We start from the raw sequence: 63,749 nt of genomic DNA, 5'->3' as shown, positions 1-63,749 counted from the left end.
CACCGAAGCATTACAATAAAGAATTTGGACAGGGATTTTATGAGAAAGGAAAGCCCTTTAGAAATTCTGATATGGGAATATTATAATGAGATTATTACTAAAGAGAACATCATTGAAAGAAAGTGGTTGAACAATAATCCTTATCAACTGATTGTAAACTAAGGTTTGGAGTTTCCAATAATCTTTCACACACACCCCTACAGTATTTAGCCCGTATGATTTCAAGAGAAAATATGCGCTGGTAACTGTTGCTTAAAACCAGAAAGAGCCTTTCCTGAAGGGATAGGATTTACTTAATATTTCTAATTACATGCACTCCCAATACTTGCATTAAGTGCTCAGTGATCTACACTTACTCTGTTAGGCCCAATGTATCTTTTGAGTTTGTCAAGGGGAGATAAATTTCAATCCCAGTGTAGGGATTGATAAAACGAGCAAACATATGCATATGAAGATCTGCTTAAGTAGGGTAATTTAATGTAATTGAAGAAAATACTTCAGTTGGGACTGGAGACCTACAAGCAACTTACAAATGGACAAATATGTCATGTCCTGATAATAAAATTGTTCCTAATAATTATCAAGATGTTTACAGCCTGAGTGGTTTATTAAATGTATTAGGGTAAAGGCGATAGGTGGCATCAGATTTGCTTGTGCATCAGGATTTCCTTTCTCTCCTCCCCTTGATAGACCCCCAAGCTTCACTCAAGAGTTGGCAGACCATATAGAACAGGTATCTGCAAGGGACAGAGGGAGGGGAAGACCTGTTGTACAAGTAGAACTCCACTCATCCAATACTGGATATGACCCAGTTCTTCCACCAAAGGAGAGAGGAACTTTGGCACATAGGCCAGAATCCCTCTTCCAACATGCCACTTTACTAACCTTATACCGACGTGAAACTGTGCCTTCTTCCAGATTCCCTTCTGCCTCTTTTCCATAAAACCAAACTCAGTGTCTGTTGTTTTCTTTCCAAATTCAGCTAGATTATATTGTGGAGGGATGATGTGGCTCAACTTGTCACCTTTCAGAATCCACCTGGCAGAATCCAGGGCTCTTTTCCTGCTGCCACTGAGGTTGTTGCTATTTGTTGTATTAACGGTTGTGTCAGCTGCCATTAATGCAGCAGTATCGGGGAGAATGATAAGTCTTCCTTCTGGCCTTTTTTACTTACACTGGTGGAAGAATCAAGGACTCCAATCCCAATTAATCCTTGTATTGGTTGTCTTCACCCCAGTTTATGCTAGAGCAACATGCTAAAATGTGTAACAGTCCTCTCCTGAGCCACCTGAGTGGAAATTGCTCCCTCTTAAAAGGACAGGTTCTTGGGTATGGGAGTTAAACAGACCAAAATCCTTGATATGTATAGGTACTAACTCTAAGAAAGAAAATCTCATAGAATTGGCTGCCCTAGATCCATCCTTTTATCGAGTCACAATACTGTCTAGAGAAATTGGATTTGCAACCTGGAATTCTACACAGAAAGCTCCCCACAGAAGGGAATCTCTCTGCCCCACTGTAAGTGTTCATGTGAAGTTGCCTTACAACCAGGGATGGAGAACCTGCACGCCATCAGCCAAAAGTGGCCTGCCAGGCGTTTTTGGGACATGCCATGGACTTCATTTGTGAACTCAAGCGAATGACAGGTGGGAAGCCTTGCCTAACTTGTCAAATCTAACCCTTGGAGCCAAAAGGGTTCTGCACCCCTGCCTTACATCAGATCAGGATACAGTACAATACACAGTGTGAGTCACAGAATTGTAGAGTTGGTACACCAAGAGTCATCTAGTCTAACCCTTCCCCCCAGTTTCAACTATCTTATAATTGGCACAGTTAGCAAGGCCACCGCTGGGTAATATCTGGCTGGTGCTGATTTGGAACAGAGTCTCCTCAGTAGCAGCTCCCTTCTTACGGAATGCTCTCCCCGATGAGCTACTTTTATCTCCCTCATTAGTTACACCCGGACAGAACTTTACAAAATCCATGTCTTCCCAGGTGTCTGATGGCTAAAATACATTGTTCAAGACTGCCAGGGACTTGTTTAGCTGTGAGAATACAGGATTGTTTTAAAATTGTTTTTTTAAAGTTCCTTTCTCTTTGCTACTTTGCTGCCCTGGACTCCTTTGGCGAAAGGCCAGGACAGAAATTTAACGAATAGAAAGTAACATTTATATATAGTATTACAAATGACCATTTACTGTACACAGTCCTAGATAAAAAGCACAGTCCGCTATCTCTCATCAGTGCTACTAATACACAGTATTGTATTCTTTAAAAAGGAGACACAGAAGTACAGTGGTACCTTGGTAGTTGAATGGCTTGTCTCCTGAACAATTCGGCTCCCAAACGCCACAAACCCAGAAATGAGCGTTCCGGTTTGTGAACGTTTTTCAGAAGCCGAACGTCCGACGTGGCTTCCAATTGTGTGCAGGAAACTTCTGCAGCCAACTGGAAGCTGCGCCTTGGTTTTCAAACCATTTTGAGAGTCAAACAGACTCCCGGAACGGATTAAGTCCGAGAACCAAGGTACCACTGTACAGGTAAACAGACTAGGTGCTCATGTTACAGAAACTATTGCTATACAAGAGACCCACGACAAAATGTTGCAGTGTATCCTCCCTCCTAACAGGAGTGCTCCTCTCCAGAGCTTTGTGGTATTGGAAGGAGGCCTAGTGTAAGACCTTAAAAACCAATAAATGTAGGAGGTGACTTCAACTACAACCCTCAACACGCATAATTACAACACTGCATTAGTCATGCTGAACAAATGGGACTCGCTTCTGAGTTGGCCAGCATAACAGCACCGTTAAGAGGAAATAGATCAATACAACATCTAGTGCCTTCTTAGGAGCCCCTGGAAAAGCTCATCATTTATCTATTGACATAGGAAATTGTTTCAGCCATCAGAATTTCATCCCTTCAGGTGCCTATTTTAAAACTGCCCGTTAATTGAGGCATATACAAATAACCACAGAAATTATATGCTTAGCTCCTCCCACTCCCTGCTCTCATCTAGAAGATGAGTAAAAAGCCCCACTAATGGCAAGACACATTTGAGAGTGGTAAAGGCCGTCAGTTTCAAGTGAATTGTTAAGGACAGCTTTATACCAAAGGGAGTCAATAAACATGGCAGCTTAAATTCAAGTCACTCCAACGATACCAGGGTTAACTTACAAAACTAAGAAAATCACTTTTCTTCTTTGTCACTGGACCATGGTGGAAAACATCACTGTTTTATTTAGCATTATTGGTACATAACAGTTGCCTGTATCTATTACTAAAAAAAATTAATAAAATAATCCTGAAAGACACATTTCTCTCTCCCTCAAATGAAATAATACCAATTCTGCACAAATCAAGCTGATTTGTTGTGTGTAGTAGTCAGGCGTAGCAATCACCAAGGCACAAGCTCAGATCTGCACATCAGTTGTCACTTGCAGTTAAGACGAGGTATGCCAATTACGTTGTCTTGGTTAAAAATGCACAGTCCCTTTATTTTATATTGTTACAGCGGCGATTACCAGCGTGCAGGGACAATCTGTAGAAAGGTAAGGGATCCGTCCCTCTGATGTAGGATGCAGACTTAAAACACTCCAAACCTATGGCATGTTATGTAAGAGATGGAAGTGAGCTTAGGGTTTATTTCCGAGACATACAATGAATAATTGGGAGTATTACAATGCAAACTTGCCCTTAAGATGTTTAATTACTCCCCCACCATTGCTAAACTGGGGTGGGGGTGGGGAGGTGAAGAATCCCTTGGCTGCACCACTGATCATACGACTTGAAAAAGGAACAACAATTCATTAAAATAACTTGCAGGGAAGACTGGATTGTCTATTTAAAATGTCAACATAATAGGCAATTAAAATTTTGTTTTAAGTGCACTTCACATGCTTTTGATTATAGACCCAACGTTCCGATTTCTCCAACAACACATTTCATCCTACTCTAATGCTGTTTGGCTGAAAATGCACTTTTCCCAGTAAACAACTTTTTTTTTTTAAAAAAAGAAAAGACAAAACCCAACCTAACTATGTTTACGCTTTCATACAGCTAGAAACCTTGCTAATTAAAAACACTGTATGCTACAAGACAAGACATGTGAAAGACAACATATATATTGAAATGAGATTTTTTTTTTTTTAATCGTTGTGCTGTGACTAAAGTAAAAGTTCTCAAAGGCTGCAGTTAAACATTCCAAAGTTCTCCCTTCCATTTTTATTGAGTCTAAAGATTTTTCCACACATTTCTTTGGGGGCTAGAACAGCAGTCATTGCATCACACCATTTCGCTTTCCAAGACTTCAAGTTTCAAAAGCAAAACTGTCCAAAAAAGTACAGTTCTTGATTTCTGATTTGATTAAACTGGGACGAAAAATGTAGCACATACTTAAAAAGGTTACACAATCTACAAATGATGGCAATATTTTTCCTCGGGAGAGTACAGTTTCATTTTCTTGTAAATACTCAAAAAAGAAAAAAAAGAAAGAAAAAGGCTCAACTTCAAGCAGTAATAAACACAAGCAAAAGTGATTTAACCCTTTAAAATAAATATTCAGGAAAACCTCTCTGTACATACAAGTGAAAGAGTATGTAACACTTTCACACTAAAAGAAAAATAATTTGTTCAAAGAAGCAGCTGAAATCTGCTGTTCCAGCCCAATGTCCCCAAGTGTAGAAGGGGGCACAGACACGAGTGACTACTGTAGCTCTCTATATCTTATGGCCTTTTTGTGGGGGTGGGGTGGGGGTTATTTTATTTATTTATTTTGGACAGGGACACCATCACCACAAAATCTTTTTAATCCCTTTTGTTATTTTATTTATTTTCGTTACAGCATGCCAAATCCTTTGGCATATGTGATGGCCTTCAACAATCTCTCTTTAAGTTTTTCTTTGCTGGAGTACTCTGGAAGCAGAAGGACATTAAAGCATGTGTGAGACGTCGGTAACCTACGGAGAAAGGGAAGAGGAAAAAACGCTCAGGTCACGGGAGAGCGGAACACAAAACACACAAGCCATTACTGTCGCTTTTCTCAAATCCACAACTAGTACAGTCGTACGGAATCCGTGCCGGAAGTCCGTTCGACTTCGGAAACCAAGGCGTGGAAACCAAGGCGGGGAAGCTCCTGCAGCCAATCGGAAGCAGCACTGGACATTCGGGTTCCAAAGAACCTTCACAAACCGGAACACTCACTTCCGGGTTTGCGGTGTCTGGGAGCCAAAATGTTCGACTCGCAAGGCATTTGACTTCCAAGGTATGACTGTAGTAGGGACTGAGGGAGAACTCACTCAGAAAGAGGCTTAAAATGTATTTTTTACACTTGCAGCATAATACACTTACATTTCTGAATTTTAAAGTAAGATTTATGTCAAACGAGTTTACCTTTCTGTGTCGGGGCCATTTTTGGCTATAATCATCTTTAGTTTTCCGAGTCCTCCTACGGGGGCTCTGTCTGTGCCTGTTGTAAACTGGAGGAATAGTCTTTTTTGCTCGTCTGTAAATGAATGGACTATTTCCCAAAATTCTCTGTTGAAGCAAAAATGAAAATAAATATTCTGGGCAGAGCAAAACGTCTTATGCTGCTTATATCTTGCCCTTAACCTTAGAAGTAGCAAATGCAAGCGTACTGTATCAATATACAGTGGTATCTCTGGTTACGTACTTAAATTCGTTCTGGAGGTCCGTTCTTAACCTGAAACTGTTTTTAACCTGAAGCACCACTTTAGCTAATGGGGCCTCCCGCTGCTGCCGCCACGCGATTTCTGTTCTCATCCTGAAGCAAAGTTCTTAACCCAAGGTACTATTTCTGGGTTAGCGGAGTCTGTAACCTGAAGTGTATGTAACCTGAAGCGTATGTAACCCAAGGTACCACTGTATTGTTTAAGGGTGTTTTCAAATGCAAAAATACTATATAAAGAGGCACACATATATCTCAATCCAGGTAGGGGAATATGGTGCTTCTGAATGTGTATTCCTACCTGACTGAAGAACTGCATTCACATTTCCTCAAACACCTACAGACTTCTACCCAGCTGCAGTGGTCTGTTTTAGGGCGCTTGGATAGGGATGAGGACAGTGGATGGCAGTCTATCTTCTCATTTCCCACACTGCCTAAGTTACCTAACGCTCCCCCTTTCTCATTACTATCCTTAGCTGTTGAGAGCGCTAGCATGCACATACTAGCACGTGACGCAAAATTTGAGAATAGGTCCTCCACTGTTTTTGGCAAGTACAAAACTTTTCCAAATAGCCACGTTGATTACAAAACAGAAGTTGCTACTATATGAGCAGGCGAGGCTCTAGGAAAAGCTATGTGGGAGAGCCCAGAAAGTTCAAAGACCATTTAGGCGAACAAGGATCTAATCCATGCAACATAGGGCCTGAAAACTGGGAGGGGACAATAAATATTTGAGACGGGAGCATCCCCTCCTCTTTGCTACTCTTGAAGTCATCCTTCTACATGCGATTTTTTGACCTATGTCTAAGACATAAGATCCTCTGGTTTAACCACAGAATGGACAAGAAAAAAAGATCTAGTATATTTTAAAAACTGGAAGCCTTAAACACATCTCTTATTTGTTTTTTAAACTGTGCATTATCTGGTACATTTGTGTCGTAATTTAATTATTCACACCACTTGCTAACAGGCAGAGTCTTCTCCATTCACCCACAGAAAAACTTAAACCTCCTACCTAATAATTAGAGAGTCTCTGGTATAGCCACCATCATACTCCGTAGTTTCTTCTAGAGCTTGAAAGTCTAGATTCTATAAATACAAGACATCGTATCACCACCTCAGACTTTAGATATTCAGCAGAGAGCAAGTTATTGTCTTTTGCACGTTTCAAGTGCCTTACCCTACTTCCGCAAATGAGCAATTCAATCTCTTCGGGTCTAAATAAATATTTTAGGGGAGATTCGTTGGTTACCATGTGGAATCCTCTTCGAAAGGCCTTAAACTGCTTCTCTACTGATTTGTTGAGAATGTAGTCAGAATACAGATTCACAAATTCCTGTTTAATAAGAAGACAAATAATGCAAGGTTTCCTCAGTGGTCAAGTGCAAATCTTTGTTTCAACTAACAAGTGGCTACAGGTGAGAAATAGGAAGAACTGCTGCCGAAAATCGTTCCCCCTATTTAATAAATTATATTTAAATCATTCGGGCTGCTAATAATTTTGAGCTTTCCCCAAATAAATCCTATTTCTTTTCACTCCACCCACGAAATCAAGTGGTTTACAAAACAAGCCACAGAGAATGTTTCACATCATCATCTACTTCTAATAAAGGTATTTAAAAATCTAATAAATAACAACAACAACAACAATTTATACCCCGTCTATCTTGCTGTGTTTTCCCAGCCACTCTGGGCGGCTTCCAGCAGAATATAAAAACATAATAAAACATCAAACGTTAAAAACTTCTGAATACAGGGCTGCCTTCAGATATCTTCTAAAAATTATGTAGTTCTTTATCTCCTTGACATCTGATGGGAGGATATTCCAGAGGGAGGGCAGTACCGCAAGAATTTCCCCCAAAATCAGTTCTCAGAATCACATTTTATCAGAGTCACCTTCTCAGTGGTTCATCCTATATTCCCTCTCTCATTATCTTTTGCTAGCAGGCAGAGATGCTTTCATTCATATAGCCTTTTGGCCTTACAAGTTGACTTGTTACAACAATTGTAAATCTGCTGAAATTAGTTGATCTGATGGCATTTCTTTCAGTTTTGTTGATATTTTTAACTCAATTTATTTTCACGCTTTTGATTTATTTTGCTTTGTATTTTATTGCTGTTAGTCACCTTGAGCACTATTTCATAGAATCATAGAGTTGGAATAGACCACAAGGGCCATCGAGTCCAACCCCCTGCCAAGCAGGAAACACCATCAGAGCACTCCTGACATATGGTTGTCAAGCCTCTGCTTAAAGACCTCCAAAGTAGGAGACTCCACCACACTCCTTGGCAGCAAATTCCACTGTCGAACAGCTCTTACTGTCAGGAAGTTCTTCCTAATGTTTAGGTGGAATCTTCTTTCTTGTAGTTTGGATCCATTGCTCCGTGTACGCTTGTCTGGAGCAGCAGAAAACAACCTTTCTCCCTCCTCTATGTGACATCCTTTTATATATTTGAACATGGCTATCATATCACCCCTTAACCTCCTCTTCTCCAGGCTAAACATGCCCAGCTCTCTTAGCCGTTCCTCATAAGGCATCGTTTCCAGGCCTTTGAGCATTTTGGTTGCCCTCCTCTGGACACGTTCCAGTTTGTCAGTGTCCTTCTTGAACTGTGGTGCCCAGAACTGGACACAGTACTCCAGGTGAGGTCTGACCAGAGCAGAATACAGTGGCACTATTACTTCCCTTGATCTAGATGCTATACTCCTATTGATGCAGCCCAGAATTGCATTGGCTTTTTTAGCTGCCGCGTCACACTGTTGGCTCGCGTCAAGTTTGTGGTCAACCAAGACTCCTAGATCCTTTTCACATGTACTGCTCTCAAGCCAGGTGTCACCCATCTTGTATTTGTGCCTCTCATTTTTTTTGCCCAAGTGCAATACTTTACATTTCTCCCTGTTAAAGTTCATCTTGTTTGTTTTGGCCCAGTTCTCTAATCTGTCAAGGTCGTTTTGAAGTGTGATCCTGTCCTCTGGGGTGTTAGCCACCCCTCCCAGTTTGGTGTCATCTGCAAATTTGATCAGGATGCCCTTGAGTCCATCATCCAAGTTGTTGATAAAGATGTTGAATAAGACCGGGCCCAAGACACCCCACTAGTGGCACCCCACTAGTCACTCTTCTCCAGGATGAAGAGGAACCATTGATGAGCACCCTTTGGGTTCGGTCAGTCAGCCAGTTACAAATCCACTGAGTGGTAGCATAGTCAAGACCGCATTTTACCAGCTTCTTTACAAGAATATCATGGGGCACCTTGTCAAATGCCTTGCTGAAATCAAGGTTTCAGCAAGGCATTCGACAACTATTTGTTGTCATACAAATTTAGCAAATGAGAAAATACAACTTTCTGACAGCCTCAGCAGACATCATGCAAATAATAATAATAATAATAATAATAATAATTTATTATTTATACCCTGCCAATCTGGCTGAGCCTCCCCAGCCACTCTGGGCGGCTTCCAATCAAGTGTTAAAAACAATACAGCATTAAAATAAGCTTAATTTATATAAACACATACAAGGTGTGTTTCTATCTGTTCTCCTGGAATACTGATCAAGTAATCACTCCGCAATTGGTGGCACTGCCCATTCAAATTACCTTTCTGTTTTCATTTGTAATAGGGATTTTATCTCCATTTTCCTTTAAATCGTGCATCATCGGATTACCAAAGAGATCCGTATGAGATATCTGGAAGGTTATCATCATATCATCTTCCACGCTTCCCTCATATTGCAACAAGTCTCTTAAGCTTTGATAGAGAACCTAAAATAAAACAAGACATATTTCATAAGGCTTTAAAGCCCCAGCAACAGACCTGGTAATTATGCAGTATGCATGAACGTTATGGGTCAAACTGTATGTTTTTACTTACACCCATGTCAGTTTCCAGATTTAAATGAAAAGCAGCTATAGGATACTGTGAATCAGATCACAGCAACTGTGGAGGAGGAGAGAGCTTTTTAATCCTTTATCCAAAGGCTGTTTTTCCTATCCAAATCACCTTCATGGGCTGTTTTTCCACAGGCAGGGACGAGATCCCCACATCCCGGTAGGTGGAAAAGCAGCAAGGGGAGGACAATTTTGAATGGGAAAATATCTTTACAACCCCTTGCCTACTGTTCTGATCAAGGTTGTGGCCTTCCAGAGCTGCCTTTCATTAAGAAAAAAATAATACACACAGTAAGGTACTGTTTCAGGCAAGTGTGTGTCATTTTTTTGGTGGTAACCAAAGCTTAACAATGGCTATAAGTGGAGTCTGATAAAGAGCGGGGGAGGCGGGCAGGCGGACACACCTCCTTTTGCATTTGGAGAAGAAGTTGTCCTATTTTTACCATCCATAATTTCCAATAGATTTTCAGCTAAAGGAAACTTTGGAACAGATGCAAGTTTCTGTTCTGAAATGAAATAACACTGAGAACATCACTGGCATCATTTGCTTTCACAACTACATTGTGAAGTTTCAGAAAGCTAGTTTCGAAACTGTTGTGATTGTCCATATAACTCAGCTGCCAATATGGCTTGCCGCCACGCTATACATTTAAGATCTCAGCTGCTTAGATAAGACAAACAGGTTAAGTGACCTGGTCACCCTCCCTTCCACACACACGCTCCCCTCTTCTCCAGTACTGGCAAAGAATATTTGTGTTGACAGTACAGGTCTCTTGACACTGCACATTGCGTAGCCTTTTCCTTGAGCAACTGACATCATGTTCTGTATATTTAACAGGTGACTAGAAGTGTTGCTAAATGCTGACTTTTCTAAAATGCCCATTAAGCAAACTTCCCCAGGACTAAGAGCTGGTGTGGATATGTGTAGTGAAGCGGCAAACAGTGGGAGCTGTGAAGTCACCAGTTTAAACACTGCATCTGTCATGAACTACTAAGCAAGCAACACTCTCAACTTTGGTCCCTATTATGCAATTTTGAGACAATGGCCACTGACGTTTCATGCAAGAGAACACTCAGAGTGTGTCACACAGCCGCCAACAACAACAACAACTCAGAATGTAAGTACAGATTTCCAAACGTAATTATCAACTTACAGGGTGAGAGTCTGCCAGGTCACGGAAAGTTCCTTTTTTGCCCATTAGTTTCCTGTAGACAACCATTGGGAAATGGACGTCCAGAATGCAGTTATTGTAAATGGCCAGACCCAGCACAATTCCAATCAGTGTAAACTGTCCTTCAGTTTCAAAAGACGATGGGTTAAACCAAAACAATTTTGTAGACTCATCGTAAGTGAACATTCCTATAAAAAAGCATGTCAAAATTAATACTGGTGAATTGAATAGCAAGACTTTTTAAAAAAAGAAAAAAACCGCAGGGCAGTTCACAACATAACAATATAAAAAACACAAAAAATGCATAATAAAAATAAGAGCACACCAATCAATAATTTCCCCTCCCAGAACACATTTAAAAGGGCATCGGATGTCAATAAGTGAAAGGCCTGGTAGAAGAAGAATATTTACACCTGGCGCCTAAAGATGTACCGTATTTTTTGCTCTATAAGACTCACTTTTCCCCTCCTAAAAAGTAAGGGGAAATGTGTGTGCATCTTATGGAGCGAATGCAGGCTGTGCAGCTATCTCAGAAGCCAGAACAGCAAGAGGGATCGCTGCTTTCGCTGCGCAACGATCCCTCTTGCTGTTCTGGCTTCTGGGATTCAGAATATTTTTTTTTGTTTTCCTCCTCCAAAAACTAGGTGTGTCTTATGGTCTGGTGCGTCTTATAGAAAAAAATATGGTATAAACCCGGAGGGAGAGCATTCCACAAATGGGGAGCCATTGTAGAAAAGGCCTGTATAAATGTTGTCACCTTCTGGGCCTCTTGTGGAGGAGACATATGAAGAAATCCACCTGTTATTTAGTCACAGCTTAGTTCACAGCATCATCCGGACTTCATTCAAAAGTCCCCATGTATAATAAAGCTACCATAATATTCCAAAATCCACTGAAACTCTGTGCGTGTGTTGTAAATGGATGCTTGAACATTCCATGACATACACACTATCTGCACAAGAAGAGCTAACATTTTAGGGAGAAGGCAGCTAGCTACAGCTGGCTTCCGGTGGGCAGGTGAGCACTCAAAACCAAGGCACACTTGCATGTGAAAATGGTGTACCATCCCCTAGAAGGGCTGTCACGTGATTTTGCTGACTTGTCCCCAGATGGTGTCTAAGGCTGGGGTACACAAGCTACAAGTAAAAACAAAAAAACCTAGGAAGATGGGTTTTCATATGGCTCAGGAAAGAGTAGATAACTGTTAAGAAGACGAGACACAAGTCATTTTGCATATTAAATAAATACGAAGTTAATTACGTACCAATATCTGGGTTGAAGATTTCCTCTACAACTAGCTGGAAAAACTCTTTGGAAACTCCTCCTTCATCAACCCCTTGTTCTCCTTCAAATTCCACATACAATTGCTTTTTCAAATCTGCTGGATTTTCCATTGCAATCATTTCTAACTATTGAATAAAAAACAAAATGTTCCTTTAGTACACCCTATTTTATAGGTCACCATGCCGTGGATATACTAAACAGCCCCACCTCCCTCTGCTGCTTCACTACAACATGCACAAGCAAAAATGAAAGCTGTTGTTTTATCTTAGAAATACATTTTAACAGACGTAAGGAATAGCGAGACTCAGAAAACGAAGCAGTTTCTTACAAGTGATTCAGGGTAACGGTCACAATAAATACTTGCCATAGAAAATATTTATGGTCTGCTATACAGAACAGCAGGGGACATAATGAGGTTCACAGTGAGCGGGGTGGACAATGTGACCCACTTTGGGCTCATCCCATTGTGGTGTCTAAGAAAAAAAAAGGAGGGGATGAAGTTGACTGGGAAGGCCTGTGAGTACTGTGCACAATCCTGGAGAATGTTTTGGATGGCTCTGCTAGACCGTGATGGAGGAATATAATAATAACCCCACCACCACTCTGGGTGACTTCCAACAAAAGATTAAAAATACATTTAAACATCAGTCATTAAATACTTCCCTAAACAGGGAAAGGTAAGAAAAAGAAGAAACGGGGTTCCCAAAGTGCTCTTGGAACTATCCCCAAGAGTAGGAACCACACCGTCCTCCCTCTAGTTGCTGCTTCAGAATTTGACCTTTTGGCTCCGAGTTCGAGGGGATTACTGTCATCTCCAGCGACTAGTACCATTCCCGCAGCAATAGCTGAGGATGACTCCTATTGTCTCAAAGCCCTGCACAAATCCTAGAGATCTCTCCTGCCCTCCCCAATTCTTTCCTTTAGGTTTTAACTTTTAGATTCAAACTTAAAAGTAGCCCACAGGATCTTAGAGTACATCTTACAAGTTCATATTCTGCATAAGCCTTAAAAGGAGCCTTGAAGATAGGCAGGGCAGTATCCACGAAGGATCAGGAGCCACGATCTACACAGTGGCTTGAATCCTTAGACAAAGAACTTCACAGAATAGATGCTTCTCCTTCCCTCCACCCCAGCTGCTTATCGCAAAATCTTCTGGAGCCCTCCCCACACATCCCTCTAGAGAGGCATTTTGGGTTGCATAAGTGTCCATAGGGGAAGAAAAATGTTTCTTCTGCAAGATTCCTTAATTTCTATCCTAGAATTGTAGAGTTGGAAGGGACCATGAGGGCTATCTAGTCCAACCCCCTACAATACAGGAATCTTTTCCCAAGTAGGACTCAAACCCACAACCTGGAGATGAATAGTCTCATGTGCTACCGAAGGTGAGTTAACCAGTACCGTATTTTTCCATGTATAAGACTACATTTTCCCCTTAAAAATGTCAAAAATTAGGAGGTGCCTTATACTCTGGGCCACCTTCCCCCATTTTCTTAAATCTGAGTCTTATACATGGGGGCGTCTTATAGACAGAAAAATACGGTAAATATTTAAAATCCAATCCAGCTGTAAAAGGAAGGAGTAGACCAGCTGCTGGTTTGTTAGACAGCTGCTGCTCCATGTGCCATTGATTAAGCTGAGCATTGTGTGCAGGTGAGAGTGAACAAACACAAACTGCTTCAGGTCTGAATTGGCATCTCTCTGTTGAGCACAGGAAGGCAACACACAAGGCTCAAGGTGGCTTCTTCATGTAGCACTAAACTATGGTTTAGCATGTGTGAGCAAAATTCTGTAGAGTTGGGGCACATTTAATACAACCCATGCCCATATTTTTGCATTTATCCCAGTTTCTTGAAAATTTTCTTTTGCACCACTAGATTGGATATCTATATGTAGCCTTCAAAGTAGAAGGCTTAAAATATCTATTTATACAATAGATACTGAATCCAAACTGACACCGTTAACACTTCAATATTATTAAGAAAACTGACAACTGGTTCGAACCCAAGTGAACCATGCTGCTGCTTGCTACAGATGATGGGAAAAAGTCACCAGCTCATCTAGCCAGGAGCAAGTTTGATTCCAAAGCACTCCATCACCCACCGTACTGCAGACAGTAAAAAACCACTAAGATTATCAAGGGAAAGTTCTCTCTCTATTGCACAACACTTTGTACTGCCCAGTTTCTCACTGCTAAGTTTTCTGAAGCCTTACAGGGGAAAGAACTGTAGAGAATGATCTTCTGACCCTCACGGGACGCAATTAATGCCATTACAGGGTTAACACAAACTTTCTTGACTCCTCTAAGAAGGAAGCGTAACACATAAAATCTGTACCATCATTGAAATTGGGGCAACGTTTTGCTTTTGTACTCTGGAAAGGTATCTCACTTAATCTAGCCAGTTGGAACAAGGTCATTAGAATATGATTGGAGCAATTAAATATAAAAAGGCGATAAAGAACTTTGCTTTATGAGTAGACATTTTTACTGACACGAGAAGAGATTTATGGAGTGAAGCTGTATGCAAATCAATCAGCTAGGCAAAATGTTTCAACCGAAAATGGCCTTGTTCTCACATCCCAACAAACCATAGTTAATGGTTTATGGCAGCGGTTTTCAACTTTTTTGAGTCCTCTGCTCCCTTGACCAACCACATTTTTTTTTGCAGCACCCCTGTGGGGCTCAGGAGCCCAGTTATTGTCTGCAGAGCTGGCAGACTCTCCCCATTTTTCGAACACCCTCCCATTTGGAGTGTTCCTTCAGCCTCCTCTTCTCTCCTCTGTAGTGCTCCGGGCAGTTGCTGCAGCCGTCCCTGGTCTCTGAGCTGCTCCCTCCCCGCCCCAAAGAGAGGTGCCTCCCAGAGACACCATTTGCCTGAGGAGCTACAACAAACAGCTATGCACATCTTTGGGAGGCAGGGACTCGAGAAGGCATCAGAGGGAGGAAGGGAAGGAAAGAGGGACAGAGGCCAGTGTTGCCCGTGGCACCCCTGACCATCATTTAAGGCACCCCAGGGTGCCAAGGCACAGTGGTAGAAAACCACTGGTTTATTGTGACCACACTTATCTTGGCCACATTGCTTTTCTGCAGCTTATGCTGGGAGGAAACAAAACTGAACTACCTTAGTGTTACATTTAAAGCAGGGATTGTAGTTTGTTTCACTCCCCAACCAGGATGTGTAGCCAAGGTTTGTTTTTGTCTTGCTTGTTGGGAGTAAAACAGTCCGTGTCTCCTGGTTTTGACATAATGCGAAGTCACGAATCCTGGTTTATATCCCCTGTGTGCCAGCAGGTGAGAGTCATATTGTCCAGATAGGCACATTCATACCAAACTATTACCTAGTTTCCAAAGACATGTGAATTGGGCTAATATATTCTACGTCAGGAAGGAGGAACCTTCAGATCATGGGCAAAACAAGGCCCACAAGGCAATTTCCCCACCTGCCCCACACCTTACATCATATGACATCAGGTGAAGGGCAGGTAAAGTCACAGCTACACAAAAGCAACCGGGAATCTTAGAATGCACCCCCAATTCGTCTTCTGCAAATGGGGCTTGCATCCAGAGGCTTTTAAATTTGGTACCAAATGCAAGCACTTGCAAGCTCCCGATCAGAGCTCCTGAATGGAGCCAATCCCTGTTGAATGCAAGCCACACTTCCAGCAGGAGTCTTTGCAGCCTTGGCTTGAATTTAAGCCACAACTGCAAAGAAACAACTGGGAGAGCACTTAGAAGTGTCAAATTACTTGATATCAGGTGTTTAGTGGAGAACCTGGCAGTTCCCACTGCCTTGAGCTACAAGTTTTAAGTCAATCTTCACTAACCTGGTGCCATCCACCTGAAAGGCACCAGGTTGCCAAAGGCTGCTTTAATCGAACATCTGTTTTGAATCTATAGTTTAGAGAAAGGTTACTCTGTGATGGTTACAAGGCCTTGCAGAACAGAAGCAAACCAGTTATTTCTTAAATATATGTGAAACCAAATTTTCAAATAGATATTAGATCGAGCCTGACCATGAATGCAGAACAATTAAAAGTTTATAAGGGCACTTTGTCAGCGTTCAGAGTAGGAAGGTAGTTGCCCGGTAATTAGGAAAGTTTATTGTTTCAGGATGCATCTTGGGTGTAGTAAGGTACATGATACATACTTGACAATTTAACGGTGGTACTCAGTCACAATGTAAACGTGTTGTACATAAAAAGGAAAGGCTAACAAAAGGCAGCCAATATCCAAGGCCGAGGAAAAATTTACTTGCAGAACAGGAATAGGATTTCTGATACTATAAATCCAACTGCACTGCTGAGCAAATGAAAAACGGAAAGGCATCCAGCTTAGAATAGAGCTGAGTCAAACTAGATAAACACACACATTAAATATAGCAGCCTTAAACTAGGTTTTATAGAACACAATGTTCCATTTTATTTGCAGGATCAATGTAAACAGGTTCCGGCGAGAATTCTGTCCTAAGAGTTTGGAAACTTACTAAGTGAATTATAGATTTGCAAGAGCTGAATGTGAGCTGTAATGCAGCTTTCTCCTGCACCCCCACCATTGTGGAACAGAATGCCGGAATCAAAACAAGTTGTGACCAAGGTTATCCCTTCTGCCACTGGCAATCATTTAGATACTCAAAGCGCAATTGCAGGATTGTTGCCATGGCAAATACAAGTTTTACTGCAATTCCAAATTCTGTGACTGCCGGTAAAGAAACTTAGTTCTGGGATATGTGTATGGATGCAGTGTGCACTTTCAGACTAGTGCAAAGCTGCAGATTCATGTTTTCCCCTCACATGCATGAAAAATTATCTGAGCTAAACAGCAGCTGGCTTCCTCAGCTTCACTCAGGATTCTCCTGACAACACCAAAGTCTTCAAACCAGCCCAAAGCTTTGCACTATTTATGACTTGATCAAGTTAGCAGGTCTAAATAAGGAGACTTATCACCGCTGCATAAAATGTTAACGTGTTTGCTGAAAATGTTTTCTCCCAAGCCTTTTCAAATTAGTCTATTTCTGCAGTTTTGATTTGTGATGCATTTATGATTTAATACTGTTTTATTATCTATATTATGTTTTATGTTCTATTACTATGCAGCAAAATAAATATAACCTAGTTTAAATAAAGTCAAGTCAAATGAATATAATTAGAAGGCAGTGGGTTGCATCCAGTGTGAGTGGAAGACCACTTGCTTCCTCTCCCCTGCATACCCTTCAAAATCTTCCCTATGGGGTCTACCAGTGGGGGGCTGCAGGAGAGAAGAGAGAAGGGGAAAGCTCTGTTTCACTAGTGGAACAGGACCACTTGATACCACTCAATGTTAATGCAACTGCACATTATTCTTACACGCTAGATGCTAGCACCAGCACCAGAATTGCAGTTAAACTCTTTAACCTAAGTGACAGAGGTCTCGGGAGACTTGATTCACGGCTCATTCCCCTATCAGGGACTGCTAATCTTTCCTATCACAAACTGAAGAACCTGCATTCTAGGAAAAAAGCACGAACCATATTTTCTATTCCTCTAACCAAACTCAAGATGTCACTGCGGGAAAGCTACTGTGAAACTGATGCAAAGTTCAGTACAGTACTCCATGAAGTTTTTGTTCCTCAGATGTAAGGTGTTAACCCAAGACATGCGTTCAGACAATGACAAATTTGCTTACTAACACCTCTTGGTGCTATGTAGACCACTGGTTTGAAGACTAGCTTTATTAAGACTGAATGGGAGATTTTTTAATGGTTCCAGTTACGGCTTTGTGAGGGGAAGGTTGAGCTTCAAACAGTTATGATGAACCACAGAAAGGCTTGCAATGAAGGGGCTAGAGGTTTATACCACCAGTTCCATGGGGCAAATTGCCTCTTCTCTACAAGAAAGGGAATTCTGACTGAACATCAGGAAGAACTTTCTGACAGTTAACAGCTCTTCGACAGTGGAACCGCCTCCCTCGGTTGTGGACTCTCCTTCACTGGTGGTTTTTAAGCAGAGGCTGGATGCCCATCTGTCATGGATGCTTTAGCTGAGATTCCTACATTGTAGGGGGTTGGATTGGATGATCACTAGGGTCCCTTTCAACTCTACAATTCTATGATTCTACATGCGTCTGCATGTCATGGAGGCGGGAGATGTCTTTGGGAAGGAACAACAACAATCAGTTCACACACAGGGAGGGAAAGGCTTTAATAAGTTTTACAGAAGGTGGTGTTTTCATTTTTATCTTCTTTCTTTTTAAATTGTGGGGGACGGGGACGAGGGAGAGTTTCCAGCTGGCAGGCTGGATGCCTAGGTCCCCATAGCTCTGTGTGACATTCTGAAAGGCGGGATGGGTGAAGTGCTTTATTTTGCTTGTGTTGTTTGAAATCAAACTGCACAGGTCAAGGCACAGTGCTTTGTAGGTGTGGATGCCTCCACTGATCGCCAGTGCTTGTGAAGCCCTGTGCCTTACCTGCAACAGGGGTGTAGAAAGTAGGTGTGGCTTGGTCAAAATGGCTTCACAGGACAAAGAGGGAGGCCTACTGGGCTTATTAGGCTCACACGCTGGAGTACCTGACTGCTGCTTTATATCACAAACTGTTTCACGTGACGATTGCCCGTGAATGTGGCCAGATTATGGGGAAACTGATAGTTAAACGGGTATTGCCAACTGATACACCCCATCAAATGCACACATGAAATAAAGCAGTGTAATCTCCCCCCCACCGCTGTCACAACATGCCATGTACCATTATCCATCAATGAACTTCCAAGAACTCAAGACTCTTTCTGAACGGTCATCTGTGGATAAAAGCCACAGTGTGCCAAATCAAAATATTCCAGGAACATTTGTGCAGAGATTAAAATTCTAACATGATGGCTTTTTGGTTTTAGCAAAAGAAAAGCCATACATGTTTTACATAGGTTCAAATGTTTTTCCAGGAGTAATTCTGGGAACGATACGAAACAAACCTGTGTACATGGCAGGCCGCTCCTCCACACATCAGTCCCCCAAAGCAGCAGTAACCTCAACTAGGGCTTATAATACTTCAGACACCAGGAAACCTGAGTCGATAACATAATAACAATCTGGCTTCTAGCTATTTTATTTTCAAACATGGACAGTCAAGCACCTTTTTACACCAATAGGCCACTTACCCGGACAAGAGCATCATCTATGATGTGATCCCGTCTCACTTTGAGTCGCAAATACGGATTTAACTGCTGCCCTTGAACTAAACTGTAGAGTACGGTGATGCGCCGTTCACTGTACATACGGATTCTGTTGTCATAATACAATCCCAGGTTTTTCGTAACAGCATTCAATATAAAGGGGCACGTCATAAAGGAGAACTTGTTTTCCGTTTCTACCTTGAAGAAGGTGTAATCTTTGTCCATTTCTAGAACGTCATTCAGTGGCTCATTGATAAACTCTTCAAAGGGGATAAGTGGTTTTCGGCAATCTATAGTTTTTACACCAAGTTCCGTTTCCAGTGGGTCTACTCGGGGTCCTTTTTTATTTCTTCTCTCCTCGCCCAGCAGTTCCTGAAGCGTTAGCTCGCTGGATTCTGGGATTGGCTCTTCGTCTTCCTCCTCGTTGTGATCCGTGTCCACATCCCCTCCAACTACATTTGCATAGTAAACCATTTTTAAGCACTTTGAAGCAGCGACAATGGCATCGTCATCATTCACTAAGTTGCGACTGTTGAACTCGTTGCTTATGACCTTGTAGGTTATAAGTTGTTGAAACGTTTCCATCATCCGTCGGATCTGGTCTGCGCTATACTTTGACCACAATCTGACCAGCTTCGCTTGAGCTGCCAGGGGCAGCTTACTCATTGCTTTGCAAAACAATGGCAGCGCCATTTCCAGGTACTCAGGACTGTGAAGATTACCATTTTCCATAACGATAATAAACAAGTTGAGATAGTTAGGATCTCGAGAGTACACATTATGGTAAGTCAAGTCACATTCCACATTGGGCGACAAGTACACAAGTGCATTTAAAAAGGCAGATTCAATTTTTTCATTAGAAAGCAATCTATTGTAGACCCGTCTGACTGCATCAATGTCTACAGACACTTCTTCTGGGCCTAATTTTTGTAGGTTGTTATCCCCCTGCGCGGCATCGCCTGTTCTGGATGATGAAGATGATGGTGCAACCGAATCTTCTTCCATAGCAGAAGAACAGGCAGCTTTTTCCTTTTCATCTTCATCCTTATCTTCATCCTTTCCTTGAAGAGATTTCAGTTCTTCCTTAGTATGCTGCTTGGCTTTTCGAAAGCTCTGTACCAAAGCTTCAGCGCTAGAAAATACTCTCCCGATGACACGGATTAAAGGTGAATAGTCCTCTTTTTCTCTACATAGCTCAAGGATTTCATAGACTTTGTCTTCTGTTAAGAATGTCACATCTACAATGTTAAATACAAAGCAGAAAACCTCTGTTGAATTTAGGTTAAAATCTATGTATTAAGCAGAAGGCATTAAGAGACCCACTATTTACCAACTTCAGCAGGCATACAACAACTTTGGCACTTTATTATGACAAAGGAAGATTGAATTAGAAACTAGGGCTATGTTCAGCGTCACGATAAACCATTCCCCTGGTCTCACGACTCTCCACTGTGCTCTGGCACAGCTGTAAAGGGGGTGCTGCAAAGTTTTTACTTTTGATTTCAATTAACCAGGTTAACACCATGTCAGAATTCAAAATGGTGGTTAATCCTAACCATGGTTTGTTGAAACAAGCCACCTTATTGTATTTTATTTATTCAAATATTTATAGCCTGCCCTATACTGCTTGATCTCAAGGCGGTATAAGTAATTCATTTAAAACAAGGATTCTTCAAATAAAAACAAGGTACATAAAATAAACCAACAGCACTAATCTTAAAACACAAAATGGAACACAGTATAAAGCAACAGACATGCCCGACTGAATAATCGGTTCTTTATCAGACAACAAAGCAGGGTGCCTGTTTCTGAAGGGGGGTTTTTCCATCACTGGGCACCAGCAAAGAAATGCCTCACTGGCTACTCTTAATGCACGGACAGGTTAGTATAGAGAGATGCTCCTTCAAGTGCCTAGGTCTCCACTTGTTTAAGACTTACCGCTAACACCTTGAAACTGGACCTGAAGCAAATTGGCAGCCAGTGTTAAAGGTAATGCCTTACCTTTAAAGTCATCTCTTGGGCCTTGCATTTCTTTTTTGTTCATTTTTCTGTCAGTGCAGGAGTTGTTGTGGGCACCTTTGGAATTGTTTTCTAGGTAAGCTGAGCTTGTTCCTTTCTTGGAGGGATGAGGATCACAGAGTTTTGCATTAATCTTATAAAGCTCGAGGGCTTTAATGGCTGCTGCATTGTTATCCATACGGAGGAAAGTTGGACAGGAAGCACAAAATTCATTCGTGCAGGCTTCATTTCCACAGCCCTCAGTTAACTGATGGTAGTAGCGTTCTATTAGATGCTTTGCAGCTGCTCGCTTCCTGTACCAAACATCCAAACAGTAAGCACAAGGATTAGTATGGCTTTCATATACAAGCTCATTCAAATGGTCGGCAAAGCACAGATTAGTGAGGCTCTGAAGTGATCTCTCTCAATTTAAGAGATATTGCACATCAAGAGATCCTGAAATGCAAGATGCACCTGCTAAATAATAATAATAATAATAAAAGGTCTGATGCACAGTATAGTTTGTGAATGTGTAAACTAGTCTGCTGTTTCTTTAAAAAATGTAGATTATCAAAGTCTGGGGCAAAGACCCTCTCCAAACTCAGCATTTCAATGTGATTACTTTCAACTGGAAAGATTTAAGTAACAGAACTTTCAAAAGTACTTAATTAGGACAGGGTTATGGTCAATACTTGTCAGAGTTTGGTTCCAACAAATCATTCAGTTACAAGAATTACTAAGCTCCTCATATATATATGCACTCCTTCTCATTACAGTGGACGCTTGGGTTGTGAATGTGATCCGTGGGGGAAGCTCGTCTGCAACCCGCAGCGTCCGCAACCTGCAGCGTCCGCAACCTGCAGCGCCACATCTGCGCATGGCCGGGTTGCGATTCGGTGCTTCTGCGCATGCGCAAAGCGCGATTTAGCACTTCTGCGCATGCGCCGAAACCTGGAAGTAACCAGTTCCGGTACTTCCGGGTTTGGCGTGGTGCGCAACCCGAAATCGTGCAACCCAAAAAGTCTGTAACCCAAGATATGACTGTATATTGAAATTCACAATAATGTAGAAATTTAGTACAGTAAGTGTATGACTATAATTTGGCTTCTCCAAATGATATGGACTATGAGTCTCATCATCTCTCATTATTAGCGATGCTGCTGGGCTTCCATGCCTCATATGCAAATACATCTGTCTGCATTGTAATTCCATGCTGCCATACTATACTAAAACATCCCCCCCCCTTGTTGTCAGTTTTTAACAGGGATATTTAATTGTCAAGCCAGGTTCAAATCAAGGTTTAAGATCCTGGCTTGCTCTTAAACTGGTGACCATAGTTTCCTGCTTTGGATGAAACAGGGAACAATGGTTAATTAGAGACTCAATGATGAGAACTGATGATTAAAGAACTCAATGATGAGTTTCCAATAGCTGATCTCTTAATGCTTCAGTTTTGCTGGGTAGTACACGGAGCAGAAATGCTCAATATTTCTGCTAGTCTGAGCAAAAACCTGAAGTTATGTCTCAAATAAAATTGTTAAAATATTATTGGGATCATTTCAATTCACCATCGAAGTCAAGACTACAGGAGTTGTAAATCTCTTACATAGAACACGTCTGAATAAATTATTTCATGAAAACTTATGTCTCAAAATATAGTGCTAGGCTAAGAATGGGATGCGGGTGGCGCTGTGATCTAAACCACAGAGCCTAGGACTTGCTGATCAGAAGGTCGGCAGTTCGAATCCCCGTTGCTCGGTCCCTGCTCCTGCCAACCTAGCAGTTCAAAAGCACATCAAAGTGCAAGTAGATAAATAGGTACTGCTCCGGCGGGAAGGTAAATGGCGTTTCCGTGTGCTGCTCTGGTTCGCCAGAAGCGGCTTAGTCATGCTGGCCACATGACCTGGAAGCTGTACGCCGGCTCCCTCAGCCAATAAAGCGAGATGAGCGCTGCAACCCCAGAGTCGGCCACGACTGGACCTAATAGTCAGGGGTCCCTTTACCTTTACTTAGGCTAAGAATATATAAGTGAACTCCAAAACACAAACTCTCCATTTTATTTGGAATTATTTTAATGCCAAATAAAACCTTCCAGAACTACTCCATGCAGAACTTTATGATATGGCCCTAATAACAAGACTTTGCATGCAAAGGACATTCCAAGGAGAGAATATTATTTGATATTAGCCATGCTGTAAGTATTTGCAGTTTAAAACAAATAAAAAACAAAATAAAAAACAACCTTTAAGTGTATGAATCCTCACAAAATTCATGAAGTAATTTTTTGCTAGAGGAATTGGGGGTTTGTGTTCTAAGAAATACTAGCCTAAGCCCTCTGTTTCAAATGATGGCTGCTATACAGATTTATTTTAACAATTTCATACAAACAAGGAAATAAACTAAGTGAAATAGAATGTGTAATTACGTACAGATATTCTTGAGATGATTTATATCCCACATATCTACTGCAACTGGAATACTCAGGACAATTATCATTACTGCACAATTACCTTATGGCTGTTTGCTTCTGAGTAGTTTTCACTGGGACAGTTATGATCTTGAAAACCCTAAGGGGCCTGGGACTAATTATCTGAAAGACTGCCCAATCTTGTTTCAATCTACCTATATGTTGAGCTATTCTACTGAGTGTTCCCATCATGAGAGCAGGTGGTTAATTGTGGATAGGGCCTCTTCCACTGTGGCCCACAACTTTTGGATATCACTCCATGGTATACCAATGAGGCGCTGAGCTGTAACTTTTTAGGTGCCAAGCAAAACAATAATTTTGTCTCCAGCTTTTGGTGGCACATGACGGAAACTTATTTTGTGGTTTTGTTTGTGGTTGCTGGGTCTGCTTCTTGTTTTTTTTTAATATCTTGTTTTAATGTAAAAGGAACAGATGCTACTCTATATACTGGAAGAACCGTTTTCGGAAGACAGCAAAGGAAACAAATACGTTGTCAAATTTTATGGGAATGCACACACTGGCAATTAAATACAATATACTATGGGCCTGACAATTCTTTTACTAACATTAGTATTCTTAGGTTTGGCAAGTATTTTATTATCATTCTTCAAATGCATAAATTGGGAATAACTGAAATCTAACTCATCAACCAGTGTTAGACAGAGTTAAGTGTCACAATCACCATGAGTTTAGTTACATATTAATACTAAACCATGGTTTAGTGCTGTGTCAACGAGCCCAAAGCAAAGCCTTGGACTCATATGTATCTCATGCAGTTAGGAGAATGACTTTGCCAGCACTTTCTTTCCATTTCCACAGTCCGACCTTGTTGTTATGTGAGAATCAGAGATTGTGGCTTAAATGAACTTTGGTCAGTTACAGAGCAAGCCAGCTTCAAATCATGGATTATGAAACTGGCTTGTATAACTGATTAGTTATAATCCTGGATCTCTGGTTCATACACACGCCAGAATTCAAAGTAACAAAGTAAAGACTAGTGAAGTCCTTCTAGCTGTGAGAGAGGATTATGCAAACTTGTAGCCTCACTTGGGATCTTTCCTGCTTCTGTACATACATAACCATGGTTTAGTGTTACATGCAAACCAGCTTTGGTACTCCCTCTAGCTCTGAACGTCACAGTTAACAAAAAAACAAAGAAAGGTTCTCAGAGGAAGCTGGTTAAAAATGCCTGATATTTTGACTCATTTCCCCCTTGGTCCTCTTTCTAACCAAGTTACACATCAACAATATTTGTCATCAGTTGTTTCCACCCTATCAAATCTGTTAGAGCAGGAAGAGCGTTAATTGCTTTCTTCTTTTAAGTATTATCTAGACTAATGAATGGATTTTGCCCACTTACAAACAGTTTAACTCCATATTAGCAGTTAGTTGAGCCGTTGGCAAATAAAAGAATCTGAGTTAAATTATTTTGATCTAATAAATAAGATGGAATTAAATTGCAGCTGTAGCTTCAAAAATTAGATTATTTCAAGTTATAATAATATGAAAAGCACAATTATAATGAAGCAAATTATTTACAGTTATTAATACTAGTATGACAATGTATAGCCTGCCTTTCAACCCAAAGATTTCCAATGTGGTCCATTACAAAACATAAAATATATAAATCACCACAAAAAAGCCACACAGAATATAAACCAGGTATCATAAACCAGAAACACTGAAATAACAAGAAGCAGAAATTACAAAGTCTGGTAGTTAGACCAGTACCTTTTCTACTCATGAGCCTGACCTAGTATTTTCTGTATCACTAAACAATTGGACACTGCTTAATTTTAGTTGTATGTAATAAAAGTTGAAGAAGCCTCTGGTTGTGATCCAGAGCAGTCATTTATATTCCCATACGGAATGAGCACATGGTGGGTGATGTGACATTTTTCACTGGCACAGTTTACCTGCCAAGGCAGCGAGCTGTAATTCACCTTTAGGAGCAGCTTGCGTTATTGGCTCTAGGAACTGTCATAGCAAAAACATCAAAGAGATCTATGGATTGGATCCTTGCCAAGTTAGCTGCACTTGGATTCCACTGAAATAAGTAGCAAAAGTCAAGTCATGACTAACGTGATTTCCCATTGATTTCAACATACCTAATCTAGGCAAATGATCGTGTTCTCAATGTACCTAATCTGGGCAAACCATCATGTTGAAGAAGTGAACAATGAATAATTTTTCTCAAGTACAACTTAAAGGTAGCTGTTGAAGAATGGAGGTAATGCAACTCTGATGTTGCATCTGGGTTTCACACAAAATATACCAAATGCACTCTTTTGATATGCTCGTTATACTTACATTCGGCTAGCTTCAATATTTTCAGAGTGAGGTTCTCCTGGTGATCTGTAAAGGTTTAAATAAAAATTTGAGCATTTCGTATGCAGCTAAGAGGAAAAGTGATACAACTAGCATATTATGTGATTCATTAATACCAATAACATACCGTCTTTTTCGCTCTATAACACGCACGTAGTTTTTAGAGGAGGAAAACAAGAAAAAAATATTCTAAATGAAACAGTGGATGTATGATTTTTGTGGTTCATGCTGTGGCCACAGATGTGATCTGACGGTGAGTTTGGGGTAGCCCAATGCAAAAATCCTGAGGATCCATGTGGATCCATGCTTTGTAACCACGTTTTTGCGCCATTGCAGCCCCATGAAACAGTGTGTGTGTGTGTGTGGTTTTTGGTGCAGGCTGTAGCCATGGATATGCTATGTGATCTGATGGTGAACTTGGGGCGACCCAGTGCAAAAACCCTGAGGATCCATGTGGATCCGTGCTTTGTAACCACGTTTTAAGTGGGGAGGGAAGGAAAAGCATTCAAGGGACAAGGAGCACGCGTGGGGTGTGTGGAGAAGGATGCTGCTAATAATGCAGAAGAGGGGTTTAAGGGAAGAAGGACCATGCGTGGGGTGTGTGGAGAAGGATGCGGCTAATAATGCAGGAGAGGGGTTTAAGGGGAGAAGGAACACGCGTGGGGTGTGTGGAGAAGGATGCGGCTAATAATGCAGGCGAGGGGTTTAAGGGGAGAAGGAGCTCACGTGGGTGTGTGGAAAAGGAGCTTTTCGGCGAGCTGAGCGGGGAGGGAAAGAACACTGTTGCTTTAAAGGAGCCAACCGGACAGCAGCCACTTACAGCAGTGTAAGCAGCTCCTTTCCTCTCCCGCTTTGCTCCTTCTCTCCCTCTTTGCTGCTTTACACAGCTAATGGCGAATCCCCTGCAACCCAAGTCCTGCTCAGCGGATCAGCTGAGACGCTGGGAGAATCGTAATTTCCCCCTTTCCCTCATCCCGTGCCCTCCTGTCCCCAGCAGCCTTTTAAAAATTTTTTACTGGTTTTCACTGCGCTTGTGGCTCAGAGCCCTCCTGTGCCCTGCCGTCCCTCTGCAGCCTCATTGCTCCGTTTAGAGAGCGCACGGACCTTTGCTAGCTGAGGCTGCAGCAGCTGTTGCTGGCTACGTGGTGCTTTTCCCGGCTCGCTATGGCTCCCGTCTGTCCCTCCTCCCGTGTAAGCGGCTTCTGCCCGTTTTGCTGCCATGGCTCTCCTTCCCTCCCTCCTCCTCAGCTCCTCCCCCTCCTCCTGGCTGTAAAGCAAGCAAAGCTAAAGCCACGCAAAGCGGGACAGAAGCCCTGCAAGCGGCTCCCGCTTTGCTTGACTGATGGCAGCCATAGCTCTGGTCGAGTGCATTCGCTCCGTAACACGCACAGGCATTTTCCCTTACTTTCTAGGAGCAAAAAAGTGCGTGCTTTGGAGCGAAAATTACGGTATTCTCTTAGAAGTCAGTCCTACTGATTTCAAATCAAAGTTACCGTATTTTTTGCACCATAACACTCACTTTTTTCCTCCTAGAAAGTAAGGGGAAATGTCTGTGCGTGTTATGGAGGAAATGCCTACGGGTGGCATGCCTACAGATTTTCCTCCTCTAAAAACTACGTGTGTTTTATGGTTGGGTGTGTGTTATAGAGAGAAAAATACGGTACCTATAGGTTAAGGCTGCTTACAACGATACAAGAACAGATATAAGCTGCTCATCATATACTCACAGTTGTCTACTTTTGCAATTATCAACTTTTACATATTGTACACCTCTTTTACATAGTACTTTCTATTCTCACATCAAATGCTTCATAAAAACCATTGTTTACAATACTTCCGCATTTTTAGCTGTCCCAATAATTTGTCACTTTCTTATCATTATTTTGCCAGTACCAGCTCAGCTGAGCTATATTAATCCTTGTGCTATATTAAAAAGTGGCCTTGGTATATTTCGAGATTCCAACAAGCCTATGTTTCTAAGATTTCCAGAAGCTCAGCTGACAGTGTTGTATTATTAGTAAGTATAAAGCAGATTTTTAGGTTGTTCAGATGTCCAAAGTTCTGTGCTTGTTAAAACTTTATTCTACAACAGTGCTGGTTTTCTACAAGGACACAGCCCTTTCTGTGTTGATTTTGCATTTGTAGAATACCCTCCCCAGGAAAATATTTTTACCTCTTCTTTATTCTAGCCAGCATTTGAAAAAAAATTATTGCACTGTTTTTTAAGAAATGTTTTATCTGCCATCTTTTAAATGTCATTTTATTGCTTTTCCAAAATAAATAAATAAATAAATAATATTATGGAATTTGAGTGTATCAGTGTTGTTACATGATGCTGAAAACTGCCTTGTAGAGGACAAATTCTCTGAAAGGTAGGTTAGCAGCCATTAAATAAATGCAGTGTAGAATGTATTTGTTTATTTGAACAAAAGCATTTTAAAATTAAACATAACACGCTTAAGAAGTTTAGAAAACATCAAAGTTATCATTATTTAGCTCACCCCTGCCAAAACCAAAAGGTTTGCTTTTGTTTAATAAATTTCGTTACAAGTGCTAAGTTTTCAGCCCCAAATAGCACTGCAGAAAGCATGATCGCAACACACCCACCCACTAATCTGAACACTGCAGCATGAGCTAGCAATTTTATATGGTGGCTCAATTCCAATGCCACTCAAAGGAACTTCTCCATTCTGCAAGAAGTTACCTCCACTGTAACTCCTAGGATAGACAAAGCAAAGGCATGCAAGTCTGCTGCACTTGGCAATTTCACCAAGTTTCTGGAACAAAATCATTGTTTCAGCCAAATTGAGCACACATTGTCAGCAAGATACCATGAAGATCTCTCCCCAAATCTGTGCATTCTTTCATTTTCTTCTAAGGTTGGAATGTGGCGGACTGCTTCTGGCAATTACTGAACCAGAGACAGTCTCCCCTATATAACAACTCAGGGGGACAACAACATTTTATAGAATATTAACACTGATATTCAGAGCAATATAAAGAAAGGATAGACACTTCAAAAGTATTTGCCTCAATGGTGTCCTCCTAAAGACTACTTGCTAATAATTAAGCTGTTATGGAAGCATAAAAAGCATTATTTGCATTTGAAACACCATTTTAAAAAAAAGTTCATGACAATTACCTTTTACAAGCTGTGGCCATTCGGTGACATTGGGGTGATCACAATTTTGTGTTGTTGATTAAAAACAGGTTGTCGCTGGTCCTCTTGTGCTGGGCCAAGCATAGGCTTAATAGTGCTAAATGAATAAAGTTATGCTTAGTTAAACATCCTCAAGTTCATGTTTCAAAATAGGCAATTAAACGAACAATTGTGATCATTAGCCAACACACACTCTGTGTTGCAAGAAATCTTAACACAAATATATATAATAATTCTGCTGCCAAAACTAAGTTCCAGCCTTTACAAATCAACTTTTGAATTTGTCTAGATTCAATGCAAGACATTTCCCAGAGTCCAGTCATAGTTGGGCAGTTCATTAAAGCCAGGCTATTGAAACGAAATCCATGAAAGACAGAAATGATGATGGCCAGAAAACATTGTGGAATGGAGAAGATATTTTTACTTCCACTACTGGTAGTCTTTAGCCATGCACTTTCACTCAGGCTTAAAGTCATGCCTGGAGCTATGCATTGCAACTGTGCCTAGAAGAGCTTTCTACCAATTCCACTACCCTGATTTACTTTAGAAAGAACCATCCTTAATGATGGCTCAAAATATTAAGCTGGTTTAAGGTTAATTCCGAAAACTGCTTTCTGGTGTAGGTCATAAGAAAACATGTTACAATAAAGATCTAGAGATTGCATTTGTTCCCTATTGACCTCCAGGCTCAATTCAAGGTGTGGTTCATGATAAAAAAAGATCTACAATAGGATATGCCCCAATATACCCAGAGGCCATCTCCAGCCTTGTGCATTACTATGAAATTTTAAGAGTGTCCTCTTTCATTATTCATGTGTCAACTTAGGAATGTAAGGAAGTGTACAGAGGTGGCTAACCTGTAATTACAGGTTACAGGTTTGCCCTTGAGACTCACTAAGACAAATCTATACATTTCCTAGAAGTGCATATTATCTTTTATATAGGTTGGCCTTTGATGGCCCAGGATAGAATGGCCGGAAGGTCTATTTTAATATCGGTAAAGGTATTTCTGGCATCACCCACTTCAGCCTATGAGATGAGGCCACTATACAACACATTTCTTTGTAAAACTTAGTACGGACACCAGTCACAATTTTATTACAATTAATTAGTAATTCCACCACAAGGTACTTCACCACTAGATTCAGCTTTAGTGGCCACCAAAAATTCAAAGAAAAAAATACAGCCTATTACATCCATGGCTCTTTATATACAAGAACCTCTCATCCCTTCTCAGACCTGTTTTTGCAGACATCACGAGGCAGCTAGTGGGTAGAATGCTGACCCACTCCTTTCTAATTACAGCAAGAACAGCTGTATGGACCCTGTCCCCCCATGACGTGGGGTGATTAATGAGTAACTGCCTATTTTTTAGAATGCACTTTTGAATCCCAGTAGTCCTCTCACAGGAAACACCTATCACACCAATGTCCTAGTCTCTCAGGACCACTTCAGACATCACATTTTTAAGTGTATACGTCAAGCATCTTAGATTTATGCCTAAAAAAATGTGAAGTGTGAGCACAACAAACACGTGCTTGCAAATGTATGTATCAAAAGACCTGAGGCTGGCTGAACTTTCCTGCTGAGTGTTTACTTGGTGGAAACGTGGGGCTTAATTCCATGAGATTTGCAGTGGCCTTCGGATGGCTTCTGTTGACCTTGACAAGGTTTAACAGCTACTGTTCTAAAAATTTCCCACAATGCAAACTAATGAAAAACACAGGATGAAAATAATGCAGTTTACAATGGTTGGATTCTTCTTTTCAGCAACCCATTTGTAGTGGACATTTCCATTTCAAAATTTTACCTGTCAACTGTCTCCTGTGATCTGGCTTCTCTGGTATAAGATGTAAGGCTGATCTTCTACTCTGTCATGTCGCTGTCAGCCAGTGATTATTCAGCAACACTCGTACCCACAGCACCCCGAGGCCACCCACTGGCTTTTTGCTCTCCAGCTGAAGACTTCCATTGCTGAAACGGAACCAATTAATGTCTTACCTAATTCTATAATCTGATCTTATCTGTTCTTACGTACAAAATTTTAAACCCTTAACCTGAAGGAAAAAAAATCACTAAATTTTCTCAACTCACTTTTTCCATATCTGACTATAAAGCATTTGGCAAATAAGAATATTCTGAAGTATGAGTGATATCCAAATGTGGTGTCCCGCTTGCACAACAGACATCTTCTTGTGTAAACTGGACTTAAGACTCCCTTTCTCTTCCCCTGCAGTCCCCCATTTGCTTTATAGGGATGGGGGGGGCAGGAATGGGGAGGAGAGGAATAGGAAGTTCTGTTGCATCTACTGGTGCAGCACTAGATCTCTCCCTATAAACATTTTTTGCAGAAATCTGAAACACTGTCTGCACCCAGGTTTAGGATAGCCATGCACATCAGAACCCCGTTAACAAAGCGGAGCAGATGGATAGAGAGCAGTGTTTCCCTAGGTAGCAAGACCAGTGGTCAAGGATGATGGGAACTGTAGTCCGAAAACAGCTGGAGACCCAAGTTTGGGAGACACTGTCTTAGAGGTAGTTTAAAATGGAGGATAGACAAAACACTTAAAATTGCCATCCAATTCCCAGCTCGGGGGAAGCTGGCAACGTCCGTGGCTGAAACCCTAGAAAGCTGCTGCCAGTCAGTGAAGACAGTACTAAGCTAGATGGGCCAAGGGTCTGACTCAATATAAGGCAGCTTCCTATGCTCCTAATTGATAAAGCAATACCGTCCCTGTTATGGAGGACAATTTGCCATAGGGTACTTTTGGTTGTAGTCCAAAAACAGCTGGAGACCCAAGTTTGGGAAACCCTGTACTAGTGTTTGGCTGAGCTGACCTAGTCCCAGAACATATTTATTCTTTGCCTATAGTATCCTAGAATAGAAACACTTCTGTTTATTTCTTCATAGCTATTACCAATTTGCAATCCCTGTAAGTGACTGCTCTCTATGTATAAAATGGGATGCCTTTGGGGCACAATGAAATATACTAATGAAACTTAAAACTGCCAGAATCCCTTGGCCAAAGGCCAAATTTCATCATCTCTTATTTTATTCTACGGATGAACACATTTTCCAAGAGGTGAATTTATGCTTGAGAACATGGTGCTCACATGAGTCTTGTGCCCTATGTTCTATCATCTCGATAGAGCTGGCCCTATTGTTATACGAATTTCCGATCTCCAATTACATAACACAAAAAGTCAACTAGGGACCTAAAATAAGAGGCATGCAACACACACCTCCAAATCTCAAGCTGAGTGTTCAGAATGAAATTGTGCAAGGAATGAATGCATGGTCAATAGTGATCAACCTTGCCCATCTTATTAAAGTTGGGAGCAACTTTCTGGACAGCAAAGCAGGTGAGCTGACCCAGAGATGCTGTGAGTGCAAGTGCAGCTGAGCAGTCACTGGCTGCCACCCGAGGTTTCGATCTCAGAAATCATCCAAGAACTGACAGATTATGCATGTGAAAGCAGCATAACAGACAAAGAACAGTTTAAAGGCAAATTCAGCTAGAAGTCAGCTTTCATAATCAGTGTCATTCCAACATAATTTTCCTTTCACATAATAGCTGATATTGGGCGCAAAGTACAATTTTCACAGTTAAGACCACCAGTAATTTACTGTCTGCAAACAGCATTCGCTTGCAAAGGCTGCCTATTCATTTTGGTTGGGAGTGGGCTGGAAGGGGCACCTACAAACAGGTTTTCAATATGGAAAATGCAACCCTGTAAAGGAGATATAACTGTCTTGCTCTCTATTTAGGTGTCTTATTTTATTTCTCTTGTTCAAAAACTAGTGCACAAAGGAAATAATTTGGTAAGACTTCGTGATTCCTACTATACCAAATTAAAAGCTGCTGTTGTACTGGATATTTTAAAACCCCACCAACAGCAAGCAGCATGTCTGAATTTCAGCATGTATTTCATCATGCAACAATAAAATCAGAGTGCAGTTAAAACTAGCTTGCTTTGTGGTAACCAGACTAAAACTGGTTACTTAATATAAGATGTTAAAATAAAGTGAATTAGGACTGTTTCCAGGAACGTGGTAGCAACATGAGATTTTTGACATTTAGCCAATTGACAAAAAGGTGACACTGGAACAGAATAATACCAGATGAGCCGTCAAAAGTGTTCACACTTACAAAAGGTATGCTATTCATTATGCATACTAAAAGTTCATTCAGCACTTAAGGTAAGACAAAAGGTGATCCAATTTATATTCTGTCCACAAGCAACTAGCATACAGCAGACAAGCTATTCTTGGTTTGTGGAGCAACATGCAGGCTACATCATTCATATGGTTAGCCTGCTAATTAATGGAAACTGCAAATTTTCAAAAGACCATAGCACATGATATGGCAATCAAGTACTCAAATATTCAGCGCTTTATAATATCTTCATAAATATTGTTTTCTTTCATAAATTTGTTCTCCGTAAGGCTGTTTTATTAAGAGAAATTATTTCTGCTGAAAAGAACACAATATCTAAGATACAACTATTCTACATACCATGTTCTTCCAGTACTTCAGCAGGTTGCTCTTGCACGTTGCCAAATGGCCTTCAATTGCCTGCGGACCTAGAATACAATATCTTACTTCAGTTTTTTTAATCAGTTATATAAAGATTAAGATCGTCTAATGCATAAAATCTACATGATGCTCTTTTAGAAGTTCATTTGTGCTGTACTATTTACTGCACTCAGGATAAATAAAAATGATTGTAAAAAAACCCACACATCTAAAAAAATGAATTGGATTTTTACTCTTGTAAATGGTTTTTAAGTACTGAAAGTTTCTTATTTTCTAAAAACAGCCTGCTTAAAATTAAATGTAGAACCAAGAATGTTACGCCGGTGTTTATAATTTCTTAAAACAAGAAAAGTGGTCACTTGTCATGAACACTGGCCTGGTTCACATGTCACATTAAAACAGAGACAAAATGGCCTGGTTTCCTGTGAAGAACTGGCATGCTTCTGCTCATGGTTTGTTTGAACAGAAACAAACCATGAGCTTAGATTCGGATGATACAACAAGTCAGGCCATGCTTTGTTTCCTGACAGTAGCAGGAGTGGGAGAGAATCAAACTGCCTGCAATTTCAGCAGCTTCTACCAGCATGCTGCTTGTTCACATTAAACCGTAGCTTAAAGTAACTACAACAAAGGGTTATAGCTCAGTGGTTGCAGAGCACATGCTTTGCATTCAAAAGATTCCAGGTTCAATCCCAGTATCTCTGGGTATGGCTGCGAGAGACCCCTCTCTGAAACCTAGCAGAGTCACTGCCAGGAGATTACACTGAGTCAGATGGACCAATGATCTGACTCTAATTCATAGCCAAGTTCTTTGTACGAAATAAAGGTGAACAATGTTTTATAAAACTTGTCTGATTTTGAGGTTGAGTTTTCTTTTTGATTATATGTTTGTTATGCAAATGACAAATGAGCCCTTGTTAAAAGAGAGAGAAAATACTATCTTCTTCCTCACTAGATCATCATCAAGTACAGTGGTACCTCGGGTTATAGACGCTTCAGGTTACAGACTCCGCTTGGACTACATGGAATTGGCAGAAATGACTGGCAGAATCCGAGACCAGGGAAAAGAGTCGGGGGAAGAAGATTGGAAGAAATTTAAAGACTATTTACAGAAATATTGCAAAATTAATGAATGTTAGAATGATGTCAGAATGAAGTTAAGTGGTTTAAGCAGCAATGTTATAAAGGTGTATGAAAAATGGATTATTAACAGGTAGAACTCAAAGTTATATTATATTAAGTTAAAGGATTAAGATAAAAACAAAGAGGGAAAGAAATTGCTGAATTAATAAATTGAATTGGAATACAAAAAAGGGAGGTGTGAGGAGGTCAGGGAAGTAAGGATATGAATATATGATATGGAAAGATTGATGTGTTTTCTTTTTAAATGTTTTTTTTATCTTTTTTCTGTATTTTGTATTTTTCTTTTTTCTTTTTATCTTCTCTTCTATTCTTTTTATCTATGTAATTTTTTTTCTTTGAAAACTTAATAAATATCATTCAAAAAAAAAAAAAAATACAGACTCCGCTAACTCAGAAATAGTACCTCGGGTTAAGAACTTTGCTTCAGGATGAGAACAGAAATCGTGCGGCAGCGGTGCGAGACCCCATTAGCTAAAGTGGTACCTCAGGTTAAGAACAGCTTCAGGTTAAGAACAGACCTCCGAAACAAATTAAGATCTTAATCAGAGGTACCACTGTATACCTAACTGAGGGAACTTGCATTTTCCTATTTTTAAAGCTCTGTATCTGAGAACAGTGATTTCGCTCAGATCTCATTATGAACATTTATAAACAAGTACACAATACCAGCTAGGGCATCTCTGTGGCCTACTGGGGGGGGGCAGGGAGGTTGGAGCTGTACAGATGCATGAGCAGGAATGCTGGGTTGGCTCTGCTGGTGTATCTGTGCAGCCCCAGGCACACCAATGCATTGCTCAGTCCAGCCTAGATGTTGGGCGAGGGGCTCTGCCACACCACACTGGTCACAGTACATTTCCTTTTAGAAAAATAAATTGCTTTGCCCTAACCAACCCCAGCTTCTAGGAAGTTTGGAGGGCTTAGCTTTTTAAACAAAGGCCACATTCTCATGTCACACTAAACTAAGGCTCGCCACAATATGCATGAATCGGAATAACCCTGTGCATGTTTCAAATCATGTGGTTCTCCCACACTCCCCTGTGTAACCAGAACAACAACTTCAGAGGCATTTACTTTCAGTTTCCATTAAACTCAACTTGTCATTCTGGTTTAACCCAGGATTGTGGTTTAACACCAACTATGGTCCGTTTCAAAGTAAGCCAATTTCAAACCATCAGTTATTAAGTCAGCTTATACTGAAAAGGACCACAGTTAGTGATAAAATATGCTCCCAGTTTCAGACAAAATGACAAGCACAGCTTAAGGGGAAATGAAAGCTTCTCCTTCCAGTTGCATGAGAGGACAGGGCACGAGCATCTAAGGATTGGTTGGGCTTGCTTTAGTTTTTGCATTTCGTGGTTTAGCCGGATGTGCAAATGTGGCCAAAGACATATGGGTAAAAATGTCCATATTTATTTAGAAAATGTATACCACAGGCTTCATCACAAGACCCCAGGAAAAATTACAATTCTAAAAAGAGTGAGCACAAGTTTGGGGTTGTTCGCTGCTTTATGTTTCTGGGGTTCACAAGGGAATAGAGTTAGGCAATATAGAGGAGTGGATGTAAAACAGAAAGAAGCAACCTGGATACAAAGTCTAACCTTCCATATAGTGCTCTATTCATTTACAGCAAATATGACTAAGCAACTACATTAGCCAATTAGTATACAGCACAGTTTAGGAAAAATATTGTCAATGAGGGATTAGATTTAACTCTTCAATTATCCCACTGCAACGCTGAAGTATTATACCTGAAAGCTACCTGGAAGAATAAGTTGCAGTTTTACAAACTTTAGAAATAAAGCGTAAGAGTAATGAAATTCACACAGGAGGAAACCCAGCAAGTTGATCACTCAGGAACAAAAAACCCTAAAATGCCTGGGCAAATAGGCATGTTTTGACTTGTTATTGGCACCAGTCACATGTCTAAGTGAAGGACATCCCACAAACAGGGTACTACCGTGTCACCACCTAGGAAATTTCTCCTGGTGGCAAGCAGAAGAGAAGGGGAGTAATAGGAGAATTGTTCAATTTAGAATTAAATTGATTATAGACATCTGAGGACAGGCCAGAGAGATTTTGGATCTTGTCCGTTTTCACACACTAACAACACATCCTTGTAGAATTCTATCCATGACATTTTATCTGCACAATCAGAACGAATTTCAGGAACCAAAAAGTCGTATTGAAGAATACAACTTCTGAGTTGGCTGGTCCCCCAAAATGGCAACTAGACATACCGTTTTGGCAAGTGTAACCCTGATTTAAGGAGCCATTTGGCTTATACAGTCATACCTCGGGTTACAGACGCTTCAGGTTGTGCCTTTTCGAGTTACAGACGCACTGAAACCCAGAAGTACTGGAACGGGTTACTTCTGGGTTTTGGCGCTTGCGCAGAAATGCTAAATAGCGCTTTGCGCAGAAGCGCCAAATTGCAACCCGCGTGTGCACAGACACGGCGCTGTGGGTTGCGAACGTGCCTCCCGCATGGATTACGTTCGCATAGATTATGTTCCTATTAGCAGAACATTCATTCTAGTGGGTAACTGCCTAATGGTGTTTCTCTAGAACACTCAAACATCAGCAAATGAAGCAGACAGCACATTTGTGGGCAAAACTGCACATAGATACACAAAACACCAGGAGGAGACTGAAGAACTTAATTTACAACAGAAATATTATCTGCATTATTCTGTATATTTACTCTAAACTGCTTTGCGTCTAAGATAAAACCAGATAAACTTTTCTAAATAAAAATGGCATACTGGATACCTTACCCCTGAAAATAAAGTTAAAATCCAACTATGTTTTTTTTAAAAAAAAAACCCAGCAGAGAAAACAATTAAACCCTATGTCACACAAACTTATTAAGGAAACACAGGAATTCAGATATTGTCTAACATTTTGTACCAATCTCAATTTTTCTATACATCAAACAAAACCAAGCCTTTATGTTTCTGCAGCTTCCAGTAACAGCCTAGTTTGCACATAATGCTACACCATTGTTTGTTTACTCTAACTGTGGTTTTGTTTTAATATGTGAAACCAGCCCAGCAAACTATGGCTTGTTTTAACTATGGTTTGTCATCCTCTCAAAGCCCAACAGAGTTGCTTAACCATTAATTGTTTGGCTGTCGTAACTAGTTGCTTGCCAAGCTACAAAGGCACAAGGCAAGAGCAGCTGGAAAACAAACCAAGTTATGGAGAAAGAAGCCATGGCTTGTTCGCTCATCTGCTAGAAAATTTGTGGCTTGTTTTAGTGTTATGTGCGATCACAGCCACAGTCAGGAGCCAGTGTGGTGTAGTGGTTAAGAGCAGTAGTCTCCTAATCTGGGGAACCGGGTTCGCGTCTCCGCTCCTCCACATGCAGCTGCTGGGTGACCTTGGGCCAGTCACACTTCTTTGAAGTCTCTCAGCCCCACTCACCTCACAGAGTGTTTGTTGTGGGGGAGGAAGGGAAAGGAGAATGTTAGCCGCTTTGAGACTCCTGAAGGGGAGTGAAAGGCGGGATATCAAATCCAAACTCTTCTTCAGGAAAGTTTAACAGAATTTGACTGTGATAAGCCCTTTTCAGGTGTTTTGATTGCCTAATATGTAAATAACACACACAAGAAGGGGTTGTGTACATCGTTTGTAAACAGTTTGGGACCCTACATGTGTGACAGCATGATGATCTAAAGCAGCAGGTATCCTCTACTCACAGTGGCTTCCCACTTCAGATCACTGATCATCTCATGCTCATGTATAGCTCTATCTTATATATCAAGAGTCGGGAACATTTAGCTCTCAAGTTGTTGCTTAACTTAAGCTCCCATCAGCTCCAGCAAGCCAGGGATGATGAGCCAACAATAAAAAGGAGGGGAGATATATGATGGGAATGGAGAAAAGCCTTACAACAAAGGCATCTGAAAAGACGTTTAGGGCTCTTTCACAGCAAAGGAACTAATTGCACTAGATTTTTTTTCTAACATGTGGATATCAGACTATAGAACCATTTCCTTTATAGTTGCTGTGCTTAGAATAACACCCACAAATATATATTGCCTTAAGTATTTTGAAATGTGAAGATAATATTATATCCCCAATCCAGTTCTAGTTGCTTGTGTCGCATGTAGTAGCGACCCCTGAATCAGAATACATATCCCATGCATTTTATACCTTCAACAAGTACTTGCATCCACTTATGCACACATATCTCCTTTGCTGGAGAAAACTGCTCTCACTTTAGCAAGTGTTCTCTGCTTTAAGGTCCCACTTGGGTATTACTATTTTGAAGTCTGCCAGAATCAGGGCAATACATACAAGATGAAAACTGGTCACCAAATGGACTATGGACCAGGCTTATTTTTAACTCCCTCCTACTTCAGAACCCCTCCTGATCATACAGTTAATCCTTTTTGCTACAATGGAGAGGTCATCCAAGCTAAATTACAACATCCAATGATGGTAGTGGAGATTCTATCCTTAGTGAAGAATACAGTGGACGCTCAGGTTGCGAACGTGATCCATGCGGGATGCATGTTCGCAACCCGCAGCACCATGTCTGTGCATGCACGGGTTGCGATTTGGTGGAAGCAACCTGTTCCGGTACTTCCGGGTTTCGGCGGGTCCGTAACCCAAAAAACCGCAACCTGAGGCGTCTATTACCTGAGGTATGACTGTACTAGGGATGGATGCAAGCCACACGTTCCCTCCCAGAGTTATTCAACAAAGAGTGCACATTCATCACCCTCAACCTCCCAAGAATATCTCAATAGTTGAGATTGGCGTGCCTACACCGAGACAGCTGAAGGAAAAGAAGTGGCTGTAAGAATTTCCGTCCCTTAATCAAAAACCCTGGACTAAGTTTAGGGGTTGCAGTCATCAGATTCAGCAAACACTGCCACTAAAATCCACACCTGTGACACATTCATGGTATAGAAACTGTGAGCAGAAAATTTCTTTAGCTTTAAGTTAACTATAATATCTTACATACATCATTAGCACCAGCTTGGTGTACTTTTTCTACTCCAGTCAAATAAATATCTAGTATGGGTTTATTTCACTGTCAGACTTGTTCCTCAACCTAACTTGTACAGTTTTACTAAGCACATTTGGACTTTTAAAAAACTAGCACAGGGGCATGCAACTGGATCAGACAGCTGGATGCATACATATCCAGCAGTTCATGAACCACTTTGACAAGTGGGCGGGACTGCCCACCTGTCAGTCAGCTGTCATATGGTGTCAGGTGATTGTACCTTCAATCCACAGCAGCAAAGGACAAAATGGTGCACACTCTTGTGCTCCCAATTCTTTCTGCATCAGACTGAATTCAAGCTGCAGCTGCAAAGGAAGAAGTAGCTGTGGCAAGAACTGCAAAGAAAGAATCTATAAGTCAGACATGGGAAAGGTGGATGTGGCTCACCAAAAATAGCTTGGTGGGCCAACATTTTGAGGCTCAGTGGGCCTATCAGATCCATAGACTGGAGGCTCCCAGCCACTCGTCTAGCACACAGCAGCAAAGCGGTGCTGGAGTTAACCTGAGGTTGATTTTGCAATGCTTGAACGTGCTCTAAAATTGTGTTCACATTTTCCACATGTTTAGAAGAGATGTATTTTAAAAGTCAGTCATCCTCTTACTTCTGATCATCATTTTTACAGAACACGGAAAATAAGTCCCTTTACTGACCATATATACTGCCTTGCATAGTGGTTACCTGAGCTAAGGTCCTGCTTTCTAGCTGGGGAATTTTCAGAAGTAACAGAACTGTCACTGCAGAAGCCCAAATCTGAATCCAATGCAACTTTAAATGTAAACATTTGTTATGGAGTATTTGTTTACATGAGGAACAGTTACAATTTCAGTTTAGGCACCTGCATCAAGCCTAGGATAGTAAGTAGTGACAAAGAGGCGAAACGGACAGCAACAATTATCCGATTAAACTAAGGGACGGAAATGTGGCTTCTAGTCACCCAATTTAAAAAATGAAACAAAACCTTGTGGGGAAAGTGTGCAAATTTCTGATTTCTAATTCTACTCAGAAACCGTCAAGCTACACAACAGCCGCCACATAATTCAGTTCGATGGCAACTACACACAACCAGAAGAGCCAACAGACATGCTACCCACGTGGACCGGGAGTCCCACTCCTAACTCTTAGGGACAAATGTTGCATGCAAACGTTTGACGGAAGCCTGCTCGCAGGAGGATGAACAAAGGAAAAAGCAGGTTAGATCAGGCCAGCAGCAGCAACGGAATAATACACACCCCACCTATATAATATCATATATTAATATATGTATGTAATATAAATTAATAGCAGAGTCCACTGCTGGGGGAACAAGGCGGCGGGCTTATCAGACCTTTGGCCCCACTCGAGGAGGCAACTTTCCCGTCTTAAGGCCTTGATAAGCGTGTTTTGTCTGGGGCGGGCGGGCGGCGGCAGCAGCACTTACGATGCGCAGCCAGGCCCGGCTCCCGATACGCGCGCCCGGGGGCTGCAGACACGGAGCAGCCGGTACTTTAGCGCTCCCCCCCCCAAAAAAAAAACCCCCCGCTGTCTCCCCTCACACTATTGCAGAAAAAACACACCTGGGCAAAAAATAAAAACAGAGAGAACCAGCCCTTGGAGAAGCTGTGATCGGCGCTTCCCCGCCCGCCTCTCCTCCCTCGCTTCCCCGCACAAGGGCGAAAAGTGCGGCCGGGGAAGGGAAGGGGCGGCCTTCTCAATCCCACGACCCCCCCACCCCGGGGGGCTGCGAAGGGGGACCAAGTGCCCGGGGCGGGGAGAGGCCGCCCTTCCTCCCCCCCTGATACTCACCTGGCGCTGCCGCTTCCCGCCTTGGGCCCAGCAGGCGCCGCTTGCAAGCAGGCCGGGCTGCCCCCTGTCAGCGAGACGCCGCTGCCGCCCCTCCTCTTCCGCGTCGCCTTCTGGCCTCCGCCGCCTGGCCTAGGCCGCTGTGCCGGAGCGCGCAGGGTGGTGGTGGTAGCCGCCGCCGCCGCTGAGGGCTGTGAAGGAAGGGGAAGGCGCTAGGCCCGGCCCGGCCCGGCTAGGCCTGCCCGCCTGAGAGCTGAGTGGGAAAAGGGGAAGGCCGCCTAGGCGCTCTAGGCGTGCGCGCGGCTGTCGAGATGGTCGGCGATGGCTGAGCAGGGGCCTCCGCGCTGCGCCTCCGCCCTCTCCCCCCGCTCGGGGTCACCCGGAGCCCAGCACCACCATGTTGGGAAAGAGGGAATTACGAGAGAGAGAGAAAGAGAGAGAGCGGCCGGGCGGGGGCAGGGAGGAGGAGTGGGGAGAGAAGAAGGGGGGGGGAAAGAAAAGACCAGAGGCACGGGTGTCAAGCGCGGCGCAGCTTCGGAGGACTGGCGGGGAGGGAGGGGTGGCCCAGCATGCACCGCGCGCGGGGCAGCGCTGCTAGGCGCTCTGTCTCTGTGTCTCTGTTTCTCTGGCGTGCTCGGCCGCTCTGCAAGGACCCCGGATCATAGAAAGAGGGAGGGGAGGGGCCTTCCCCGCCAGCGGCCATGTCACGAGAGGCATCGGCTTCGCCACCGCGTGGCCTTGTCCTTGCCATGCCCAGGTTTCTCGTCTGGTTTTGAGCGGCAGGGCAGCTCCGTGCCGCGGGGCGGAGGCAGGCGAGGTGGGGTGATGGGCCTGGCAGTGGGGAGCCAGCGAGGGGAAGAAATGAAATTCGCCGGATCAATAAAATCACCCCGGACGTTCAGAAATGTTGACATTCGGATTTGTAAAAATGTTACATGAAGAAAAAAAAAATACGAGGCACTACACTTCTGTAAAACAAGAAAATCCTTAATAAAATATATATATTAAAAAAAGAAATGTTGACATTCATACAAGAGAGTGATCACCGTTATTTGTACTCCCTCTCCTCATGCTCAAAGCGGCTCAAAACAACATGCAAAATGCAATAAGATAATCTCCACGAAGTGTGCACAACATGCAGAATGCAATAAGATAAGATAATTTCCAAGAAGTGTGCATATATTAATCTATCACTCTCCTTCCCAAGTTTTAGACATGCAGGTCAGTGAATGCTGACAATTGTGTTCGAGGTCCTTGTGTCCCAGTGGTGCCTGGTGCTCTTGGGGGCTGGTAGATTCCAAGGCAGGGAGACCCAACGCTGTCAATGAAAGGCTGAGCTAGGGCAGGGCTAAGGCTGATGGCATAGTGCCCCATTTGTCCTATGGGTCAGCCTCCACCAGCGTTCAAAATTTGCCAGGCACCAGGCACATTTTGCACCTGGCTTGTGACAAAGTGAAGATGCACGGGCACTAAGATGGTGCCTGACATCTCCACCATCTAGAGGGGCATGCCTAGGGATCCTTGGATCTTGACTGTTTTCACACACTATCAGTACAACCTGTAGAACTCTATCCGTTATATTTTTTCTGCATAATCAGAACGAATTTCAGGAACTGAAAAGTTGTATTGAAAAATGTTACTTTCGAGCCATGTGGTCCCCAAATGGCAACTAGGCATTCAATTTTTGCCACAGTAATCCTGGTTCAAGGAGCCATTTGGTGTCTAGCTTATATATCTGAGTTTCTAGCTGTGTCAACACTGCTCAGGACAGCTTTACCTTTTGGCAGTTCACAAAATTTACCTCAGACAACTAACTTGTCACATGAATGTGGACTTTCATTTAACACGTTTTGGGTTCTGACCAACACTTAATATAGCAGTGTCTCTTACCCATTTATTCCTGGAAGAAATAAAGTGGCTCATGCTGTTTCAAGCTTTGGTGGAGCACTGCTTTATAGTTTGAAATCGGCATCATATAGATTATTGTGGCAGAGGAGGACAGCACATCTGGAAGTTACAGGGCTTTTGCAGAAAGAAGGAAATACATTATTTCTAGGAAGACATTATGTGAGGCTCTTCATATGGTGTCACCCTGAGATGCACGCAGAGGGGAGCTTAGCAAGGGGCTTTCTGGAAACCTTAGCTTATATATAAAACTTATCACAGAACGTGGGCAGGTTCCTGACACGCAGTAGATGGTGGCTAGCAGAATCTTATTATTATGGTTTGAATGCTAATAATAATATTATGCATGTTAAAAATATGAATGGAGAAAGATAGACCGATGTTGATATTTAAGCATTCATTTTTATCCCCCAAGTTTATTTACTACTGAGCTTGTAGTTTATCTCTTGCTGACAGTTCTGTCCTATTGTTACTTAGAAGCATATCCCGTGGATCTCCACAGGTCTTCCTCCCAAGTAGATGTGGGTGGAATTGCAGCCGTGGGTTAGCTGGCAATCATCATCTTGTCACATTCTGTCAGGTTAAATATGGGTTTTAGTGCCAGCAAGAATGTACGTATAGTGAAAGGAATGGCCTGTGTAAGGTCACCTTTGAAAACAAGCCAGAGGAACAACCATAGGCTTGTGTCCTCATATGACCCGGTGGATGACTTGCAGTACCTAAACTTTACAAGCTGTTATTTATTGAAGCCGTTAAATGGAGAAAGGGAACTCCAGTATGGCATTTGTATTAGCTGGTTGTGAGTTGTTCCTGCTGTATTTAACAGGAATAGTCATTTAAAAGTTATCTTAGGTAAAAAAAGGTAAAGGGCCCCTGGACGGTTAAGTCCAGTCAAAGGCGACTATGGGGTTATGGCGCTCATCTCGCTTTCAGGCCAAGAGAGCTGGTGTTTGTCCACAGGCAGATTTCTGGATCGTGTGACCAGCATGACTTAACAGCTTCTGGCACAACAGGACCCCATGACGGAAGCCAGAGTGCATGGAAAAGCCGTTTACCTTCCTGCCGTAGCGGTACCTATTTATTTACATGCCCTGGCATGCTTTCAAACTGCTAGGTTGGCAGGAGCTGGGACGGAGCAACGGGAGCTCACCACCATCAAGTGGTTTTGAACTGCTGACCTTCCAATTGGCAAGCCCAAGAGGCTCAGTGGTTTAGGTCACAGCCCCACCCATGTCCCTAACATTACCTCTAGCGCTGATGACAGTTTTGCCCCAAATGTAAGCTGAAGGGATTCTAAAACAATAGGTGTTCTTTTGTGACTGGGGACTGCAATTATGGCTTGGGAGCTATACAACCCTTTCAGTTGCAGGGGGCCCACCCCCTTAGAGTCAGGGCTGGATTTAGATGAAGAGAGGCCCTAGGCTACTCCACTTGTGAGGCCCCCCATCTCCCCCCTCACAGTTAGAAGAAAATGGAAGAGTGTTATAAACAAAATTGAGTGAAGCCAAGGATGATGACGGGTATTTGAAATTCTGAAATTCACAATTTCTCCTCTAAAGGACATAAGAAATTATTGTTAAATACCTTGGTGGTTTTAAAAAATGCATAAAATTAACACTGATTTATTTATTTTTTGGCAATAACTTTGAACTTTGTAAACCTGGGCAGGCTGGGTCTTCCTGTTATATACCTGCTGGGATTGACAAGGCATCTGACCCTCACCTGAATCTCATAGCTCTACCAGGGGCGCCGACTTATAAAAAATATTGGGGGGGCCCATACCGGGGTCCTGCCGCTGGTTCGCTCGGGTAGCCGGGAGAACGCAGTTTGAGGTGGCGGTGTTGGGGAGAGACCCTCGCTCAGGGCGCCACGAGACTTGGCGGCCGGCGGCCTATCTGGGGGGTTTTGGAGCGTATTTCGGCGGAGCGATTGGGGAGGAGGGGGCTTGTTGCCGGATTCTTCAGCTGGGCCGGAGATCCGCTGCTGGGGGGTCCCTGGGCCGAGTTGTGAGCACGGCCTGCTGAAGGGAGATCCAGCCGATTGCGTGACGGGGACGGCCGGGGCTCTCTGGCTAGGGCGCGCGGCTGGCTGGCTGGCTGGCTGGTGAGGGAGCAGGTGGGGAGGAGGCGGGGGTCCTGATACAGTCGGGGGCGGAGGCAGACGGGGCCGAGGGGCGAAGAGGGCAGGCGGGGCACGGGGCGCTTGCTCAGGAGCTCAGCTAACCTGTCCCAAGAGACATAGCCTAAGTACTCCTTCCTTCCTTCCTTCCTTCCTTCCTTCCTTCCTTCCTTCCTTCCTTCCTTCCTTTCCTTTCCTTCCTTCCTTCCTTCCTTCCTTCCTTCCTTCCTTCCTTCCTTCGTCTCATTCCTTCTTATTTCATTCATTTTCTTCCTTTCCTCCAACCCTTCGATGCTCCTTCCTTCCTCCCTTCCTATTTCATTCCTTTCTTTCCTTTCCTGCAACCCTTCCCTGCTTTTTCTTTCCTTCCTTCCTTCCTTCCTTCGTCTAATTGCTTCTTATTTCATTCATTTTCCTTCCTTCCTTCCTTCCTTCCTTCCTTCCTTCCTTCCTTCCTTCCTTCCTGTTTTTTTTCCTCCCTCTTTCCACTGCTCCTTCCTTCCTTCCTTCCTTCCTTCCTTCCTTCCTTCCTTCCTTCCTTTCCTTCCTTCCTTCCTTCCTTCCTTCCTTCCTTCCTTCCTTCCTTCCTTCCTTCGTCTCATTCCTTCTTATTTCATTCATTTTCTTCCTTTCCTCCAACCCTTCGATGCTCCTTCCTTCCTCCCTTCCTATTTCATTCCTTTCTTTCCTTTCCTGCAACCCTTCCCTGCTTTTTCTTTCCTTCCTTCCTTCCTTCGTCTAATTGCTTCTTATTTCATTCATTTTCCTTCCTTCCTTCCTTCCTTCCTTCCTTCCTTCCTTCCTTCCTTCCTTCCTTCCTTCCTTCGTCTCATTGCGTCTTATTTCCTTCCTTTCCCCCTCTCCTTCCTTCCTTCCTTCCTTCCTTCCTTCCTTCCTTCCTTCCTTCCTTCCTTCCTTCCTTTTCCACCCCCTCCCTCAATCTCACCCTCCCTCCCTCCCTTCCTTTTTCCTTCCTTTCTTCCTTTCTTTGCTCCAACCCTTTCCTTCCTTCCTTTCTTCTCATTGCTTCCTGTTTCATTCATTCCTTTCCTTTCCTCCAACCCTTCCCTGCTCTTTCTTTCTTTCCCTTCTTCCTTCCCTCTCTCTCTTTCCCTCCCTCCTTCCTTCCTTTTCCACCCCCTCCCTCAACCTCACCCCTCTCTCCCTCCCTCCCTTCCTTCCTTCCTTCCTTCCTTCCTTCCTTCCTTCCCTCCAACCCTTTCCATCCTTCCTTCTTCTCGTTGCTTCCTGTTTCATCCATTTCTTTCCTTTCCTCCAACCCTTCCTTCCTTCCTTCCTTCCTTCCTTCCTTCCTTCCCCCACCCCTCCTCCCTCCCCCTCTCTCAATCTCACCCTATCCCTCCCTCCTTCCTTCTCGCCTTCCCCACAGATTCACACTCTCCCCCCTCACCACCCGCCCTACAGCCCAGCTGAAACTCTCGCTCACCCTCCAGCCGCAATTGATTTTATATCGCTATTCTCCCTTACTCCCCGCTGCTGCTGCCGCCTCTCCCCTCCCCCCCGCTCCCCCCCGCTCCCCCCCGCCCACCTCCCAGCACTCGCCTTTCCCTGTGGTGTGTGTGTGAGAGAGAGAGAGAAAGAAAGGGGGGCACACACCCTTGTCGATGCCTTCTATACACAGAGAGGCAGAAATCACATTCATAATAGGAACCAAAGAAGCCACACTGAGGCTGGCAGGTGAGCGCTCGTTAGGAGCACGCTGGGCAGGTTGTGTGTGTGTGGGTGTGCTTGGGGGTGGTGTCGGTGGAGAGGGGGGGCGGACAGACCGTAGCTGGGCGCCGTGACGTCAAGGCGAGAGGGAGGCTGAGCCGAGGAGCAGAGGCGCGCGATCGGCGGCGGCGCTCTGCTGGAGGGGCGCCCGAGATTATTGGGGGGGCAGAGCCCCCCCAAACGAATTTTTGAGGGGGCTCGGGCCCCCTCAGGCCCCATGGAGTCGGCGCCTATGAGCTCTACTGATGAGTGCTTTGGTCTGCAGCCACAGTGTGGAAATAAAGGATGAGATTGCCCACCAGATACCAGGCACTCTACCATTCAAATTAGGCCCCAGTGTTTTCGTTACAATCGCCTTCTCAATTAAGTAATCAATTTTAATCTAGAATTTAAATTCTCAAACCTTTTTATTTGTTAATTCAAGCAAGTAAACTACTGCTCTCACTTCATTACAAACAGTATTTCTACCTGCAACACACTTGCAATTAACTAACTAGAAGGATTACTGTTAATAGCACCAGTATCCTATAACTTGATATTGCTGGATAGTTTTGATAATCTGCAAAAGCATTTTTAGTTTGCTTTCTGTTCCCCCCTGGAGCTTTGCTTTATTAGTGCCACTTTGTTTTGTACAATTCCTTGTAATGAAGGAAAACAACTTTTCTGCTTGTATATATTGATAATATAATTTTGGTTACTGAGGACAAACAAGATTGTACAAAAACAAGACTGGGTGCAGGCCTGGCCAGGACTGTGACAAAGGTGACCTGTGTACTTGCTTGCCTGATTAACAGCTGTTGGAAATGTCAATGTCCCTGCTCTCCCTTCTTATGGTCTTTGTACTGGACCTGGAGACCCCAATAGAGAGCATTCCATGTCAAGAAGGAGGGCAAGTGGGCACCCTATCTAATGACAGGACAGGAGCTACATGGAGCAGGGCCTTTTCACTGGTGGTGCCCATTGTATGCATCGCTCTTTCCAGACCTGCTCTCCTTTGGCCTGTATTTTGGAGCTTTATAACTTAGGAAGACTTTGGAAGAACTGGTTGACAAGTCTTATCAGTCGCTGACATATGAGCAGATTTTATTTGCTGCTATTCTGGGCTTCTGGTGCACCAGGGTTTACACTAGTGTAATAGAGTTGGCCAGGATGCCAGAAGGGATACAGTTTATGAGCTTTCTCCATTATCTGCACAGCAAGGGATGTTCAGTCAACAGTGCAAAGGCTGAGCTGAAGCATTCCATGCTGGTTACCTGCTTTCAGCAATAGGGGTCCCTGTTTGATAGTACCCAATTGGTTAGCTGTCAGATTCTAGAGCTCCCTATTGGCGGCTCTTAGGTAATTCACAAAATACAGAGTCCATTCATAAAAGACAGTGTTCATTCATAAAATAGTAACATAAATCTCCATTGCTACATATTGGGTGTATAGTTCAGTGGTTGAATATACAGGTTTATGGCCATGCTGTAGTGTAGTGCGACTGTGTATAAAAGGTGGCTGGGCTCATTTTTCTCAGGGGTTTTTTTTTTGGGGGGGAACAGGTGACAAAACTGATTTCCAATAAGTGTTCCCCTTCATTTCCATAACAAGTCCTTGAGTCTGTACTCTGAATAGTGACGCCAGGGACCTAGAAGGTGCAGGGCTTGTCAGTCCAACCCTTGCACAGTCTCATCAGGGCTGACCTTAAGGCAATTGGAGCAATTTGGCCAAATTGGGCCCCGCGTGCCGCTCCTAAGGGGGGCCCCACACCAGGGCAATCTAGATGGATTTTATTTATATCTCTTAAGATTTTGCAGACTTTGGCTGTGAACTGGGGCCCTACAAAAAAAAATTCAAGTTGCGCCCCACTGCTTCAAATTGGGCCCCACTGGATAGCCCTGAGTCTCATAGTTGCTGGGCCTGAGTTGCCCTGCCCTTGCATGAAGTCTTGGGTTTACAATTTTGGGAGAGGGGAGACTGCACGCTGGGGAGCGGGCAGGCTGGCGAGGCCCCCTATATTTAGAGGACCTAGGCTTCAGCCTATTTAGCCTATACATAAATCTGGCACTGCTTAGAGTAGAGGTAGGCAATGGGCTACATGGGGACCTCATCTAAGGTTGGTCCTAGTGTCTTCTGAAGTTGCCCCATTCTTCCATCCCATCTCATGTAGAACATTTCCGTCTCTGGCTCTGCTCCATCATCGACTCTGTCCCCACCCACCACTGGCATGTAGCCCTTCACAAATTAATCCTGAGAAATGCAGCGTTCAGCAGAAACCTCTGCCTTTGTACCACCGCACAATCAAATCCCATGCAGAAAGTTGAAAATGAAACTTCAGGGGTTCCTTTGCCAACATTTCCCTTCCTTAGATTCTCACACAGGGGGAGAACATTCCTTTGTTATGCCAGAATAGATGCTTCTTGAAAACACTGATGTGTTGGATTTGGAAGGTTTCAACAATGTATTTGGTTGGCATGCATATCTGTGGTATGATAAGGTTAAAGCACACAAAGCGTTTAAAAACCATATTGTCAGAAAAGCACTGTTTAATGTCTGGATAAGATATAAGGACCTGCTAGAAAATAAAACCCCAAGATGGCTGTCACCAATGGAAGCAAAGGCTCAGAAAAAACTCAACATGGAGGCCCAATGGCTGAAGTATTGGGGAATTCTGGAACAAGAGGGAGATAGATTAAAACTGCAGAGTTTTTAAAAATTAAAAAACAGAGTGCGAGACTGGCTCCATTACTATCAAATAATGGAGGCATATAATTTGGACAAAGAACTAGGCTTCCAGGTGGAAAAATCAAAATTGGAAACAGAATTGTTAGACCCCAAAGTTAAGAATCTGTCAAGAATGTATAACTTACTGTTGAAATGGAATACTCAGGATGAAACGGTGAAATCTGCTATGATTAAATGGGCACAAGATGTTGGACATAACATTATGACGGCTGACTGGGAACAGCTATGGACCACAGGTATGAAGTTTACGGCATGTAATGCCTTAAAAGAGAATCTAATGAAAATGATTTATAGGTGGTACATAACACCAGTCAAGCTTGCAAAAATCTACCATTTGCCCGATAATAAATGCTGGAAATGTAATGAGACTGAAGGTACATTCTTTCACCTTTGGTGGACATGCCCAAGGATTAAGAATTTCTGGGAGATGATTTATAATGAAATGAAAAAGGTATTTAAATATACCTTTCTGAAGAAACCAGAGGCCTTTCTCCTGGGCATGGTCGGCCAATTGGTGCCAAAGAAGGATAGAACTTTCTTTATGTATGCTACAGCAGCAGCAAGAATACTTATCGCAAAGCATTGGAAGACACAAGATCTACCCACCCGGGAAGAATGGCAGATGAAGCTGATGGACTACATGGAATTGGCGGAAATGACTGGCAGAATCCGAGACCAGGGAGAAGAGTCAGTGGAAGAAGATTGGAAAAAATTCAAAGTATATTTACAGAAATATTGCAAAATTAATGAATGTTAGAAGGATGCTGGAATGAAGCTATATGGCTTTAGCAGAAATGTTATAAAGAATTAAGTAAAAATAGATTGTTAATGGGTCAAAATGGAAAATTTAAGGTTAGATTGTGTTAAGATAAATTATAGAACAAAAATTGAGAAAGATGGAAAGGATTTGCTGAATTAGCTAATTGAACCAGAATACAAAAAAGGGAGGTGTGAGGAGGTCGATGAAACAAGCAAATGAAAGGTAAAGATACGGAAATATTAGATGTGTTTTTAAATGTTTTTGGTTTTCTCGTTGTTTTGCTGAAAAGTTTTTTCTTTTCTTTTTTATTTTTGATGTATTGTAAGGTATTGTTTTGTTTAACTTTTTATTGTTTCTTTTTCTTTCTTCTTTTTTCCTGAACTATTAAACCTCTAATAAATATCTTTAAAAAAAACAACATTCCTTTGTTATGCCAACTCAGCTAGAATAACTTTCCAGGATTCCTTCCTCTGTTGGTGGATGGTCTGTTCCTCAAAATCATCTTTAACTGTGCAACCTGAATTTGCCAACATGTGTCTGAATCCTACACCAAAATAAAAACAGTCTGGAAATGCCCTTATAGATTAAACAAGCATTTCCAGAGGAAAACTTAACAGTTATCTGGGCGATTCTTCGCCAGCCAGTGCTGTTTCCTGGATACAACAACTTTTTCTGTTGGTTAGTGCCTTGGTAACCACTCACTCAGAAAGCTCCCACTATTATAATTATATCTTTAGAAACAAACCGGCTATTAGACCAATCTTCTTGAACTGGAAGTAATTTTCTCCTCCAGTAATTCTTTGTAATGCACTCTCCCCAGCTCTTCATCACCATCTGTCAAGCAGGAGCTAAATTTCAGCTGGGTTGCAACCCTGCTTCAAGCAGACAACTCTCACCCAAGGCTTTCCAGGCTGTGCTTAGAAATGCAGCACAAAAGGATGAGAACAATATCAGGGTGCTTCTATGCTCTCAATACTGTTGGCAACTGCAAAAGTTTTGGGGCAGACACAATACTGCATTTCCAATCAGTGCATGCCATATAACTCCTGCTGAAATCCTTGTACCATAAACCTTCCAGTTTACTTTTTGCCAGTTTTTCATTGCACTATAGTATAAGATTGTCCCTCCAGATGCATATTAATAACTCAATAATATTGGGGAAGCATCGCAGAACAGCAAATAAAGCAGAATGCTGTGTGCAATATGTAAAGGTAAAGGGACCCCTGACCATTAGGTCCAGTCGTGGCTGACTCTGGGGTTGCGGTGATAATCTCACTTAATTGGCTGAGAGAGCCGGCGTACAGCTTCCAGGTCATGTGGCCAGCATGACTAAGCCGCTTCTGGCGAACCAGAGCAACACACGGAAACGCCGTTTACCTTCCTGCCGGAGCGGTACCTATTTATCTACTTGCACTTTAACGTGCTTTCAAACTGCTAGGTGGGCAGGAACAGAGACCGAGCAACAGGAGCTCACCCCGTCGCGGGGATTCGAACTGCCGACCTTCTGATCGGCAAGTCCTAGGCTCTGTGGTTTAACCCACAGCGCCACCCGCATCCCTTTTGTGTGCAATATGAATTCACCACTAATACACTATTATTGCATCAGTGGCATGCTGCAGAATACCCATGCAGAAAACAACAACAACAACCCATGAGTCTGGAGGGGCCCACAGAGTGGGAGAAGTGTTATAAATACTTCTTCCCCACCCACCACTCCTCTACAAATCACACCATCTTTCTGTTGCTTTTCAGATGTTTGGGAATCAGGAGAGACTGGAGTCTTCCGCCAAATGTAGTTTGTCAACAAGATTCCAGCTGGTGCCAAATGCAGGTGAAAATTCCGTCTCACTGCTGTGCATCTGCTGCCTTTATAATAGTGGCCGCAGGCTGGCCTTGAATGATACAGCTGACCTCATGAAAGCCGTTTTGGATGTGGTTAAGAGAATAAACATGGCAACGATGCAAATTGTGGCCCCAGGTCAGTTTTTTTTTGCTCAGTGAACAGTTGTACAGTTGCCTGAGAGCCTTGCAATTATAGACAGAATCGCTGAGCTTGCAATAATATGAGTCAGGGTAAAAGTGAAGCTGTGCCACTGGGATTATATTATACCGTAACTCAGAAAGGTTGCGCTGACATTGTTTCTGCAAAGGGAGTCAGCAAGCCAACCGCTTGCGACTCCGTACGAAACGGCTGAGGGTTTAGCAAATGATTCTGATCTTAAAGCTTCCTTTCTTTTTAGCAAAAGGACAAGGTGCCTTTTTATGTACAAATCACTCCGTATAAGTTACAGCTGTGATGAAAAGGTTATAACCCAGAAATATACCGTATTTTTCACTCTATAAGACGCACCAGACCACAAGACGCACCTAGTTTTTGGAGGAGGAAAACAAGGAAAAAAATATTCTGAATCTCAGAAGCTAGAACAGCAAGAGGGATTGCTGTGCAGTGAAAGCAGCAATCCCTCTTGCTGTTCTGGCTTCTGGGATAGCTGCGCAGCCTGCATTCGCTCCATAAGACGCACACACATTTCCCCTTACTTTTTAGGAGGGAAAAAGTGAGTCTTATAGAGCAAAAAATACGGTACTTCTTAAGGTAACATTTTTTTTAAAGTATTTGTTAATGATATACTTTTTCTGAATTGTAAAAATTGGATGTCAGCAAAGAAACGTTCAGGAAATAACCTCATTGTATACAAAAGATTCTGCAATTGTATTTAAGAGCGGAGGTAGTGCAGTGATTGAGCTTCTTGCTGAGGATAAGGAGGAAATAAATTTTAAAAATCAATTCATTCACACTATTTCTCAAAAGGATGGCTGTCAAAGGTTGTGTTATCTCTGTGTGTTCCATCCTCTACTCACTTTCTGTTGCCTCTTGAATCAGCTTTAGAGACATGGCTTAGAGAAAACAGTCATTTATGGGCTGCCCCATTGGCATTGATCTGTGACAGGGCCTTTTCAATGGTGGTTCCCTGGTTGTGGAAGGTCCCTAGTGAGGTACACCCCTGTCTCTGCCATTATTCACTTTCAGAGGCAATTTGAAAACCTTGTTTATCCGGGCATTTGGTGGCTGAATAACACTGTTCCTAGCGGTTGCAAGATCACTGGATGGAAGAATGTTTTTAAAACTATAACTCAGGCATCCTCAACCTGCGGCCCTCCAGATGTTTTGGCCTACAACTCCCATGATCCCTGCTAACAGGACCAGTGGTCAGGGATGATGGGGACTGTAGTCCAAAACATCTGGAGGGCTGAAGGTTGGGGATGCCTGCTATAACTGCTTTTAGATATTTTAAACTGTAATTGCTCTTGGAATGTTTTAACTGTTTTAGATGTTTCTGTTTTGTTTTTAAATTGTGGATCAGTTCGCTCCCCCGGGCTTCCTTGAAAAGGTGGGGTATTCAGCAAATAAACAATAAACAACAGCAAATAAATAAATAGCATTTAATAGTATCAATAAGTTGCAATTTTGCATTCATAAAAAATGTATCAAAATGCAAAAATATGGTGCTGTCCAGTGGTTCACACAAACCACTGAATGGGATTGCTGGGTGTGCTTTGACAGGACAGTTCCCCTGCCCAGCAACTTTTGTGCAACAGATTGCATCTAATTGGTGTCACTTTGCTGATGGAAAGCGATCATCTTTGGCAGCTCATCACTCATCCTGCAGCTCCCACCCCGCCACTCTGCTCCAGAGGGTTGCCCAAACCTTCAGGCACCAATTTGAATTCCAGTTGTTGAATGGGTACCAGTTGGCCAGTACACTTTCCAGCTGGGGTTTGTGGCGGGTGTTGGGTGAATGGAGCTGACGAATGCTAGCGAGAGTCAAAGGAGATGATGCAGACATTTACGGATGTGACATCTGTACAACACTTTAAAATATCATTTGAACAGAATGTAACTCAGAATGGCTTTGGGTGACCATCTCTTGTGCTTTCCTACGGACCCTGCGCCATAAAGCATTGCCACGGGCAACAAGAACTCCTTTTTCTGCCTCTCCTTTTTGGGTTCGCACTGACACCAAGAACCCACCTCCCTAAGACAGAGCATATGGAAGGAAAAGTATAACTCATTCCTACCTCCACCCCACTCTCCTCCCCCAAAGCATCTCTACACGTAGCTCACTGCACCACCCTCCCAGCCCTAGATCTATGGTCCCCGGTGTGGGCAGCACCCTCAGACATCACCTGTGCACCAGCTTTGACTCCCTGCCTCTACCATTTTAAAATTATTATTTTTAAAGTGAGGCCTTTTTGGGGGAGGGTTGTTTGGTTGATGGGGTTGGCTACTTTTTTCATCTGTGATTTATTTTTTCTGCAATGCATGTAAAAGTTTTGCATGGACTTTTTTTTCCCAAAGGAAGAGCTCTGAGCACCACCAGTTTTTCATCTGTGAAATGGGCACCGAACATTCTGGTGACTTATTTGTTCGGTGGCTATGGCAATAGGATAAAGAGATGCATATGAAAAGCACCCTCACAGCAGTAGCCATTAACAATAATTTCACTAACATGACTTGTGCATGTTCCTTTCCAGTAATCATACATGTCGGTGTGTTGTTATTAGACACAAGGCAAAAGGCCAGTTGCTTTTGGGTAGGTTAGTGGGCTCTGTTGAACAAGCCCAGCCATGTCCTTGTCGGAGCGATACAGCAATCAAAACAGAACTGTTTAAGAGGCTTAAGATCTCCAAGGTAGTCATTTATAGGAGCAGATGAAACCAAGAGGTTCCTACTTCTGGTGTCATGCTTTATATTTGTTATGGAACATAACTGAGAGGGCAAAGCGAGGTCTTTGGTTTAACCTGACAGTTTTGAAACTCTCTGTTGGCACTTTCTGTGCATGTTTGCAGCATTGGCAGAGCTCTCCATGGCGCATGCCTGGGCAGAGTGTATGGAGGTCCTGGGCTGCCCAGATGACAGGACCCCCATCTTGGCCTTTCTGATGTGGTCCAAAGGAAAGGACAACAATACATTTGGCACCAGCTTGGCTGCAGGAGTTGCTGGAAGGGGGCATACAAGATACCACCCAACGACCTTAGGGACTCCACTAGGGATTTGTGTAGGGTTTCAGGTTTGAGTCCAGTTCAGCTCTTGTACCTGTTTTCCAGGCAGTTAGGAATGACTGAAGCTCATTGGAATGCAAGAGCTGCCTTGAGCCTTAAAAATCTCCGAGGGAAATTGGTTTGTAAAGTTTGTGAACTCCAGCTTGAACTCCCCAGCTGTTTTCAATCTGGCTCTTTGTTGTGTAGCGGGGCCTCTCAAACATTGCACTTTATTAGTTTAACAGGGGAACATAATTCCATACTAAAAGCAATTCCAGCCTATAAACCTGGCCATGCTGATCTGCCCTTGCACAGCCCAGCGAGAAGCATCGTACATAAGGAAAGAAAACAAACTCTCGGCGGGAGACGAATGCAGAGCCTTCCATGGTAGAGGACACACATTTGCTCAGGCAAATTCTCACTTGGAGTTGAGCACCTGATTTGGGTAAGGGCTGATCTCCGAGACCTCAGTTTCGCACTGTAAGCTGCTAGGTCGAGTTAATTCATTGCTCTCAGCGCTCGCAAAGTGCTTCCTAGACGGATGGCTGAAGCTTCATAGCACGTACCGTACATGGCTTGCACAGGTCAACTGGGTCAACTGGGATTTCTGGGTGGTGGGGCGGGTGTAGTGCAGGTATGGAAGAGTGCCAAGTACATTGGCGGGTGGGAATGTCAATTCCAATGCCTTGTAAACAAGTTGTCTGCAGTTCAACCGTGAACAATGCAATTATGCTGATTATGTGCATGTTCCTCCCTGTGAGCACAAGTGGCAGGTCAGGTTACTCAGAAACTTCTGCGCTGCGAAGTACAGAGTATTCAGCCAATTAGGCTAGGCTCGGACTTGACTTGGATCAGGATCTGGCTCCAGCCAATGACATGCCCGGCAACATTTCTCCGATGAAAATAGGGATATCCCATTCCATAATGATAATTTTACTATTTATACCCCACACACCTTACTGGGTTGCCCCAGCCACACTCGGCAGCTTCCAAACATATAGAAAAACATAATAAAACATTAAACAATTTTTTAAAAAAATTCTCATACAGGATTGCATTCCAACAGCTTGGGGGTCAGATAAGTGCAAGTAGATAAATAGGTACCACTCTTGCGGGAAGGTAAACGGTGTTTCCGTGCGCTGCTCTGGTTCGCCAGAAGCGGCTTAGTCATGCTGGCCACATGACCCGGAAGCTGTACGCCGGCTCCCTCGGCCAGTAAAGCGAGATGAGCGCCGCAACCCCAGAGTTGGTCACGACTGGACCTAATGGTCAGGGGTCCCTTTACCTTTACCTTCAAGGAAAATTGGGACATTCCGGGATCAGATCAGAAACTGGAATGGCTTCTCTAAATCAGGGACGTCCCTGGAAAAGAGGGACATTTGGAGGTTCTCCAGTGAGGTGCCTTAAATATAAGCCTTTTCAGTTCTATTCTTCATGCCAGTGTTGACTCACAGGGCATACAGGGAGAACGTTTTCTTCTCCACAGGTTAGTTTCACAGAGCCCTTTTATTCTTCAGTAGGCCACTCGCACATTTAGTTCCTCACCTTCATGCTGAGGAGATCCTTCAGTACAGTGGTACCTCGGGTTAAGAAGTTAATTCATTCTGGAGGTCCGTTCTTAACCTGAAACTGTTCTTAACCTGAGGTACTTTAGCTAACGGGGCCTCCCAATGCAGCCACGCTGCTGCCACGCAATTTGTGTTCTCATTCTGAAGCAAAGTTCTTAACCTGAGGTACTATTTCTGGGTTAGTGGAGTATGTAACCTGAAACGACTGTAACCTGAAGCATCTGTAACCTCAGGTACCACTGTAACAGGTATTTCAATGTGCTTATCATGTATTCCCGAAAGAGGGGCATTTCCACACGAAGCTCAAAGCAGCTCTTGCAAAAATCATTTGGAGATGCGCAGATATAAAGCGCACATCACGTGCATTGCAAGTTCATCTCCTTTGCGTTAACCTTGGGTTTAGTTGTTCGCAATAAGCAGAGCAAAAGAAACACAAGGATGGATTAAGCCTCATTTGTTGGCATGGTTTCAGGCTGCAAGGCTATGTGCAGTTACCTGGGAGTAGGCCTCACTGAAATGAATTAGGCTGACTTCCAAGTAGACGTGCATAGACTGAAAGCACGGCCTTGATAACGCCATCTGTCAAGCTGTTTATTCGGAGCCCTTTCCCTTTTCTGCCCCACCTCCACAGTCCTTCCTTTCTCATGCGATGTTGGCAAACATAGCGTGCAGAGAGCCTTGCTTGTCATTCGCTGAACCAAAGCAAAGCAGGACCAATTCATATTTTTTTCTCCCACACTCCAGCCATTCTCTTGGAAGAGAGGTTTTAGTTTGTCAACAGCACTGGCAAGGGGAACAGAGGTTTAGTTTTCACCACAAGGGCACGAGGCACCACTGAGCTCAAAAGACAAGCAAACTGCTCGCATTCAGCAGAGCTAAATATATCGGACTTGGCTTGTTTCATGCGAGTGTTGCCTCTGAACCACCCCCTCCTAGATTTGAAGGGGGAACACGACTCAGGTAGGCTCAGGGCAGAGGAAACTTGGATCCTTTCCAGGCACGTTTATACTACAGCATGACTCAACCCAGCACCTGGGATATGATATCTTAGCCCCAGGGTTAAGGATGAGGAGAGCAGGAGGTGAAGGGAAAGCATGCTGCAGGCAACTTATAGATCTGTGCCTGCAGAGACATCATACATTTAAAGCACACCCACACTAGAATTCTGGGAAATGTAGTTTACGCTTCACAGAGATACAGTTCCTAGCACCCTTGACAAGTTACAGTTCTCAGGATTGCTTGGGGAGAAAATGCGCTTTAAATGTGTGGTGTGCACATAGCTATCGGTCAGGTGCCAACTGGGTCAAACTGGGAGCTATGTGGATGTAGTGCTAGCTTCTTATGCCACCAGGGCTACTGGGAGTCAGAGTAGGGAAAACTACAGGTAGTTTTAAGCATACCCTCCAACATTTCTCCAATGCAAATAGGGACGTCCTTAATAATAATGATAATAATAATAATAATAATAATAATAATAATAATAATAATAATACCCTGCCCATCTGACTAGGTTGCCCCAGCCACTCTGTGCAGCTTCCAACATATATAAAACCATAATCAAACATTAAACATTTTAAAACTTCCCTGTACAGGGCTGTCTTCAGATGTCTTCAGATGTCTTCTAAAGGCTGTATAGTTACTTATCTCCTTGGCTTGGGAGGGTTGCATATCTCCATACCCTCCTACATGTCTCTGATGAAAACAGGGACATCCTAAGGAAAAACTGGACATTCTGGGATCAAATCAGAAACCAGGACAGCTTCTATAAATTAGGGACTGTCCCTGCAAAAAAGGAACACTTGAAGGGTCTGCAAATTGCACTCATGGATCTGAACTGCTCATGTGCAGGCCATTTGTTGAATGACTGCTGTACTGATATTGCAAATTTCCTTACAATTGGGCAAGGGTAGATAGCCGATGACAGGTGCATCCTCTGAGCCCAGCACCCCCAAACCCAGTAATGTCAGGCAGTCGCTTGGGTTGCCTGCCCCTAAATCCAGCCTTGGGTAGTTTCAGATGAGATGATGAGCAAAACTACAAACCACTCCTGCTTCCTCTTGCTACACCTCTGGGTCTTGTCCAAATCTGTGAGATACACACATCTCTGAGCTGCAGATGGGAATTTGGGAGCATGAGTCATTCATGCTTCCCCTCCCCATCCAAAATCACCCACTGTAATCCATTTACAGTAAATACTCTAAGACTGAGCCTGTGTGGTGATAACTGTACAAGCAATTGTAATCATTTCACAGGGTCTTAAGGCTATACCTCCTCAGACAAATGTAACACAATAGTCAAGTCAATCCAATTACTGCTATGTGGCGCTTCTTACTGTGCAACTACACTTTCTCACTACAGATCACATAGTGTCAAGTTTAATATAGCATGACTTTTCATGAGCCAAAAAGTTAATGAAATACATGGGGAAAGAACTTGGCTCCATGCCCCAATTATGCTTTTCACGTTCAAAGCCATTTAAAAATATATATTAAAAAATCCGAAAGGCGTAAGAGGCAGCAGACCTGTGACACCAAAAGCATTTGCACTTCATTTCTGATTTACAGCACAGTGCAAAATTGCAAAGCAGCTGGTTGCTCCATCATCCCTAGCAATCTCTGGATGCTCAGGAAGCAGCATGCCAACTGTAAATTGTTTTTCACTCTTATTGTTTCTAGTTGGGAATATGTCCTTAACAAAAGGGGGTAACATCATTTACATCCTTGGCCACATTAGGCTTTGATGAAGTAGAGCAGGCAATGATGTTTCCTACAGATCAGGATCCGTGGTTGCACTTTGGCTGTGAAGCAGGGGGGGATATCACCACTTAGATTTAGCCATGGTTTATGGATGAGAGGCTCCAAGCAACACAGGAATAAAGGGATCGTGTAGTCTATAAATTACCTAGCTTATGGTTCTGGCTTAAGTGCTTTCACAGAGCCAGGCATCATACAGCTTTGTAACACATGCAGTCTCTGAGAAAGGGGGAGAGGAGATTGGCACAGTGCAAACACTCCAACAGGATTGGCTCTGCCCATGTGTTTGCACCATCCAGACCTCCCACCATCTCACCCCTCTTCCTGCCTGTAAGTGACAACCTAGCTGCTGGGAAACAGGCAGAGCAGTTCCACCCCACTCTGTGAGACACTTCAGGTCCCACAGGAGGGAAGTATAAAACACAGCTTATTGGGAAATAAAACATGGCGCCAATCAGATATAGTACAAGGCCAAGGCTAACACCTTTGCCACCAGCAATGCCAAACGGGTGGCAGGAGAGGCCCAGGCAAACATCAAACCCAATGGGCCCTGAGTGTGTATACCAGTTTCTGACCCCACACCTGCTTGTGTGCCTGCCCCAGCTGAATTCCAGGCCCTCTAAGTGTCCCTGTTTTCCCGGATTTACAGAAGCCGTCTTGGTTCTGTCCCGATTTCCTTAGGACGTCCCTATTTTCATCCGAGAAATTTTGGAGGGTATTGAGTTATGCGATCTCCTGAGCCAACCATACGACCTTTAGAGGACATCTGAAGGCAGCCCTGTAGAGGGAAGGTTTTTTTTCTGTTTAATGTTTTATTACGTTTATATATGTTGGAAGCTGCACAGAGTGGCTGGGGCAACCTAGTCAGATGGGCAAGGTAATAACAATAACAATAACAATAACAATAAAACAATAACAATAACAATAACAATAACAATAACAATAACAATAACAATAACAATAACAAGTAACAACAACAACAACAACAACAACAACAACAACAACAACAACAACAATGTCCCTATTTTCATCAGAGAAATGCTGGAGGGTATGTGGTTGGGCAGCACACACACACACACACACACACACACACACGGAGAGCAGGAGTGAGAGTGAGAGCGAGAGCGAGACAGGATCAGCAGCCTCTGTGCTCTGCTGGCTGAACTTTTGGCTCTGACAGGTGAACAAAGCTGAAGCCTGGTCTGTACATGTTTGGGCTGGGCATCCTTGGCAGGCCCATAGTCTGCCCACACCCCAGAATGAAGCAAGGTTTTTTTAGCCTGGATAGGAATGAGATAAGGAAAAAGGAATGTGACCTTGCAGCTTCCACCCTGTCCTTGTGAAGTACCTAAGCACTGGCTAACCTTGCCATACAAAATAATCTGTTGCCATGTCTACTGCATACCCACCTACGCACGTGTTTCAAATTAATCCTTTACCTGGCAGCAGAGCTTCAGTCAGAAGCAGGAAAGCCAGCCCCAACTTCCCAGTTGAAGGACTTGTCCCTGGAAGGAGAAGGGTGGGGGGAATGCAACTGAGCTGGCATCTGAGCATGTGCAGAATTTCTTCTTTGTATCGAATAACTGGAGCCAGCTCTCCAGAATTAGGGGCAGAATTGGTAACTCCTGAAAACAAGCCTTATTTATCCTCTGCTTTGAGTAAGGGGATGGGACGCGGGTGGCGCTATGGGTTAAACCACAGAGCCTAGGACTTGCCGATCAGAGGGTCGGCAGTTCGAATCCCCGTGACGGGGTGAGCTCCTGTTGCTCGGTCCCTGCTCCTGCCAACCTAGCCGTTCGAAAGCACGTCAAAGTGCAAGTAGATAAATAGGTACCGTTCCGGGGGGAAAGTAAACGGTGTTTCCGTGCGCTGCTCTGGTTCGCCAGAAGCGGCTTAGTCATGCTGGCCACATGACCCGGAAGCTGTACGCTGGCTCCCTTGGCCAATAAAGCGAGATGAGTGCTGCAACCCCAGAGTTGGTCACGACTGGACCTAATGGTCAAGGGTCCCTTTACCTTTTACCTTGAGTAAGGGGCATGCACCAGCTATAAGATTCAACTTGTATCTGTGCTCTGATGTTGCTGGGCTGCAGCCAATGGTCAGGGATGATGAGAGATGTAGTCCTACAACATCTGGAGGGCCACATGTTCCCCATCCCTGATCTAATTGAAGACTGCAGTGCAGGTACGACTAATGTGCACCAGGCATAGGACAGGTACTCTCCCTACAAAAAAGAAGACGGCGTGTTACTTTGGGAATGACGGAGCTCCACTTTCTAGCTTTGTGAAAATTTGGTGTCAGCTGAGCCCTAATGCAATTAATAAGAGCTTCCTTCCTTCTCAAGAGCCAACCTCCTGAGTGCTCATTAGCCGTACCGCAACTTTGAAACCACAACTTAAAAGGCACTGTTATGATCACAGCAGATACATTTTCATTAACAGTGCTCTCAGCAGCCAAGCGGGCAAAAAGAAGAATAGAAAGTAGAACGCTGATGGGAAAATAGGAAAGAAAGCAAAATAAGAAACATACTTATCATTGAATTCTACCAATAACTTGTGTGTGTGTGTGTGTATCTTTCCTGATAAACGCATAGCAGTAAGTGGGAACATTCATTCTAAGCTCAGAGTCAAGTTGTGATGGAGAGAAGAGACTCATTTGATATTTCTATATGTCAGGTGGGGGCATAGCTGTCAACTGCCCCTTATTTGGCGGGAAACTCCCTTATCCCAGCGCTGTGTCGCACTGCTGTCCCTTACTGATGATGTCCCTTAATTTTCCCGGGTTTCATGCTCGCCCGGCTCAGGAGGGAAGCAGCGGCTCGGGGTCCTCCTCCGCGTGAGAGCGCTCGCGCACGAGCTGCTGCGTCTCCGTCTCTCCCTTTTCCCCCTCAGGGGCGCATCGGGAGGAGCTGGGTAAGCAAAATCCCTTATTTGGGCTGCTGTTCCCTTATTTTTGAGGCTGCTGGTTCCTTATTTTCAAATCTGTAAGTTGACAGCTATGGGTGGGGGCTTGGTTTATGGTAGGACATTCTGATGGTTGAACAAGTGGAAGCTTCAGGAGGAGAGCAGAGTGGCCTCTTCTCTGTGACCTTCAGATCTCCTTTTCACCTTCTCCTTGGGTGCCAGAACAGGATGCACCATGTTCCCTTTCCCTTCTTCAAGACTGCTGGAGCTATCAGATCATATATGACACCCCCACTCCCACCCATCCTCTCCATGTTTTCCCAAAGCTTCTCATCTGGACAGGCATCTCAACTCATGGACCTTCAAGGACCCTTGGCATTCCCAACACCAGTGGTCTGGACATCAGTGCACCTCAACTACCCAGTTATCATGATGGAGCCCCTATCATATGGATAACACACAAAGCGGGGCATGCTATGGATAATTTCCTCACTTCTCCTGATTTATTGCCAGAGAAATAACTTCAGCTGCGCATTCCAATTTCTTTAAAAATGCCTCTCCCTCTCTGGCTGAAGAGAGAAACAAGTTAATTACTTGATCATCATTATGGCAGCTGATTATTAAGGACTCCACTTCTCTGTGGATGATG

General features: G+C 43.1%; 1 protein-coding gene across 5 annotated transcripts; it reads right to left on the bottom strand.

The window, feature by feature from the left end:
* Positions 1-4,798: 4,798 nt before the first annotated feature.
* UBE3A (ubiquitin protein ligase E3A) lies at positions 4,799-42,154 on the bottom strand. Of its 5 annotated transcripts, XM_082220066.1 has the most exons (15): positions 41,602-42,154; positions 40,039-40,153; positions 33,638-33,705; positions 30,931-31,094; positions 29,103-29,217; positions 25,943-25,987; positions 21,169-21,479; positions 19,153-20,405; positions 12,008-12,152; positions 10,726-10,931; positions 9,281-9,445; positions 6,864-7,019; positions 6,699-6,772; positions 5,389-5,532; positions 4,799-4,955 (listed from the first exon to the last, which is right to left on the bottom strand). In XM_082220066.1, the coding sequence occupies exons 5-15, from the start codon at positions 29,120-29,122 to the stop codon at positions 4,835-4,837; spliced, it is 2,640 nt and encodes an 879-aa protein (XP_082076192.1). In that variant the 5' UTR covers positions 29,123-29,217; positions 30,931-31,094; positions 33,638-33,705; positions 40,039-40,153; positions 41,602-42,154; the 3' UTR covers positions 4,799-4,834. The 5 variants fall into 5 exon arrangements, with proteins under 5 accessions (XP_082076192.1, XP_082076194.1, XP_082076191.1 ...); XM_082220068.1 differs by lacking the exon at positions 30,931-31,094; XM_082220065.1 differs by lacking the exon at positions 40,039-40,153.
* Between the last annotated feature and the right edge of the window lie 21,595 nt (positions 42,155-63,749).

The sequence above is a fragment of the Podarcis vaucheri genome (genome assembly GCF_965113315.1).
Source record: "Podarcis vaucheri genome assembly, chromosome: 4".
NCBI classification, from domain to species: Eukaryota; Metazoa; Chordata; class Lepidosauria; order Squamata; family Lacertidae; genus Podarcis; species Podarcis vaucheri.
The sequence above is the reverse complement of the archived record's forward strand: the minus strand, read 5'-3'. Positions and strand labels throughout refer to the sequence as shown.

Excerpts from the sequence above, each read along its gene's own strand:
- UBE3A (XM_082220066.1), bottom strand. The coding sequence starts at position 29,122 with ATGGCCACAGCTTGTAAAAG. Across the intron at positions 20,406-21,168 it reads CCCAAGAGATGACTTTAAAG|ATGTGACATTCTTAACAGAA; the intron begins GTAAGGCATTAC and ends TTAACATTGTAG. Across the intron at positions 5,533-6,698 it reads AGAGACTCTCTAATTATTAG|AGAATTTTGGGAAATAGTCC; the intron begins GTAGGAGGTTTA and ends TTGCTTCAACAG.